The 72,089-nt window shown below is 36.6% G+C and overlaps 1 protein-coding gene across 1 annotated transcript; it reads right to left on the bottom strand.

Annotated features, from left to right (window-relative positions):
* Positions 1-31,767: 31,767 nt before the first annotated feature.
* Positions 31,768-58,270, bottom strand: LOC120355124. Its single transcript, XM_039443445.1, has 3 exons — positions 57,793-58,270; positions 56,756-56,868; positions 31,768-32,038 (listed from the first exon to the last, which is right to left on the bottom strand). Exons 1-3 carry the CDS (start codon positions 58,186-58,188, stop codon positions 31,768-31,770), a joined length of 780 nt encoding a protein of 259 aa, XP_039299379.1. The 5' UTR covers positions 58,189-58,270.
* Between the last annotated feature and the right edge of the window lie 13,819 nt (positions 58,271-72,089).

The following is a 72,089-nucleotide window of genomic DNA, read 5'->3' as shown; positions in this document are numbered from 1 at the left end:
TGTGTGTGTGTGTGTGTGTGTGTGTGTGTGCGTTCAGCACAAACACTTAATTACAACTGATTTGCAAGAAACAATAATGTGAGATGACCACAAAAACGGCTATTTAATGGTTGCATATGCTCTACATTATAAAATATATTCACTCCATTTTCTTTTTTCCAATATCTGTCCAATTCGTATGGCAGTTGTGAATTTCCAATTGGATCAAAATACCAAACATTAGAGCCAACTTTCTTATATGCTACCCAATGTGTGCCATCCTCGCTTTCCCTTGCTAAATTCACAATGGCATTCTCGTTTTTTAGAATTTTTTTGGGTAATGCATCTAGCATATATATACCTCTTAGCTGAATCTGTAATAATTTCGACCAATCAATCAAATCATAATTACTCAATTCTCCCTCAATATTCATGTCTTTTACTCCTTTCTACTCTTCTTTGTCTTCTTCCTACTCTTCTTTGTTGTTGTTCTTCGTTTCTCAACTTGGGGGAATAAACTCACTCCATATGATGATGGGGGTAGGGGTGGAATTAAAATTCTGCCCCCACTAATACTAGGAAAAGGCTTCAAAAAATACCCTTTTCCTGCAATATGCTTTTTCAACTGAGCTATAGCTTTGCGCCTAATATCATTACTATAACTTTTCCCCTCATTCTTCTTCTTCTTCTTCTTCTTTCTCAAAGAACTACCAAAGTAATTTTTAGCTTTCATCACGTTTGTAACTGGGTAGCTGAGTCCTCTCTCTGCAAGAGGAGTTTTCGGATTTTTAAAAATCTCCCACGCTGCGTTTACTAGTGCTCTGTCAGCTTTCGATCGATTCGCATTATCACTATATTGTGAATATGCTATATCGTGTGCCTTACAAGCCTGGTCAAGTTTGTTAATTCCCGGGTCACCTCTTGCTAATCGCTTTCTCAAGTTTGGTCCCAGGGCCACAATACTGGTAGCCAGGGGCTATTGGGATCTCCACAAGTGTAATATCAATCAATTTATTTAAAATAGTTGAAGTAATACCTGTAGCAGCATCCGCCGCCCCCTTAAGTACTCTGGCAGCAGAGCTTAAGATACCTCTGCCTCGTTTCCTTGGAGTTTGCTTTCTCCTACATACCATTTTTCATTACCTTTCAACTCAATGGTTGAACATTAACTAAAGTTAATTAATCATTACACTAACTTAATCTAAAAGAAAATTGAATTTTCCATTAATTTAGAAATGAATTCACCTTTCAAATCGAATTCACCTTTTCAGATTTGCTATTTGAAAAGAATTTTCTTTCAAATAATTATTCTTTCCAAATAGCAAATCTGAAAAGACAAACACAATTTGAAAGGAGGAAGTGTTCCGCCCATGAGCACATGCCAAAACAGATGTGAGGGAGCAATGCCCGACCTTTGACTGAAGTCGGCCTTGACTGCTGTGCCTGCTGTGTCTGACGCCCTTGTGCGTGCGTACAACAAGCTATAAAAAGACATTCTCATAATAAAAGTGCATAGTGCTGACTGAACGTCTGGTTGTGTACGTGTTTTACTACTACTTCTAGTGAACTGTGTATAACAGGTGAGAATTGAGAACAATTTTTATAGAATAACAAAAAAACTATTTATTGAACACTACTGACACATACATATTAACATGTAAAGCATGTTAATGCTAGATGCTTAGTGACATAAAAAATGCTAAATGCTGATCTAGCATTTAACAATTTCTATGTCAGTCATAAAAGCATTAACATGCTTTACAAACAGAGATAAGGTTTTGCACTTAAATTCAAAATTTTCAATGTCTTTTGTGCTCAAAATCCGGGTAAATCTTTCTGGAAGATAAACATCTGTTGTGCGTAGTCCGGGTACCCGGATTTTGAGCACAATTCGCCGCCCGTGCTGGTTGGACGCCTCTCTCACGTCACATATCGGATATGGCAACCCCTCTTCCAGCTTGCAGAGAGGCGTCCATGGCTTCTCGGTGCGGCTATTCAATAATCTCAGGAAGTCCTCGTCCTCTGTCTCCACTTCCTCCTCCTCCTCCCTCAAGAGGGGCACGATCGAGCTGTCCTCTTCCAGCACACGTTTCTGTTGAAAAAATATTTCATTAGACTCTTATTTGTTTCAGATTTTTCATCATCAAATCATACGAGAGAGAGAGAGAAGAGAACTTGCTCAACAGATTCACTACTCAAAACTGAAAGTAAGTAATAACTCGGAAATTCTTCGATTACTTGAACTCAATTCAAATTGCTAGATAATTGACTCGAAAAATATTCCAGTTCATTACATGCTCATTTTTATCAAAAATAATTTTGTTTCACACAAAATATTATAAACAGTTTATGCATGTGAACGCATTTTTCATAATTCAAATAACAATGTATTATTCGAATCAATATTTCAGTCCATTACATGCTCATTTTTATCAACAATAATTTTGTTTCACACGAAATATTATAAACAGTTTATGCATGTGAACGCATTTTTCATAATTCAAATAGCAATGTATTATTCGAATCAATATTTCAGTTCATTACATGCTCATTTTTATCAACAATAATTTTGTTTCACACGAAATATTATAAACAGTTTATGCATGTGAACGCATTTTTCATAATTCAAATAACAATGTATTATTCGAATCAATATTTCAGTTCATTACATGCACATTTTTATCAACAATAATTTTGTTTCACACGAAATATTATAAACAGTTTATGCATTATTCGAATCAGTAATTTGATATAGTAAGTAATAATAATGATATACAAGTAATAACTCGGAAATTCTCCGATTACTTGAACTCAATTCAAATTGCTAGATAATTGAATTGTTTCAGTATAATCTTTCATGCAACATATTCGAATTTGTTATCGAAATTACTAAAACATGTTTATTTTGAATTTTTATCCAAATTTCAATGCAACCATCATGAAAATTTATCTGTGTTCGGATTGTTTTGATAGCACAATTAGAAGTCAAGCTCAGTCTTGACTTCGCTCACAGTATAAGAATCAGTAATGGCTTGTAATGTACACAAAAGATTTTATCCATTGGAAATTAGTTTTAAAAAACAAATTCACATTTTATAAAGATTTTGTGCACATTACATGTTAATACAATAATAATAATATTTCTTCAAGCTAAACTTTGATTGAGTGAGCACGCCCTCGTCCTCGGAAACTAGCCTCCTCTTCACCGGCTGCTTGCTGGGTTGAGTTGACAGCACCGCTCATCGCGGCGCCCAGGTAGCCGGTGTAGATTGTGGCAGAGGACTGTCCGGAATCGCGATATCCTCACCCCTCTCTCGTTGAACGAAGATTCCCTGTCTCTTCAGGGGTGAGGCGGAGGAGGAGCCAGCGGAGACAGCGGAGGCGGCAGCCGTGGGAGCAGTGGTGGCAGCCGAGCTGTGAGCTTTCTGCTGCTGCTTCTGCTGCTGCCAGTAGTTGAGCTGCTGCTCTGTTGGTGGGCTGTCTGGTATGATGAAGCTTGAAGATGATGATGAATACATTGTGTAGATGATGATTAGGGAGAAGTTCACGTAGGGTATATAAGTTCACTTAACTCTTCTCTAACGTAAATGGTGATTTTCCTCTGAGGCAACTGATTTAATACCAAGTCGTTTCTCTATCTGTTGCAGGCTTGTACGAGTGAGATAGAGCATACAAGGGGGCGTGTGCAATCGGAGCGTGCTGTACTCAACTCCCCAGAGGTTTACCAGCAGCACAACGCAGACATTTGATTGTAAGTAAGTATAATCTGTTACATTCTGATATTTTTGAAATAACACTTACTTATTGATTTCTAATATTTGGGTGCAGTTATTAAATATTTCATTGTTTTTCACAGCATTTACTCACCTCACAACTCAGTTTCCGGTCTCATAAGCAGTTGTGCTCTCGTGAGGGGAACATACCTGCATTGAGAGAAGCATAGCCGAGGAGCTAGCTAAGCTGAGACGATACCTGGGCTGAGGCAACCACAGTCGAGGAGCTACCTGAGCTGAGAGAAGCATAGCCGAGGAGATAGCTAAGCTGAGACAACCACAGTCCAGGAGCTACCTGAGCTGAGAGAAGCATAGCCGAGGAGATAGCTGTCATTTCGTCAAATCAACAAATGTAAGTTCATTTTTACTTTAATTTTATCCTTCGAGGACAATTTTTTTGTCCTCAAGGACAATTTTTGTCCTCCGAGGACAATTTTTGTCCTCGGAGGACAAATTTTGTCCTCGGAGGACAGTTTTTGTCCTCGGAGCACAGTTTTTGTCCTCGGAGCACAGTTTTTGTCCTCAGAGCACAGTTTTTGTCCTTGGAGGATGAAAAACCTTCTACAATATACTGCATGCATGCGATTTTACCTCATCTTTACGATATGCTATATCCGGAACATCCAACCCCCGCTCTTCTTTCTCACACTCTTCATATAAACAAAACGGTAAATGTATTACTTTTTCAAATGGATTTTCAATAATATATTTGCAATAGGCACATTGCAGATAGAATGGATTTTTATGTAAGAAATAACCATTTCTCGCAAAATACTCTGCTTTATTGCATAATGATTTACAAAAGTCACAATGTAGATGATGCTTTTCAAAATACTCTCCTTGAACGGATGAATCTTCTACACAATTAAAAATTAAATATCTTTCTTCATATTCTCGTAGAATATTATTATCGAAATTCTCCTCTTCAATTGTTATATTATCTATCCTTCTACAGTTCGGACTGTACCTTGCATGTTCTATTGCTGGTATGTCACTTTCTTCCCATTTTCCCAAACAAATTGAACAAAATACACATCGCACAATGTCTGGTGCAGATGAGAATATAAATCCCTCTTTTGCCATGTTTTCCGCAGACAAATGCGGAGAAGATTTCGACCATCTTTTATCAAAAGATAATAATCTTAATCTTTCATACAACATTATGTGATCTTGAGTTATCATTTTCACACACAGCCTTCTTCTACCAATGACAATTCACAACTAAACATGATGTTGTACTCTATCTCATCCTGATCGTTATTCTTTTGTTTTTCAGAATCATACCGAGGGAACGCAGACTACGTGGCGTGAATTCAAGCGCAGTCCGGCATCGCATCACCCTCGATGACAAGGCTGAGGATATCGACATCACCAATGTGCTTGAGAGGTCGAAACGTCGAGTATTCGATATAATTAGGGAACATACGGCACGCCATGATCGGAATGTAAAGTGGTTTATAGTATTAAATGTTTTGCTGTATAAATTAGTGGTGATGGATGACAAGCAGGTTGGTGAGACTGTCTCGCCTCTCATAAATCTACATAGTTACTCCAACATAGGGCTAAGTGTCCTTGAGAACTATGATGACTTTCATGAGCATTTTTTCTTGGCTGTGAAAAAAATCCCCTCATCTTTCGAAAATTTTGTAAGACATGGGAGTGGATGGGTGCTAAAGAAAATTGAATCACTGGATGTGAACGTGATTAAATTTAATCCTATATACACATCCAGTTTCATTCAAACACTCCAGTTTTTGAAAAACAAAAAATGTATTATTAATGTCAAAAATCTGTCTGACGAAAAATGCTTTTTATGGTCAGTGCTCGCGTATTTCCATCAGAAACCAAAGGACTCACACCTGACTGTAAAGTATTTGAGCAAGTTTGCTCACACACTCAATACACGAGGAGTAAATTTCCCGGTGACGACATGCGATATTAAGAAATTTGAAATGCTAAATCTGGGTATTGCAATTCACGTGACCGTGTACGAGAACAAAAAGTTTTTCCCCTTCCGTACAAGCATTTTCCGCACTCGTAAGCACCAAATTGATCTTTTAATGCTAAAAGCCGATGCAGGAAAAACTCATTTCTGTTTAGTAAATACCACGAACGGGAAAAACGGGCTATCACGTCTTCTCTCCCACCTTTCAAAACACCACGGTCAAGTACAAATTTGTAATTTCTCTTTCCATAGATCCACATCGGTCAAATCTAAGAATACCGACGGTAAAGCAAATTTGTTGAAACACGTGGAACTTTGTTCCAAGTTTGAATCTCAGCGAGTTTCATATCCTAAACACGGAGAGACAATTAAATTCAAGAAACTAGGCGTGACGTTGAAGAAAAAGTACACCATTTATGCGGATTTAGAAACTTACGTTGTGAAGCTTGATGATGACGAATCCGATTCCGATTCTGATGAAATTACTCGTAGTTACACAAAGAAAACGGCGCAGCATATTCCTTGCGGGTATTGTTTCGTTGTTATAGATGTTAACGGGGAAATCGCCTACGGACCTGTACTCCATAGATCGAGTAGTTTAGACGAAAAAATCATGGAGAAATTTCTTCAGGAAATTACAGATCTCGGCGACATTTTGGATGAGGATATGAAACGAGAAATTCCGATGCAAGCTTTATCCGAAAGTCAAGAGTGCGAATCTCAAAATTCGGTAAACTGCGGGCTTTGTGCTGAACGGTTTTTAGACACCAATATTAAATGTCGTCACCACGCGCATGAAACCGGTTATTACTTGTGTGTGGTACATGTTTCTTGCAATTTAACAGCTCGTACTCCTGAGTACATTTCGTGTTATTTTCATAATTTCTCTGGTTTTGATTCGCATTTTATTCTGAAATCGCTCGGTAAATGTAAAAAAGGAATTTCCTGCATCACGAATACGTCAGAGAGATTTTTGACACTTTCGGTAGGCAAAATTGAATTTCCAGATTCCTACAAATTTATGAACGAATCCTTGGAAGTATTTGTGCGTAATTTGGTAGAAAGTACAGACATGGAAAAGAAGTTCGAGCGATTATTTTTGGTGTTCCATGATCCACCTTGCGAACACAGAAAGCTCTTGTTGAAAAAAGGAGTATATCCTTACTCGTACATGAGCTGTCCCGAAAAATTTGCGGAAATGTCACTTCCCCCCCTTGAATGTTCTCATAATGATTTAAGTGATACACCTCTGACTCGCGAAGAATATCGACATGCACAAAGAGTGTTCTCAACATTCAAACTGAAAAATCTGGGTGAATATCATGATTTTTATTTATGTTTGGACGTAATGCTATTAGCGGGAGTTTTTGAGTCAATGAGGTCTACGCTTTTTAGCTCATATGGCCTTGATGTCACCCATTTTGTTTCTCTTGCGCACTTCACCTGGAATTGCATGTTGAAATAAATCAAAGTTGAACCGGAATTAATTACAGTCCCGGACATGCATCTCATGTTCGAAGCGGGAATGAGAGGCGGGGTCTCATTTATCGGTAAACGTTATTGTGAGGCGAATAACAAACATCTACCTGAAACATACGACCCTCCAAAACCGAGTAATTATCTCCTTCATATCGATGCAAACAGTTTATACTCGGAAGCTATGAGCAGATCTTTGCCCCTTGGTAATTTCAAATTCCTCACAGAGGAAAAAATTTCCAAGCTTGATTTCGCGAATTTGGACAGCAATTCAGGAACTGGTTACGTAATTGAATGTGATCTCGAGTACCCGAAAGATTTACACAATAAGCACGCCAGCTTCCCCCTCGCCCCTCTCCACTTAACACCACCGCGGGAATTGCTGACGAACTACCAAACAAATGAGAACGGTCAAACTGGAACCAGAAAACTCATGAACACACTTTTTCACCGTGAAAAGTACATTGTACACTACCTCAATTTGAAACTCTACCTTCAGCTCGGTTTGAAATAAATGAAAGTACATCACTTAATAAGCTGCTTGCTGGGTTGAGTTGACAGCACTGCTCGTTGCGGCACCCAGGTAGCCGGTGTAGATTGTGGCAGAGGACTGTCCGGAATCGCGATATCCTCACCCCTCTCTCGTTGAACGAAGATTCCCTGTCTCTTCAGGGGTGAGGCGGAGGAGGAGCCGGTGGAGACAGTGGAGGCGGCAGCCGTGGGAGCGGTGGTGGCAGCCGAGCTGCGAGCTCTCTGCTGCTGCTTCTGCTGCTGCCAGTAGTTGAGCTGCTGCTCTGTTGGTTGGCTGTCTGGTATGATGGAGCTTGAAGATGATGATGAATCCATTGTGTAGATGATGATTAGGGAGAAGTTAACGTAGGGTATATAAGTTCACTTAACTCTTCTCTAACGTAAATGGTGATTTTCCTCTGAGGCAACTGATTTTATACCAAGTCGTTTCTCTGTCTGTTGCAGGCTTGTACAAGTGAGATAGAGCATACGAGGGGGCGTGTGCAATTGGAGCGTGCTGTACTCAACTCCTCAGAGGTTTACCAGCAGCACAACGCAGACATTTGATTGTAAGTAAGTATAATCTGTTACATTCTGATATTTTTGAAAAAACACTTACTTATTGATTTCTAATATTTGGTTGCAGTTATTAAATATTTCTTTGTTTTTCACAGCATTTTCTCACCTCACAACTCGGTTTCCGGTCTCATAAGCAGTTGTGCTCTCGTGAGGGAAACATACCTGCATTGAGAGAAGCATAGCCGAGGAGCTAGCTAAGCTGAGATGATACCTGAGCTGAGGCAACCACAGTCGAGGAGCTACCTGAGCTGAGAGAAGCGTAGCCGAGGAGATAGCTAAGCTGAGACAACCACAGTCGAGGAGCTACCTGAGCTGAGAGAAGCATAGCCGAGGAGATAGCTGTCATTTCGTCAAATCAACACATGTAAGTTCATTTTTACTTTAATTTTATCCTTCGAGGACAATTTTTTTGTCCTCGAAGACAATTTTTGTCCTCGGAGGACAAATTTTGTCCTCAGAGGACAGTTTTTGTCCTCGGAGCACAGTTTTTTCCTCGGAGCACAGTTTTTGTCCTCGGAGCACAGTTTTTGTCCTTGGAGGATAAAAAACCTTCTACAATATACTGCAAGCATGCGATTTTACCTCATCTTTACGATATGCTATATCCGGAACATCCAACCCCTGCTCTTCTTTCTCACACTCTTCATATAAACAAAATGGTAAATGTATTACTTTTTCAAATGGATTTTCAATAATATATTTGCAATAGGCACATTGCAGATAGAATGGATTTTTATGTAAGAAATAGCAATTTCTCACAAAATACTCTGCTTTATTGCATAATGATTTACAAAAGTCACAATGTAGATGATGCTTTTCAAAATACTCTCCTTGAACAGATGAATCTTCTACACAATCAAAAGTTAAATATCTTTCTTCATATTCTTGTAGAATATTATTATCGAAATTCTCCTCTTCAATTGTTATATTATCATTCCTTCTACAGTTCAGACTGTACCTTGCATGTTCTATTGCTGGTATGTCACTTTCTTCCCATTTTCCCAAACAAATTGAACAAAATACACATCGCACAATGTCTGGTGCAGATGTGAATATAAATCCCTCTTTTGCCATGTTTTCCGCGGACAAATGCGGAGAAGATTTTGACCTTCTTTTATCAAAAGATAATAATCTTAATCTTTCATACAACATTATGTGATCTTGAGATATCATTTTCACACACAGCCTTCTTCTACCAATGACATTCACAACTAAACATGCTGTTGTACTCTATCTCATCCTGATTGTTATTCTTTTGTTTTTCAGAATCATGCCGAGGGAACGCAGACTACGTGGCGTGAATTCAAGCGCAGTGCGGCATTGCATCACCCTCGATGACAAGGCTGAGGATATCGACATCACCAATGTGCTTGAGAGGTCGAAACGTCGAGTTTTTTATATAATTAGAGAACATGCGGCACGCCATGATCGGAATGTAAAGTGGTTCATAGTATTAAATGTTTTGCTGTATAAATTAGTGGTGATGGATGACAAGCAGGTTGGTGAGACTGTCTCGACTCTCATAAATCTACATAGTTACTCCAACATAGGGCTAAGTGTCCTTGAGAACTATGATGACTTTAATGAGCATTTTTTCTTGGCTGTGAAAAAAATCCCCTCATCTTTCGAAAATTTTGTAAGACATGGGAGTGGATGGGTGCTAAAGAAAATTGAATCACTGGATGTGAACGTGATTAAATTTAATCCTATATACACATCCAGTTTCATTCAAACACCCCAGTTTTTGAAAAACAAAAAATGTATTATAAATGTCAAAAATCTGTCTAAAGAAAAATGCTTTTTATGGTCAGTGCTCGCATATTTCCATCAGAAACCAAAGGACTCACACCTGACTGTAAAGTATTTGAGCAAGTTTGCTCACACACTCAATACACGAGGAGTAAATTTCCCGGTGACGACATGCGATATTAAGAAATTTGAAATGCTAAATCTGGATATTGCAATTCACGTGACCGTGTACGAGAACAAAAAGTTTTTCCCCTTCCGTACAAGCATTTTCCGCACTCGTAAGCACCAAATTGATCTTTTAATGCTAAAAGCCGATGCAGGAAAAACTCATTTCTGTTTAGTAAATACCACGAACGGGAAAAACGGGCTATCACGTCTTCTCTCCCACCTTTCAAAACACCACGGTCAAGTACAAATTTGTAATTTCTCTTTCCATAGATTCACATCGGTCAAATCTAAGAATACCGACGGTAAAGCAAATTTGTTGAAACACGTGGAACTTTGTTCCAAGTTTGAATCTCAGCGAGTTTCATATCCTAAACGCGGAGAGACAATTAAATTCAAGAAACTAGGCGTGACGTTGAAGAAAAAGTCACCATTTATGCGGATTTAGAAACTTACGTTGTGAAGCTTGATGATGACGAATCCGATTCCGATTCTGATGAAATTACTCGTAGTTACACAAAGAAAACGGCGCAGCATATTCCTTGCGGGTATTGTTTCGTTGTTATAGATGTTAACGGGGAAATCGCCTACGGACCTGTACTCCATAGATCGAGTAGTTTAGACGAAAAAATCATGGAGAAATTTCTTCAGGAAATTACAGATCTCGGCGACATTTTGGATGAGGATATGAAACGAGAAATTCCGATGCAAGCTTTATCCGAAAGTCAAGAGTGCGAATCTCAAAATTCGGTAAACTGCGGGCTTTGTGCTGAACGGTTTTTAGACACCAATATTAAATGTCGTCACCACGCGCATGAAACCGGTTATTACTTGTGTGTGGTACATGTTTCTTGCAATTTAACAGCTCGTACTCCTGAGTACATTTCGTGTTATTTTCATAATTTCTCTGGTTTTGATTCGCATTTTATTCTGAAATCGCTCGGTGAATGTGAAAAAGGAATTTCCTGCATCACAAATACGTCAGAGAGATTTTTGACACTTTCGGTAGGCAAAATTGAATTTCCAGATTCCTACAAATTTATGAACGAATCCTTGGAAGTATTTGTGCGTAATTTGGTAGAAAGTACAGACATGGAAAAGAAGTTCGAGCGATTATTTTTGGTGTTCCATGATCCACCTTGCGAACACAGAAAGCTCTTGTTGAAAAAAGGAGTATATCCTTACTCGTACATGAGCTGTCCCGAAAAATTTGCGGAAATGTCACTTCCCCCCCTTGAATGTTCTCATAATGATTTAAGTGATACACCTCTGACTCGCGAAGAATATCGACATGCACAAAGAGTGTTCTCAACATTCAAACTGAAAAATCTGGGTGAATATCATGATTTTTATTTATGTTTGGACGTAATGCTATTAGCGGGAGTTTTTGAGTCAATGAGGTCTACGCTTTTTAGCTCATATGGCCTTGATGTCACCCATTTTGTTTCTCTTGCGCACTTCACCTGGAATTGCATGTTGAAATAAATCAAAGTTGAACCGGAATTAATTACAGTCCCGGACATGCATCTCATGTTCGAAGCGGGAATGAGAGGCGGGGTCTCATTTATCGGTAAACGTTATTGTGAGGCGAATAACAAACATCTAACTGAAACATACGACCCTTCAAAACCGAGTAATTATCTCCTTTATATCGATGCAAACAGTTTATACTCGGAAGCTATGAGCAGATCTTTGCCCCTTGGTAATTTCAAATTCCTCACAGAGGAAAAAATTTCCAAGCTTGATTTCGCGAATTTGGACAGCAATTCAGGAACTGGTTACGTAATTGAATGTGATCTCGAGTACCCGAAAGATTTACACAATAAGCACGCCAGCTTCCCCCTCGCCCCTCTCCACTTAACACCACCGCGGGAATTGCTGACGAACTACCAAACAAATGAGAACGGTCAAACTGGAACCAGAAAACTCATGAACACACTTTTTCACCGTGAAAAGTACATTGTACACTACCTCAATTTGAAACTCTACCTTCAGCTCGGTTTGAAATAAATGAAAGTACATCACTAATAAGCTGCTTGCTGGGTTGAGTTGACAGCACTGCTCGTTGCGGCACCCAGGTAGCCGGTGTAGATTGTGGCAGAGGACTGTCCGGAATCGCGATATCCTCACCCCTCTCTCGTTGAACGAAGATTCCCTGTCTCTTCAGGGGTGAGGCGGAGGAGGAGCTGGCGGAGACAGCGGAGGCAGCAGCCGTGGGAGCGGTGGTGGCAGCCGAGCTGCGAGCTTTCTGCTGCTGCTTCTGCTGCTGCCAGTAGTTGAGCTGCTGCTCTGTTGGTTGGCTGTCTGGTATGATGGAGCTTGAAGATGATGATGAATCTATTGTGTAGATGATGATTAGGGAGAAGTTCACGTAGGGTATATAAGTTCACTTAACTCTTCTCTAACGTAAATGGTGATTTTCCTCTGAGGCAACTGATTTTATACCAAGTCGTTTCTCTGTCTGTTGCAGGCTTGTACAAGTGAGATAGAGCATACGAGGGGGCGTGTGCAATTGGAGCGTGCTGTACTCAACTCCCCAGAGGTTTACCAGCAGCACAATGCAGACATTTGATTGTAAGTAAGTATAATCTGTTACATTCTGATATTTTTGAAATAACACTTACTTATTGATTTCTAATATTTGGTTGCAGTTATTAAATATTTCATTGTTTTTCACAGCATTTTCTCACCTCACAACTCGGTTTCCGGTCTCATAAGCAGTTGTGCTCTCGTGAGGGAAACATACCTGCATTGAGAGAAGCATAGCCGAGGAGCTAGATAAGCTGAGATGATACCTGAGCTGAGGCAACCACAGTCGAGGAGCTACCTGAGCTGAGAGAAGCATAGCCGAGGAGATAGCTAAGCTGAGACAACCACAGTCAAGGAGCTACCTGAGCTGAGAGAAGCATAGCCGAGGAGATAGCTGTCATTTTGTCAAATCAACACATGTAAGTTCATTTTTACTTTAATTTTATCCTTTGAGGACAATTTTTTTGTCCTCGAGGACAATTTTTGTCCTCGGAGGACAAATTTTGTCCTCAGAGGACAGTTTTTGTCCTCGGAGCACAGTTTTTGTCCTCGGAGCACAGTTTTTGTCCTCGGAGCACAGTTTTTGTCCTTGGAGGATGAAAAACCTTCTACAATATACTGCAAGCATGCGATTTTACCTCATCTTTACGATATGCTATATCCGGAACATCCAACCCCTGCTCTTCTTTCTCACACTCTTCATATAAACAAAACGGTAAATGTATTACTTTTTCAAATGGATTTTCAATAATATATTTGCAATAGGCACATTGCAGATAGAATGGATTTTTATGTAAGAAATAACCATTTCTCGCAAAATACTCTGCTTTATTGCATAATGATTTACAAAAGTCACAATGTAGATGATGCTTTTCAAAATACTCTCCTTGAACAGATGAATCTTCTACACAATTAAAAGTTAAATATCTTTCTTCATATTCTCGTAGAATATTATTATCGAAATTCTCCTCTTCAATTGTTATATTATCATTCCTTCTACAGTTCGGACTGTACCTTGCATGTTCTATTGCTGGTATGTCACTTTCTTCCCATTTTCCTAAACAAATTGAACAAAATACACATCGCACAATGTCTGGTGCAGATGTGAATATAAATCCCTCTTTTGCCATGTTTTCCACGGACAAATGCGGAGAAGATTTCGACCATCTTTTATCAAAAGATAATAATCTTAATCTTTCATACAACATTATGTGATCTTGAGATATCATTTTCACACACAGCCTTCTTCTACCAATGACATTCACAACTAAACATGCTGTTGTACTCTATCTCATCCTGATCGTTATTCTTTTGTTTTTCAGAATCATGCCGAGGGAACGCAGACTACGTGGCGTGAATTCAAGCGCAGTGCGGCATCGCATCACCCTTGATGACAAGGCTGAGGATATCGACATCACCAATGTGCTTGAGAGGTCGAAACGTCGAGTTTTTTATATTATTAGGGAACATGCAGCACGCCATGATCGGAATGTAAAGTGGTTTATAGTATTGAATGTTTTGCTGTATAAATTAGTGGTGATGGATGACAAGCAGGTTGGTGAGACTGTCTCGACTCTCATAAATCTACATGGTTACTCCAACATAGGGCTAAGTGTCCTTGAGAACTATGATGACTTTAATGAGCATTTTTTCTTGGCTGTGAAAAAAATCCCCTCATCTTTCGAAAATTTTGTAAGACATGGGAGTGGATGGGTGCTAAAGAAAATTGAATCACTGGATGTGAACGTGATTAAATTTAATCCTATATACACATCCAGTTTCATTCAAACACCCCAGTTTTTGAAAAACAAAAAATGTATTATAAATGTCAAAAATCTGTCTGACAAAAAATGCTTTTTATGGTCAGTGCTTGCGTATTTCCATCAGAAACCAAAGGACTCACACCTGACTGTAAAGTATGTGAGCAAGTTTGCTCACACACTCAATACGCAAGGAGTAAATTTCCCGGTGATGACACGCGATATTAAGAAATTTGAAATGCTAAATCTGGATATTGCAATTCACGTAACGCGTATGAGAACAAAAAGTTTTTCCCCTTCCGTACAAGCATTTTCCGCACTCGTAAGCACCAAATTAATCTTTTAATGCTAAAAGCTGATGCAGGAAAAACTCATTTCTGTTTAGTAAATACCCCGAACGGGAAAAAACGGGCTATCACGTCTTCTCTCCCACCTTTCAAAACACCACGGTTAAGTACACATTTGTAATTTCTGTTTCCATAGATTCACATTGGTCAAATCTAAGAATACCGACAGTAAAGCAAATTTGTTGAAACATGTGGAACTTTGTTCCGAGTTTGAACCACAGTGAGTTTCATATCCTAAACGCGGAGAGACAATTAAATTCAAGAAACTAGGCGCGATGTTGAAGAAAAAGTACACCATTTACGCGGATTTAGAAACTTACGTTGTGAAGCTTGATGATGACGAATCCGATTCCAATTCTGAAGAAATTACTCGTAGTTACAAAAGAAAACGGCGCGGCATATTCCTTGCAGATATTGTTTCGTTGTTATATATGTTAACGGGGAAATCGCCTACGGACCTGTACTCCATAGATCGAGTAGTTTGGACGAAAAAATCATGGAGAAATTTCTTCAGGAAATTACAGATCTCAGCGACATTTTGTATGAGGATATGAAACGAGAAATTCCGATGCAAGCTTTATCCGAAAGTCAAGAGTGCGAATTTCAAAATTCGGTAAACTGCGGGCTTTGTGCTGAACCGTTTTTAGACACCGATATTAAATGTCGTCACCACGCGCATGAAACCGGTTATTACTTGTGTGCGGCACACGTTTCTTGCAATTTAACAGCTCGTACTCCTGAGTACATTTCGTGTTATTTTCATAATTTCTCCGGTTTTGATTCGCATTTTATTCTGAAATCGCTCGGTAAATGTAAAAAAGAAATTTCCTGCATCGCGAATACGTCAGAGAGATTTTTTACACTTTCGGTAGGCAAAATTGAATTTCTAGATCCCTACAAGTTTATGAACGAATCCTTGGAAGTATTTGTGCGTAATTTGGTAGAAAGTACAGACATGGAAAAGAAGTTCGAGCGATTATTTTTGGTGTTTCATGATCCACCTTGCGAACACAGACATCTCTTGTTGAAAAAAGGAGTATATCCTTACTCGTACATGAGCTGTCCGAAAAATTTGTGGAAACGTCACTTCCCCCATTGAATGTTTTCATTATGATTTAACTGATACACCTCTGACTTGCAAAGAATATTGACATGCACAAAGAGTGTTCTCAACATTCAAACTGAAAAATCTGGGTGAATATCATGATTTTTATTTATGTTTGGAAGTAATGCTATTAGCGGGAGTTTTTGAGTCAATGAGGTCTACGCTTTTTAGCTCATACGGCCTTGATGTCACCCATTTTGTTCCTCTTGCGCACTTCACCTGGAATTGCATGTTAAAATACACCAAAGTCGAACTGGATATAATTACAGACCTGGACATGCATCTCATGTTCGAAGGGGAATGAGAGGCGGGGTCTCATTTATCGGTAAACGTTATTGTGAAGCGAATAACAAACATCTACCCAAAACATATGACCCTTCAAAACCGAGTAATTATCTCCTTTATATCGATGCAAACAGTTTATACTCGGAAGCTATGAGCAGATCTTTGCCCCTTGGGAATTTCAAATTCCTCACAGAGGAAGAAATTTCCAAGCTTGATTTCGCGAATTTGGACAGCAATTCAGGAACTGGTTACGTAATTGAATGTGATCTTGAGTACCTGAAAGATTTATACAATAAGCACGCCAGCTTCCCCCTCGCCCCTCTCCACTTAACACCACCACGGGAATTGCTGTCGAACTACCAAACAAATGAGAACGGTCAAACTGGAACCAGAAAACTCATGAACACACTTTTTCACAATGAAAAGTACATTGTACACTACCTCAATTTAAAACTCCACCTTCAGCTCGGTTTGAAATTAATGAAAGTACATCACATAATAAGCTTTCCCTAGTCTCCCTGGCTGAAAAGCTACATCGACTTCAATATCAGAAATAGACAGGCTGCGAAAAATAAATTTGAAATATCCTTCTTTAAGGCCTGTTGCAATTTGTTCTTTGGAAAAACGATACAATCAGTCCGGAAACAAATCAATATTAAAATTATTACAGACGAAAAACGATTAGACAAGTACATTTTAAATCCGTTATGCAAACGCTGGCAAATAATTAGTCCGAACGTGATCGTGGTTTTCTCTCGTAAATTGGAACTTGAAATGAACAAGCCTGTCTATTCCAGGTTTTCCGTACTGGAGTTGAGTGAATTCCATATGTACTATTTTTTTTATTGCAAGTTGCAAAAAATCGTACCCTGGCACTGCATAGAACTCTGTATGACCGATACCGACAGTTTTCTTCTAAATGTAAAAGTCGAAGACGTGTATCAGTTGATTAAAGAAAATTTGAGCCTATTCGATACTTCTAACTATCCACCTTGCCACCCTTGCTTTTCCATGGAGAGAAATAAAGTTGTAGGAAAGTTCAAGGACGAGACATCCTCATAACCTATCAGTAAATTTATAGGCCTAAGATCGAAACTTTACTCCTTTTTAGTATGTAATGAGAATGATGACGAACCTGTAAATAAGTGTGTAGCAAAAGGAGTAAAGACCGCAATTAAATGTAGAAAACTTAATTTTAATTTGTATAGGAAATCATTGTTTGAACGTAGTGAACATGTAGAAAAATTTAGTATGTTAAGATCCTATAATCATAGTATGTATCAGGTTGAATGTGCAAAAATCTGTTTGAGTCCTTATGACGATAAGAGATACATTGCGGAGAATGGGATAGACACTCTCCCTTTTGGACATTATAGAGTGCCCACAACACTCTAACTGATTGCTCAGTATGTTCCGTGACAATCATCCAACACCACTAATTTTGATTTGTCTGTTGTAAATATCATGAATATTATTAGATCTAAGCTAGCTTTAGAGCTTCATAGCGTGCCGCGTGTGAACTATGCCACTCGCAAATATGAACTGAAAAGTGAAAAAGACCTGCTTCAAGCCGACCTTATTGAGATGACAAGTTTATCGCGTTTTAATAAGGGTTATAAATATATCTTGGTTGTTATTAATTGTCTCTCAAAATTTGCATATTGTGTACCATTAAAAGACAAGACAAGCCAATCTGTATTTAATGCTCTCGAACCAAATATTTCTAAAAATAAGGGAGTTAAGCTGTTCCAAACAGATCAGGGAACAGAATTCTTTAATTCAAAAGTTGAAGCGTTATTAGATAGATATAGTATTAAACATTACCATGTTTTTAGTGATAAGAAAGCATCTATAGTTGAAAGGCTGAATAGAACACTTGAAGCGAAAATTTATAGATATTTAACTGAGTGTGGAACCAAAAACTGGATATCAAAGCTAGACAGTTTAGTTCATGATTATAATGCAACAACGCATTCATCCATTAGAATGAAACCTAAAGATGCGAGGAAGAAAGATCGTAATCATGTTTTAATGTCATTGAATTCTGCATTCAATAGATGATAAAAATAGAGAAATTCAAAACCAAAATTTAAGCTAGGTGATATCATACGAATCTCGAAGAAACGATTATTTTTCAATAAATCTTATAACATAAACTGGACCGCAGAGTATTTTGTGATTCACTCTATATTTCCTTCTAAACCTATAACCTACTCACTGAGAGATCTAAACGGTGAAGTAATTAGTGGTCGGTTTTATGCAGAAGAAATTAAAAAAACACGATTAAACGAATCGGAGAGACAAGTGTATTTGATTGAAAAAATATTAAAACGTGATAAAAAATGATTGTTAGTGAAATGGATTGGATTTTCAACACCTAGTTATATTAGTAAAGATCAATTATTGGATGAAAAATAATCTTTTGTAATCTATTGTAAATATCATGTACATTTATTGTAAATAATCCATTGTAAATATCATGATGTACATCCGTTGAAAATATAATAGAAGTATTATTATCAAACATTGGTTCTCATTTCAATCCATAGTTTCATTTCGTAATATAAGAATCTTCGCACACTCAATAGCCGATAAGCAGAAAAGAGAGTGAGGAACAGAGAAGGTAGATACATCATCCTCTGTCTGATGATGATGACAGGCTGTGGAGAGTGGTGTCTACATTCCAATCTCTTGATATGCCCCTCTATGCTAATGCATGTGTGCTCGGTCATTGCTCTCATTCATAGCGGCACTGATCTAACTTTTGTAAAAATTTTCAGTAGCTTATCAGATCACGTTCTGTATGTTTGTAATCATGAGTCAAATACCAATTGTTAACTTTGATAAATCAATTACAGATAAAGAAAAGCCTGCATTTTGTAAAAATGGAGACTTACTTCCTCATAATGCAAGAATGTTAATTATTTCTCCCAGTGCTGGAGGAAAAACAAATCTCTTATTTATTTTAGTATTTGCTGAAAATGGCTTAAGATTTAAGCACATTTACTTATTTAGCAAGAGCTTATATCAAACAAAATATGTTTTTCTCAAGAAGGTATTTGCAGGTTTGAAAAATATTGGATTTCACATGAAAGAGGATGTGAGCCAAATTCCCCATCCGAACCGTATCCCCGAATATAGCTTAGTAATTTTTGATGACTTACAACTGAGCAATGTGCCACAGATAAGAGAATATTTTACTATGGGACATCATCGAAATATTGACACAGCATATTTAATTCAGAGTTATGGAGCTACACAGAAACATTTCACTAGAGACAATGCAAATATGATTATAATTTTTAAGATGGATTTATTGAGTCTCAAATTAATTCACAGAGATCATGTTGGAGGAGATATTTCTTATAAAGATTTCAGTAAACTTTGTCATACAGTTTGGAATCGTAAACAGCATAATTTTGTTAAAATTTTGAAAGAATGTGATATAAAGGAAGGAAAATATTGGGATTCACTGGACACGATTCTTTCTGTTCAGTAGAGATTAATTCTTTGTACAGTCATGTTGTCTAAAACATATAGGAGGAGGAGAGGAAGGAACATAGTAAATAACAAGAAGGAGAGTTTAATCGAAAAGATTAAGAAATTGAGAAAAGTAATCAGCGACAAGCATAAAAGCTTAGTTAATTTTGAAAGACGATCAGAGGAATACAATAGGAAAACGCTCTCACCATTGATAGAACCTATAATTGAATTGGGAAAAACCAAATCTAGTTTTCACTCTAATCATGATTTTACACCTAAAAAGGAAGAAGTAAAAGAAAAACAAGAGAGTATGGTAATTGATGATAATGAGGAGGATGATGAGGAAGATGAGCAGAGTTATGAGAGTTCAACAGACAATTTTTTAAGCTCGACTAAATTTGAAAACAGTTTACTTGGTTCTAGTAAAAACGATGATGTGCTGTCACAATATCTAAAAACGTTTCATGCGGAAAAATTGAATAATTCAATTAGTTATGGAATTTCATACAATTCTAAAGATGACGTGTATTATATTGGAAATCAGCAAGTAATATTCGATGATAGTTATATAGATATTGGTAAAGACAGATTTCGAATAACTCACGGTCTACTTGAGTTATTATTCAGTTCAAACCGAATTCGAATGTTTATAATCAGAGAGATCTGGATAAGTATAAAAAAATCTTAACACTTACAGGCATACATTTAGATTGAAGAGGGTATGTTAAACGAAATCAGGGAATTAAATCGCAAATGATTCAGAAGTTATTTCCAGTAAAAAAATTAGTAAAAAGAAGGGATGGGGTTTATTGAAATTTGCAAAAAATAATTCTCATAATAGAATTTATCAATACTTTGATAATTTTGACGAATTAGTGGAAAGATTAAATTTACTCTATTCCTCAAAAGCTTCTGGCAACACTGGACATGATATTGAGATCGTGTCTATAATTGAAGAGCTAAAAGAAGCAAAACTAATTGTTCAGTGTTACGATGACTCTGCATCGATTCGGTCGAATTGATACACCTAGTGCTGGGCCTGCTGTTGCTAATCTTACGTGTGATATTGACTCGATAACACAGAAGATAATCGAATCGATAAATCAACAAGGAATCAGTGAAGCTGTGAAATTTTATTTAGATTCGCAAATAACCAAACTCGTTTCGGAAAATACAAAGAATATTGGAGTGAGCATAATTGAAAGAGAACATATTCTAAGTACATCACCAAATTTTAGTGCTAATATTGATAAAGCTATTGGAGAGAGAACTCTAACTTTAGAATCTGCTCTAGGAGAAGTGAAAACTTTAACAGACAGCTTTTCATCCCAGTTGGTGAGTATTAACAACGATAAAGTTGATAAAGCTTATTTAGATGAGAAATTAAAAGCCATATCAGATAAAATCAAGAATTTGGAGGTGCTGGACAGAAACTATCTCAATACTAAATTAAAACAGCTTAGTACAGAAATTTTTACTAAAGTAAATGAAACATAGCCATCGCTAATTGATAAGCAATATTTAGAATCTACTTTGCAGAAATTGACTAGTTCTTCATTAACAACAGTATAGATGTAGAAATATGGATTCACTTTAATTTGACAGTATAGATGTAGTAATATGGATTCACTTTAATTTGACAGCGAATGGATTCACTTTAATCTGTCACCAAGGGAATTTTTCCCTCGAAGGGATTTTTTTCCCTCATCTAGCATTCACTTCAATCTGTCAGTATAGCATTAGATGTAGAAATATGGATTCACTTTAATTTGACAGTAGAGAATTTTTCCCTCACAGGGAAATTATTTTTCCCTCACTGAGAGAGAGAGATCACTCTCTCCTTCTTCATCCCCCTCGTCCTCACTGGGGGAGGGGAAGATTAGATTAGATAAGATAAGATTAGATTAGATAGGATAAGATAAGAGAGAGAGAGGGAGAGGGAGAAGGAGAAGGAGAATGAGAGGGAGAGGGAGAGTGAGGGGGGGAGGGGAAATCTATTTTTAGAACACCCCCTCAACCCTCCAGGCGGGGGGAAGGGGAGGCGGGATGGTCGATGGTGGAGAGGGGGGAGGGGGTTTTGGAGCAAAAAAGTGGCTTCAAAGTGTTAAAATCCCTCTACTATAATTAATACATTGATAGATTAATATATAATCTTTACCTAATCTATTCTATAGATTTATTATTATGACTATTTATTTCCAATAAATAGAGAATTTTCCTTGTAGTCAGAGCTATGGGTGTGTACCATCAACAGCAGCATACTGCCCCCACCACCGTGTGCTGGCTTGCTTGAGCCCTGGCCTGAGCCCCGGCACATGCCACGGCACAAGCCCCGGCCCAAGCATATGCACTGCATCTCTTATTTTTCAAAATAAATGAAGAATTTTCCTTGTTCAACTTTGCCCAATACTAAGCTTTCAATAATTGCTGCTAGCAACCAAGTGAAAGGTTAGATAAAAATATAATAATAATTTCCCTCTGTTAAAGATGGATGACAATAGCCCCCACCAAGGACTCCCGCAGAGACCTCACAGCATGCAAAGTGAAAATATCACTGTGTTGATGGGGCCTGCTGCAATCATCCTGCAACACTTGAACGCTCTGGGAGCTCAATCTATACATCAGGGGCTGCAGACAATCCATGATGGTCAACACCAGCAGCAACCAACCTCCCAAGACAACAGATCTCAACCCCCACAACAACATTGTGAAAACATCACCCCCAAACGTAGCAATAACGATCTCTCCACCCCCACCAGCAGACAAGGCGCTATCAGACGCAATCAAAAAACTTTTAATGAAACACCTAGATCAAGTAGTGTAACTCCTCCTTTGAAGTTGGATGTCAACCACCGTCGTCAAACAGAAAAGTGTAGTCCTACATCTGAGCAAGGATTGGAGGAGGGGTACCTTGCAGGACATGTCACACTTGACAAGGATCGTCCTCAGGTTTACCTTACAGGTGAACCTCTAGACAATCAATCTCTCCCGTTTCTAGGGATGTATTTAGGTTAGGTCTGCCAAACCAGCTCTGTGCAATACGGCAATGGCTTGTGATGTATCATTATTTTAGCTTTAGTTTTAGTATGCTTCTTCCAATTTAATAACACACAACTTACCTATATTTGACAGATGGACGACTCATGGATGGAGTTTTCTGACGATGAGGAGGCAATATACAATCCACCCTCACTATACGTGCTAGTGCTACAGGTTTTGGGGAGGAGCTCAATACCTTGGTGCAGATCTTGGACTCCTGCCAAAATCAATTTGCGATGATATTATAGTTTCAGATGAATCATACTGTGTACTGAAGTCAAATGCTATGTCCCGCTGTGATTTAAAGACTTCAACAACATGATACCCTATTATAGGCAGGAAGCAATCTGAAAGTCGGCTACAGCATATAAAGACCCAAGTCCGTTCACAGGTAGCACCTTTCTATACAACATGAATCACATATCATCATCATGTAGAAGCCGTGTTCCCAATTGTTGTTGTGAAGAGATAATTTATATTGCAATCCTATTGAACAAACGACAAACGTATCAAGACCACTTCATACTTCAAAGCCTGGGGCTGGTTGGGGAAAGTCTCCTAGTTGATTATAAGCAAGTCATAGAAAATCCATTTAATCAAACTATGAAATGAGGTCTCATTCAACACCAAAAGTATGGATCTTTGTATGAAAAATACCTTATATCAAAATTATATTTCTAACCTATATTCATGTTCCAGATGGCAACCAATAGATTACTACCAGACCAACTACTGTTGACCAATACAAAGCTGTTATGTAGACAAGTTGCGGAAATGAAATTACCATCTGCATCTCTTTTGGAATGTTATGAAAATGCTATGAAATTGAATGAAGATGAGGATCCACCTGCACTACGATACATGCATGTCAAACCATGCCAATGAGTCTTTACATCAATATATTGAGCAAGCACTATATTGATCATTCCATAACCATGGCTCGTGCAAGTATCATGAAAGTGGTGTTATGCCTTATGCTAGCACTTGGTGTCAGCACAGCGCTGGACCCCATGTACAAAATGGAGGATTTTCTGACATTGAGGGAACATGGTCTTGATGCATCAAACATCTTCCATATTCGTCAGTGTCTACTAACATCTGGATATCCACCTCTACAGGGTAACTGGTCAGCAATCAACCAAATGTACAGTGACATCAATGACTGGTACATGAAAATGGCAGGGGAATGAGATGTGGAGGGGGATCTTTGCTGCCATGTCCACTGCGCATACAATCTGCACACATGTCTCCACTCATCATTTACCTCGATGGACTTTCTAGAAGCAGTCATCAAGAGTTCAGTTGGGATCTGCACACCATACTGTGAAGAACAAGTACCTACTACTGCTGCTGCGGACCCAGCCACCACTTGCAATGAAGGGAGCGTGTGAGTGTGGAAATTGTCATTTTGTGATTGGTACCCAATGGATAGTAAAACCGTGTGTGCAATACTATGGTGATGGCTACAAACCATTTGAATCTGTTGATAACCTAATGGAAGTAATATCTAACCTCTTCCCTGATGCTGAAGTGAGAAGTGATTTTAGGAATAATGCAATTACTCTGAACTTCCCAATCAGTAAAAGTTTCTGTGAAATATCCCAAAGACTTGGAAGTGTGTACTACTGGCTTGTCATTGATATCTTGGACTGAATATCTATATAACCTCAATAATTTATTTATTTATTTATTTATTTACATGAATAGAAAAATTACAACAACATATAGAGGCTTACAGCTTTATGCCAAAACAAGCCTCATTGAAAATCAATTGTTTACACAAACTGAAACTAAATTAGTAAGAAATAAAAAAAAACTAAAAATAGCGATAAAAATAGTTTGGAAGAAAGATTATAAATAGGAAATAACACAAGACACAATAGAAAATAGAAAAAAAAATAAAGAAAAAAAAGGCAAATTGAGAAAAGGGAATAGGTAGCAAGCCTATTATAGAAGAAGAATTTGAATTTTAAATTTTTATGGTCTGAAAATTGATTAAACATTTATAATTTAAGAGCTTGATAACATTGTTCACTAAAATTGCGCAAATTATCAGCGAATATATCTAGAATTGTATTCAAAGAATTGTACAATCTAACAGTTTTTTGTAAGAAGCAATTTGCATGATGTACAGTGTATATTCTATCCAAAGCAAAAAACATATTTAATCTAGGTCTATTTAACGGAACAAAGATACTAAAGAGTTCGATAATATTCGGAATGTCTAAATGATTATTCAATATTTTAAATAAAACAATTAATGATACGAAATCCCGCCTGTTCTTCAACGACATAATTTGAAAACTGACTCTCAGACACCTCATAGAAAAGTCATACGGGCATGAATGTCCATACTTCTTGTAATACATGAATCTGAGGAATTTATTTTGTATGCGTTCGATACTACTAATATATATCTCTTGATAAGGACTCCAAGTCTACTTCTCACCAGGGCCAGATACAGCATCTTGATTAAATCAATGTCTGTGAAGTGTCTGACATTTCTTATGATAAATCCTAGCATCTTATTTGAAATATTAAGGATGTAATTAATGTGATCTCTGAAGGTGAGAGTGGAGTCTATGTAGACACCCAAATCCTTAATCACATAAACTCTTTCAAGATGTTCATCTAATAATTTGTAGTCAGCAAAAATCTGTTGCTGTCTAGTGAAGACAATAAATTTACATTTCTTCACATTTAATGCCAGATTGTTTTTTTCACTCCAATCATTCAACCTGCCCAATTCCTCCTGTAACATCTGAGAGTCCTGATCATCCTGTATAGTTCGATAAATTTTAACATCATCTGCATAAATGAGACAATTACTGTTTTTAATACACTCTGGAATGTCATTGATAAGTAAAAGGAACAAAAGAGGCCCAAGATTACTCTCCTGGGGCACACCTGAACCACTCATGAAACATTTTGATCTAATATTATTGAAATACACAAAGAATAAACGCTGACTGAGGTATGAGTGAAAGAAGGCAACCATTTCGGATGTGAAACCAAAGGCAAACATTTTCTGCAGAAGGATTTTGTGGTCTACCTTATCAAAAGCTCTGGAATAATCGAGGTAAATTGCATCAACACGTATGCCTTTATCAAGGTGACTTGAAATGTAATTAGTAAATAGGAGAAGATTACTGACAGTTGATCGTTTTTTAAGGAAACCATGCTGACTAACCGTTATAATGTTTTTAAAATTATTGAAAATATGCTCAAACAGTACATACTCGAATACTTTTGCAGTTGCATTCAAGTTGGATATTGGCCTGAAATTTTTCAAATCATTTAGTTTTCCACCCTTAGGAATCGGAGTGACTCTTGCCTCCTTCCAACTTCTAGGAAACTTGTTTTTACGGATGGACAGGTTGAATAAATAGTGTAGAGGCCTAATCAAAATTTCCCCACAGCCCTTTATTATATAGGGGGGTATGTTATCTGGACCACAAGATCTTTTAGGTTTTAGGTTTTTAATAGATTCAGCTACTTCTCCCTCAGTAATGATTCTTATATTAAAAGAGTCTGAGACACCGTTTATTTTGAAATTGTTATTGGGACCTACTATGTCGTCGAGAACAAAGTGAGTATCATTATCATAAACAGACGCAAAATGATCAGCAAATGCTTGAGATACTTCTCTAGCAGGAATCTTCACATTGTCAATTTCATATTCCCCAGGTACGGTTCTATTTGCTCTTCTATCCTTCACGTAGTTCCAAAAACTTTTAATGTTAGTTTTAGCACTGTTTTGTACACCTGTTATGTAGCTGTGATATGCAACTGTTATTTGAAACTTCAGTTTAGTTCAAACTTCTCGAAACCTTTCATTGTAATGATTTGAAAACTTTCTTAAACGGGCTAACTCATTTTTTAATTTGAGATTTTTTATGATATCATTGTTAAACCAACGTGGATACTTAATACTACTTATTTTATTTGTTGTTGGAATACATTGATTCATAGCCTTAAGCAACAAATCATAATAATACTCAACGGCTTTATCAACATCCTCAATCAAGTATAAACTGTCCCAATCAGAATTTTGTAAAGTTATATAAAGCTTATGAAAATCTGCTTTTTTAAAATTATAGTAAGAAATGCTAGTGGGAAGGAAAGCTACGTGAGTCATTTCAATGTGAAAAACAAGAGCAGGGTGGTGACTATTTTCAGCAAGCGTGGGATCGTCTTGCCTGGTATCATTCAACGGGATATTACTCAAGATTAAATCAAGAGTTCTTCCATTTATATTTGGAACATTATTGAAGGAATTCAAATTTAACAGACTCATTAATTGAGCAGTACATCTAGCCTTACTGGAGCCGACAGAGAAGTTGAAATTATAATCAGTAATCTCATTCAGATTGAAATCGCCAACAATAATATTGTCATTGTTTATCAAACCGTACACGTTTTCAATACTCTCTACAAAGTTCTGATAATCGAGGAGTCCAGCTGTTGGTCTCAGATAAACTGCTGTAATGTTGATAGTTCGTCCAGGCAGACGCAGTCTGACAGTGAGTGATTCGGATCTGACCTCCGCATGCACACTCACCAATGCAGTCGACAACGAAGCAGCAACAGCCACCAGCACGCCCCCGCCTCTCGTTCTACCTGATAATGTTGGGTTACGGTCGCATCGATAAATTTTGTATTTGCCATCACAGAATTCACCGTCTCTAATGTCCTCAATCAGCCAGGTTTCAGATAAGACGATAATCTCACAAGAAGAATTCAGGAGTGCAAGAGATAACTCATGAAGTTTAGTTCTCAATCCACCAACATTCTGATAACAAACTAAAGGTTGTTGAAATCTAGAGTCTTTGTAAGTCGACATCACTAGAGATAAGAATTGCTTTGCTGCCTTCTTCTCGTTTAATCTTTATATTGCCTCCTTTGTCGACCCACAGAAACTTGTATTTTTTGTCGATTTTTATTTGCCGTGCTTTCGAGAACAAAATCCGTCTTGCTCGGGACAAAGATTGATTTAAATATATGGGTGTATCCGATGGAAGTCCTAGATGACGTGTTGACAGTGTGCGTTTCACACGTCTTTTCTGTAACATTAACTCCTTATCAATTCTTCGTACAAACCACACTATTATACCAGGAGTTGACCGATTGTTCTGCTTCTTCAATCGATGGCACACATCAATCCTCTCAGCACAAACTTCTATGTCAAGTGCCTTACCAACATCTATCACCTTATCTAAAGTGTTCTCGTTTGGAGTTTCAGGTACACCAAATATCTCGAGTGTATTAGCACAAGAATATTGCTCACTGTCCTCTAACCTTATCTGAAGTTCACTTATTTTATTCTTTAAACCCTTATTTTTGGTTTCTAAAGTGGAAATAGTTTCATGAAGTTTAGAGATGACTTCATTTTGCTTAAGAAGTAACTGACAGTTCTCATCGAGCTTTTCGTGGCATGAGTTCAATGATTTACCGAAATCATCTTCAATCCTTTTGAGCATGCTTTTGAGCTCATCCATAGTGGTACCCGACTCGATGACCGACGGCGCCGACGTCGACCGCACAGGCGTAGAATCGCTGCAAGACCGAGCCAGACGTTTTTTCTGCATGCACTTGTCGCAGGACCAACCGCCACCATCAGCCGCAGATGACAGGAAATTCATGTCACTCTCGGTCAACTTCACACACGATGAATGAAAGAAACTCCCGCAAATATCACAACTCACTTTTTCTTTAGAGCTACGATTCACCGGTTTTAAACACTTGGCGCAGCTAGTCATTTCAACAGGACGCTCTTATCTACAGATAAACGGCAGCGCAATCGAAACTCGACCTCTCTCATTGATAGCTCAGAGCAGACTCTAATTGTATATGTGTATTATCTTTTCTTGCATATAATGTTAATAAACAAGGAGTGAAATTGTCATTGCTTCCCATCTTATTGTGTATACAACCTAGACCACCTCACACACAGTTGTGTGGGTGTTGGAAAAAGCCAGTTGCAAAAAGTAATTCTCAAACAATTAATATCAAACAATGTCCAGAAGAGCTTTTTCCAACACCCTGCACACACACTATATCAAAAGGATATAAGAAAAAAGACAGAGTTGAGTAGAAAACAAATAATATTATATTGAGAAATAAAGCAATTGAAAATTAATAGAAATACAGGAAAAAAAATAATGGCAAATATATATGGATCATAAACATTTCAAAATAGATATTGCATAGATGATGATTGCACTCACACACACACACAGGACTAGTCCAGGAGACTGCGATCTCTGAGAAAATAATTCAAGATGTGCAGAGCACGCACCCTTTGAATAGTAAGATTATTGTGTCTCTCTGCCTGCATAAGGTGGAGACATAGCGCCAAACTTACTTGAAAGAATTCAATATTGTCTACTAGAGTTTCATGTCCACGCCGATGGTCATCCATAGGGGAAACGTACGAAACTACAAGCTCTTTCTGGATAGCCACACATAGAGGCCCCACAATTCCAATCATTGCTCTATGGGAATCCCTATAATGCAGTCTGGTGGGGAGATAGCTGAAGAGAGCTGTCTCTATTGCCGTCAACCTAGCCACCGTTATAGATTGAGCCCTATTGAACAGTCTCTCTATAATCTCCCTAACACCCATGAACAGGGGGTCAACCACAGGATAGGGGTGAAGTTCAATCCAACGCACCAATCGTCTTTGCTCCACTTCAATGAAGCGATCAGTAGGTTGTCCTCTCCGACCACCCCTACCCTGTGGTGGGCCATACACCGGCGACCAGGCTCGAAACCCAGCAGCAGCCATGGCGTTGTCATCGGCTTCTGCTTCTGCTTCCGTGTCTGCATTGGCTTCGGCAGCAGCTCCTGCATTGACCTCTGCGTCGGCGGTAGCCTCTGCATCAGCGTTGGCCTCTGCATTGGCCTCTGCGTCGGCGGTTGCCTCTGTGTTGGCCTCTCCGTCGGCGGTAGCCTCTGTGTCAGCGCTAGCCTCTGCGTCAGCGGTTGCCTCTGCGTTGGCGGTAGCCTCTGCGTCGGCCTCTGCGTCGGCGTTAGCCTCTGCATTGGCCTCTGCGTTTGCATTGACCTCTGCGACAGCGTTGTTGCCTTCGGCGGCGTCTGGTTCAGCATTGGGAACAGGTGCAGCGGCAGGTGTGCCGATTGGTGTGTAGAAGAATTGGTCAAGGAACGCTTCAACATTGTAAATTTCCACAACCCCCTCCCCCTCCTCCTGTTCTTCGGCATCCTGTTCAGGCATGTCCTCCTGAAGATCAGGAGCTACTGCCGCTACTTCAGCCCCCCACTCCTCCTCGGGAGGCAATGCTACTGCCTCCTGAATATCCTCTGCGGGAGGCGGTGATTCTACCTCCCACTCAGCAATATTTACCTCGGGCGGTGGTGGTGGTGAAGGCGGCACAGGATCTACCACCACCATACGCGGTGAAGGGTGAACCACCATGACAGGCCATTGGCGGCGGTGATCATCCTCCTCTAGTGGGCGACGGCGGCGTACTGCAAGCTGAGCATGCTCGTCATCCTCGTCGCTGCTGCTGCTGCTGCTGGATGAAGTGAAAATACGAGACATCTCACAAAATAATAATAATAGAGGCACACACGCACGTAAAACAGTTCTGTCACCAACACTGCCACTTAGCAGAATAAAGTCTACATCCTATGAAAAAGCTCAACTTTCAAGCCCACCTCCCCCCGCTCAGTATGAACCGGATTTATGTGGGAGTGATGAAAATTTACAGCACTATCAATATCCTGTTTAAATAAGGCGAAGAAGAAGAAGAAGAAGAAGAAGAAGAAGAAGAAGAAGAGAAGAAGAAGAAGAAGAAGAAGAAGAAGAAGAAGAAGAAGAAGAAGAAGAAGAAGAAGAAGAAGAAGAAGAAGAAGAAGAAGAAGAAGAAGAAGAAGAAGTAAAAGAACAGAGAAGAAGAAGAAAAGAAGAAGAAGAAGAAGAAGAAGAAGAAGAAGAAGAAGTAGTTGCTTTCAAAAAGAGGGAGAAGTAGAGGGAAGGAGAAGTGTGTCTAACTGTCAGATTTGAGTGAAACGATATAATAGCAACCTTCCAAAGAGAGGGAGAAGTATGAGAACAGAGAAGAAGAGCAAGAAGTAGTTGCTCTCAAAAAGAAGAAGAGACATAGCGCCAAACTTACTTGAAAGAATTCAATATTGTCTACTAGAGTTTCATGTCTACGCCGACGGTCATCCATAGGGGAAACGTACGAAACTACAAGCTCTTTCAGGATAGCCACACGTAGATGCCCCACAATTCCAATCATTGCTCTATGCGAATCCCTATAATGCAGTCTGGTGGGGAGATAGCTGAAGAGAGCTGTCTCTATTGCCGTCAACCTAGCCACCGTTATAGATTCAGCCCTATTGAACAGTCTCTCTATAATCTCCCTAACACCCATGAACAGGGGGTCAACCACAGGATAGGGGTGAAGTTCAATCCAACGCACCAATCGTCTTTGCTCCACTTCAATGAAGCGATCAGTAGGTTGTCCTCTCCGACCACCCCTACCCTGTGGTGGGCCATACACCGGCGACCAGGCTCGAAACCCAGCAGCAGCCATGGCGTTGTCATCGGCTTCTGCTTCTGCTTCCGTGTCTGCATTGGCTTCGGCAGCAGCTCCTGCATTGACCTCTGCGTCGGCGGTAGCCTCTGCATCAGCGTTGGCCTCTGCATTGGCCTCTGCGTCGGCGGTTGCCTCTGTGTTGGCCTCTCCGTCGGCGGTAGCCTCTGTGTCAGCGCTAGCCTCTGCGTCAGCGGTTGCCTCTGCGTTGGCGGTAGCCTCTGCATCGGCCTCTGCTTAGGCATTAGCCTCTGCATTGGCCTCTGCGTTTGCATTGACCTCTGCGACAGCGTTGTTGCCCTCGGCGGCGTCTGGTTCAGCATTGGGAACAGGTGCAGTGGCAGGTGTGCCGATTGGTGTGTAGAAGAATTGGTCAAGGAACGCTTCAACATTGTCAATTTCCACAACCCCCTCCCCCTCCTCCTGTTCTTCGGCATCCTGTTCAGGCATGTCCTCCTGAAGATCAGGAGCTACTGCCGCTACTTCAGCCCCCCACTCCTCCTCGGAGGCAATGCTACTGCCTCCTGAATATCCTCTGCGGAAGGCGGTGATTCTACCTCCCACTCAGCAATATTTACCTCGGGCGGTGGTGGTGGTGAAGGCGGCACAGGATCTACCACCACCATACGCGGTGAAGGGTGAACCACCATGACAGGCCATTGGCGGCGGTGATCATCCTCCTCTAGTGGGCGACGGCGGCGTACTGCAAGCTGTGCATGCTCGTCATCCTCGTCGCTGCTGCTGCTGCTGCTGGATGAAGTGAAAATACGAGACATCTCACAAAATAATAATAATAGAGGCACACACGCACGTAAAACAGTTCTGTCACCAACACTGCCACTTAGCAGAATAAAGTCTACATCCTATGAAAAAGCTCAACTTTCAAGCCCACCTCCCCCCGCTCAGTATGAACCGGATTTATGTGGGACTGTGATGAAAATTTACAGCACTATCAATATCCTGTTTAAATAAGGCGAAGAAGAAGAAGAAGAGAAAAGAAGAAGAAGAAGAAGAAGAAGAGAAGAAGAAGAAGAAGAAGAAAGAAGAAGAAGAAGAAGAAGAAGAAGAGAGAAGAAGAAGAAAGAAGAAGAAGAGAAGAAGGAGAAGAAGAAGAAGAAGAAGTATAAGAACAGAGAAGAAGAAGAAGAAGAAGAAGAAGAAGTATAAGAACAGAGAAGAAGAAGAAGAAGAAGTATAAGAACAGAGAAGAAGAAGAAGAAGAAAAAGAAGTATAAGAACAGAGAAGAAGAAGAAGAAGAAGAAGAAGAAGACGAACTAAAAAACATAATGAGAACACCAGGAGTAAATTTCTCTTCTTGTTTGTTTTGACGAAAACTGTTATTTATTCTACACTTGTCGTTTTCACTCTCACTCTATTTGTTATACGATTATTAGAATGAGCTAACAAATAATATTAGTTGAATGACATTATGGAAGAGGAATAATGGAAAGAGATATATAACCTATAGGAAAATTTCAATTCAAAAGGAAGAACCTGTGGATTACCGAATCTTGAATGATTTTGCGAGCTTTTGCTTCTTCCTTTATCACAAATATTAGGAAAACTATACATTTATGTCGACTCAGTGCATGTACAATCTGAGCTTTGTTCTCAGCTGAGCGTATGCTTGTCTCTCTCTCTCTCTCTATAAGCTGATGTGATCTGCTGCGTTTGAATTCAGTGTATACTGGTACCTTCTTTAATTCTGAAAAACAGAATAAGAACACCAGGAGTAAATTTCTCTTCTTGTTTGTTTTGGCGAAAACTGTTATTTATTCTACACTTGTCGTTTTCACTCTCACTCTATTTGTTATACGATTATTAGAATGAGCTAACAAATAATATTAGTTGAATGACATTATGGAAGAGGAATAATGGAAAGGGATATTCATCCTATAGGAAAATTTCAATTCAAAAGGAAGAACCTTCAGATTACCGAATCTTGAATGATTCAGTGAGCTTTTGCTTCTTCCTTTATCACAAATATTAGGAAAACTATACATTTATGTCGACTCAGTGCATGTACAATCTGAGCTTTGTTCTCAGCTGAGCGTATGCTTGTCTCTCTCTCTCTCTCTATAAGCTGATGTGATCTGCTGCGTTTGAATTCAGTGTATACTGGTACCTTCTTTAATTCTGAAAAACAGAATAAGAACACCAGGAGTAAATTTCTCTTCTTGTTTGTTTTGGCGAAAACTGTTATTTATTCTACACTTGTCGTTTTCACTCTCACTCTATTTGTTATACGATTATTAGAATGAGCTAACAAATAATATTAGTTGAATGACATTATGGAAGAGGAATAATGGAAAGGGATATTCATCCTATAGGAAAATTTCAATTCAAAAGGAAGAACCTTCAGATTACCGAATCTTGAATGATTCAGTGAGCTTTTGCTTCTTCCTTCATCAGAAATATTAGGAAAACTACACATTTATGTTGACTCAGTGCATGTGCAATCTGAGCTTAAATTCAACCTTGAATATGCAAGTATATTATCTGAAAGATTACAGAAGTCTTGTCATGATGCATAACAAATAGAGAGAAAACTTTTCTGTGTAGATTGTAAATATTACTAGTGGGAGTCTATGTTATTCTTACTCACAGCATATGCTCCAAAATCCACTCAACTTAAAAAAGAGATCCAACACTGAGTTGTTTTCCATCATGATTTCATGATCTGATAACATGAGAAGCAATCAGCAGAGTCAGAGTGGCGGATAAGAGGGAGGAGGAGGAGGAGGAAGAGGAGGAGGAGAAGGGGGTCACAGCAAATCAAAGGTTAGTTTTAGTTATTTGATGAAACTATTTGATAATCTATACTAATAGATCTGTTCACATTACAAGAGTTGGAAATTACTGATTCAGTTAATAGTTATGCACATTACTTGCATATTAACTTGTTGAATCACTGTTTGATTCTGTAATATGAAAGCAAGAAATAATAATACTCACTTTGAGATTCTGTTGATAATCCCGATGTGGTGAAGCTTTATTACTCTATTTTTTATTGCTAACTATATCGAAAATTTAATATTCCTTGCAATCAGATCAAATGAAATTGAAATCTAGAGATATATGACCATATTTGACTCTATGTACTGGTAAAACACAACAAGAAACTCTCTCTCTCTCTCTCATATGCAAGTGTAGTGAGAGACAACCTTGAAGATATGCTCCAATTCTTCTCTCAGTCAGACATTAACACGTTTTACTTCAGACAGCTTCCAAGGACAACATCAGCATCATGAATCTCTAAGATATAAGAACCCAATTCAACTTATACTGACAGATTAAAGTGAATCAATAACCGACTCATGGGAGAGAAGCAATCCCAGACTAGGATTGCTATAGATAAGAAACTCTTTTGTAGATGTGCTAAAACCCTATTACTCTTTAAGTTTCTCGTTCTAGAGTTAGTGGCAAGGATGTTTCAAATATTCTTTCCAAAGCTCCACCAATTCATGCTGATGCATAACAATATTAGCTACAGCTATTGAAAACTGCTTTTTTCATATCATATGAACTTCAAAAAAAATTTTTTTCCTTAGTCTATATTATGTAAATTCATTTATAATTTGCTGTATTGTATATAAGTGTAAAAAACCAGTATATATTGTAATCTACACGAATAAAGCACTCAATCAATCAATAGCTTTATTCTCAGATAAAAATATGCAAGTAGGGATTTCCGGTTTTTGTTAAGAAGTTTGATGAACTTCTATAGCAATGATTAAACCTTTCCTTGTCTGTATGACATCCCAAGTAATTGAAGCATTTAATTTGTTACAAAATTTGGTTCTCAAGCACTATCTCGGATCTAACTGGTGACTTTCCTTTAAACGCTATGAGCTTGAATTTTTCTTTCTTCATCATGTCAAAGTCCATACCAATCCTATTTGACATGAAAAGTGCAAATTGAACTTGGTCTTCTGTGTTTAACAGTATCGTCTGCATATGATAAAGAGTTTATACAAGACAAGCCGATCAGATGAAGCTCTACAGACTAATTGCTGAACCAATAATAGCCTTTGGAAGTGTATTTGCATGCAGCCGAGATGAGGTTCCTTCCAGCAGTTAAATGTTACACTAAGTTGGACTAGATAAGAAACGAAGTAATAAGAACCAAACTGAATGTAGAGTCTTTATTGCAAATATTGAAGGAAAGTAGAGAAGACTGTTCAGCCATCTTCTTTGTATACTATCAAATACACTTCTAATTCAATCTTGGCAGCAGGTGGGAGAAGAGATGAAATGGATATTGTAACATGCTAATCCTTGAATGATGATTTAGTGTTTGTCTAGCTCAAAATCGATATTTGAAATTGTGTTCTATATTAGAAAAGTTTTGTGTAAAAATGAATTGTGAAGAATCAAGAGCGTATAGTGTGCAGAAAACAAAATTTAAACGTGAAAACATTTGAATGTTGGTGAGTACCATTTATAAGTGTTTCTGAAATGGTTAGCCTATGGTTTTACTTCACAAAAATGAATGATATAGTGCGGTGCGCGTTCTGCAGTGTTGGTTGGTGTCTAATGATGCAATACGTGATCATCACCTAGCTGTAAACTATCTATTGGAAATGTAGCTATATCTAATGTAGATAGCAATCGAGATTACAACCTTAAATACGGTGTAATGCTAAAACGAGATAATGGAGAATGTACTGATATTGTTGGAATCACAGAGAAACTTCATATTTTAAAAATGCAACCAGCTGTTTACCTCAAATTCTCGAGTGCTCTGCTACATGGGTCCATTTCCATCAAACGAACTCAGTGAGGTAGGATTCATCTATACAGGAAAAAAGTGTGTTATCATTGTGAGGGAGGATTGAGACTGAAAGGGAGGAACAAGCTAAGTGGTTCAATAAGTGCAGCTATTTACAATTGAAGGTGTACAATATGCGATGATTTAAAATGTATATATAGAAAAAGCAGAGGAGAAGAAACAATTATCAGAAGCTAGAAATAATGAAAATGCACCGAAATTATCGAGTGATTCATCCAACTTAAATGTTTCATCGAAATCTGTGAAAAATATGTTTGATAAAAACACATAGTCATGTAGTGACTACAGCCTAATGCTTACTAAATGTGTTATCAGTACAACTTGTGCAGTCCTCTCCTAAAACAATCTCTGTTCTGAAAAGATTCTTTTTGTGTGTGTACGATAATATTTAACAAAACCAAACTTGCATGTTCTCACTCCTCTTAGATGTTGATTCAAATTTTTGGAAAAAACGCTTCAGCAATGTTTCAATGCAATCATTCTCCAGTGGTGATTATATCTTCCAAAAAGATTCACATCATCCCGAATAATTTTATCCCAAATAACGATTCTTGTTACTATTTGTAAGGACAAAAGTGAGAAGATTTTTTTTTTCTTCCTAATAAGTTGACTAATGAGATTCGAATGAAAACTGTAAGAGTTTACGATTTTTGTTAGACTAACAAATTCACTGATCTGAAATTAGTATAAATTGAGTAACTATTGTGAAACTAGTGTTTGTTCAGCTTAATTAATATTTGTGAATTGCTTAGAAAAATCTCGTGCGTCTAAATAAATGTATATATATTAAATATTTGATCCTAATCCTTACCTTGTTCTGGTGGTTAATCAAGAACTCAATGTCAGGAGAAGCTTGCTTCAAACAAACTGAGCAGTCAAGACAGCTCAACTGTTGGATAGATTCAGCAGCTATAATGTTTAATGGAAAATAGCTAGTTTTCTGAGGAAAGAAAAATAATATTCTGTCTGAGTGATTTATCATAGCTAGTAGATGATGTCATTAATTGAACAATTAGTCAACAATATAAAATTAATATTGAAGAATTATCTTGATGAAAGTGAACTCTCACTCTGTAGAATAGAATGATGCGCTGCATGAACTCAAGTAGAATTATGTGGTATGCATATGCTCACCTCAACTTATTGTATCTTTCCGCAAGTGAAAATACCCTAGTGTTAGCAACAATCAATTTTTATCAGTGTGCAAGGGAGATAATCATCTGGAGAATAGTATTTGTTCTTCTCTTTATGATATGCTATTACTTTTCCATATTGCTTCGAAAAAATGTAAAAGAATATTGTTAAGTGAACTCTTGGACACGCACCTAGATATATTGCAGCGTTTAGCAGAAAAAGGATGGACAAATCTACAATGTTTAACTTTTGTGAGAGATTATGAAAAATTTGGTTCTTGGTTCAGTGAAGGATATAATCATATTGTTGTTTGTGATTTATATGGTACATCATATGATAAATTCTGGGGGAATGGTGATATCCCAGGGTCATGGAGATGTGAGTGTGCAATTCTTGAACAGTCTATCAATAGAATTAAGAAGGTTATCATGGAAAAAAATGCTCATTTAACAGAAGAACAATTAAATCAACTTATCTGGAATTTTTTACGAGATTCTGCAGACGAGACAGGGTTAGAACAGGATTGACAAAGAAAGATCAAAACATATAAGTGTATGTGTGCAATATTGTAAATAAATGAAATGCATCATCTTTGCTACTGTAATTCATTAGGTTGGTTAAATATTCAAATGTGTTATTTCATTGATGATAGAACAGATAAAAAACACTGACAAGATAAGATTCATGTTTGAACATGTGTGAAGGTCCTCTTACTTCCATGGTGAAGGAAGTTCAGTAATTTCTCGATAGAGCGCAAACTATATAAGTATTGCATTTTTCAAATTCTACTCTTTTGAGGTTTTAGCTTTGATCAGTTAACATCTACAATGTCTTCTGATTCTGAGAAGAAAACGCGGTCTATTGGGACACAGTGTAATCTTGACGTCGAGGAAGACTACTTCTACTATCACTCAAGATGTAGTACACCTAAACCACAGGAGGAGGAGGAGGAGGAGGAGGAGGAGGAGGAGGAGAACAGAGGACAAAGGAGGAGGAGAACGGAGGACAAAGGAGGATGATGGAGGAGGACAAAACAGCACAAGAGGAGGAAGAAACTCTCTCCTGTAAAAAATTCGCAACAGTTGACATGCATTGGTTCAAGGGGAATTTCAATCAGATTATTTTGAAAGAAATCGCGATTGTAAATAATGACTTAAATAGCTCTGTTGTGTTGCATTTCAAGTCGCCATTTGCAAAGTCAGAATTGAATGATAAATTGTGTAAGCAAGCAACATGGGCAGAGAACAATTATCACAAAATACGCTGGGAAGATGGTCATTTTATTTACACAGACGAATTATTGATATCTTATCTTCAAGGATATGATAAAATCTACACAAAAGGTACAGAGAAAGCAAAGTTTCTTAGAAGGTTACTCAAAAACGTATGTTGTTTACCGGATGGAATTGAGAAACCAAATTTCAACTACTTTAGATGTTCATGGTGTTATAATGCCTGTGAAATTCATCATCGCAATCCGAGGGGCCGATGTGCCCCCTTCACGGCTCTTCATTATAATTCATTGATAATGAAAAATATGGACTCATCTCCAAATTTCATGTGCAAAAACAATAGAATGCTTAGCATGAAAAAATGTCAATTCTATTCAAATACAGAAAAAACTTTGCAAGATATGGCTTTTTCTATAACGGACAAGAAATTCAATGTGTTTATTGTATGCAAGCATTGGAATATCATACTGCTCGTGTATGTTGCATTGGTGGGAAGGGGCAGGAACCATTTAATTTCTCTATATTAGTACCGACATATGTATAGTTTCTTCATTTGCTCATCATGGACCCGTGCAAGCGGATGCAAGCTGATAGTGAATTGGAAATGAGGTTAGAACAGTGTATTGATTGGCATGATGCTTGTAAAAATCATCATTTGGTGAAACAACTAAAAGACATTTTCTTAAACACAGTGAATTTGAATGATATACATGATTATCATTGCTATTATCGATCACATAAACTGTCTGTGGCTCATCATCAAAGAGAAAATGTTGAATAATTGTAGTGAATACGGTAAATAAATTTCAAGTGTATACATGAATGATTCCTCATTCCAATAAACCTTCAATATTCTTACTTCTAAGTATCCACTAAGCGATTACAAGTGTACATGTGTACCTGCTGTGAACTAAGCAGAACTCTCGAGTTGTCAGACGAGGAAAGTTTCAATCATTGCTATAGAATTTCATCAAACTTCTTAACAAAAACAGAAAATCCTTACTTGCATATTTTTATCTGAGAATAAAAATCACAGCTGTTGTAGCTATGGTGAAAGTGATATTTTCGAGCTCAAAATTTAAGTGATTTTATTCTATATTTTGTGAATATTTGAAGTTTGGTTTTTGTTTAAACGGAAGTTTCATTATCAATTTATCTCAATTTAAAATACTCTGTTTCATTCTGATTCATAGTTTCAGATTGAAGATTTGGTGTTGAAATTTAAGTGAACATAACCTACATAATATTTGGACGATTTGTGACAAAATCAGGAAATTGAAGAAGTTTGGGGCAATAGCCTGTTTTTTCTTTTCTGACTATTGTATTGTTTGCTCTATCTAATAAATAAATAAATAAATAAATGAAGCTGGTGAGAGATTGATTGATTGCTTTATTCGTGTGGATTACAATATATACTGGTTTTTTACACTTATATACAATACAGCAAATTATAAATGAATTTACATAATATAGACTGAGAAATTTTTTTTTTTTGAAGTGCATATGATATGAAAAAAAGCAATTGTCAATAGCTGTAGCTAATATTGTTATGCATCTACATGAATTGGTGGAGCTTTGAAAAGAATATTTGAAACATTCTTGCCACAACCTCTAGAACAAGAAACTTAAAGAGTAATAGGGTTTTAGCACATCTACAAAAGAGTTTCTTATCTATTGTAGTCTGGGATTGATTCACTTTAATCTGTCAATATAAGTTGAATTGGGTTCTTATATATTAGAGATTCATGATGCTGATGTTATCCTTTTAAGCTGTCTGAAGTAAGATGTGCTAATGTCTGACTGAGAGGAGAATTGACTGAGAGGAGATATTCCCAAGGTTGTCTCTCACTACACTTAGATTAGTAGATTATCAACAGAATTTTAAAGTGAGTATTATTATTTCTTGCTTTCATATTACAGAATCAAACAGTGATTCAACAAATTAATATGCAAGTAATGTACATAACTATTAACTGGATCAGCAGTAATTTCCAACTCTTGTAATGTGAACAGATCTATTAGTATGATTTATCAAATGGTTTCATCAAATAACTAACACTAACCTTTGATTTGCTGTGGATGCGATAGTCGCTGTCCACTCCTGTCAGGTTCTGGGTGTGTCGGAGGACTAAGGTGGCGCTTACCCAAAACTTTACTATCAATCATTAAACAAGAAATCATTCAAAACATCAATAATATTTTGCTTCAAAGGCAATCAATATTCATAAGTAAACAGCATCTATGGCAATCAACATTATTAATCATTATTTTGCATCTATGGCAATCAACATTATTAATCAACACAAAAAATATTATCTCATTACTGCCTCTCTAAGTCATAACCTCTGTTATTCCTTCTTTAGGCAATAATGGGTTTCCATCTCAAAAAACAATCACATACCAGCAAAATTCTAATCAACAAACCCCACTAAAAATTCTACATACACTCCAGCATCCATTTCAAACGATAATCAATCATATCAAAATTTATATAACAAACAGTTTTTAAAAAAAAATTTAGAAAAAGACATCAATTACAAAAACTCTAGAGAAATTTTAACCTTTAACTCATTTCAATTAATAATATAACAAAACGTTTTTATTCAATGAAAACATTATTCAAGTTAACTTTCATTAATACATCTCATATATATGGCTACACAATTCATTAATACTTTCAAATTTTAAAGTTTATTTATTATAACAAAAGAATTTATACATAAGAATAGATTTCAGCATGTTCTAAATTGAACCATTTATTTTTTAAATAATTTCATAATTTGAAGACTGTATAATAAATACAAACATTTCAAGATTACCATACAAAGATGATCAAGATGGATAATGGGTAAATAAGTTCCCTAAAAAATACAAACAAGAGAAAAAGAAAATTGGGTAAATAAATTTCCTAAATAATACAAAGAAGAAAAAGATTAATTAGAGCCTATCCTACATGTCAGTACTGAACTTTCATAAGGAAGTATATTTAATAAAATATACTGAAAATAAGAAAATGGGACATAATTTGCTCTGAAAAACCTAATTACCTAATATGATACCTAAAAAAAATAGACATAATTAAAATATGTAATACATGATGAAAAAATATACCGCAAGCAAACAATTATCTACACTACAATGGATAGATTTTAGAAAAGTTAAGTTTTATCAACAATTTAAAGATTAAGAAAATAAGCTACTATTTTAACTTCCAAAATTATTTCAGAAAAAATACAAATTTAAATGACTATGGACAAGATTGCTTAAGATATGCATCATAGAAGAATTTTACTGAACATTACACAAAGACAGGAAAGAATCGAAATTTGAAAAGATTAAGGGCCAAGAAAAATAGGCTACAGGAAAGAAAAAAAGACACAATTATGGACTCTTACCATACACTGCATAGCGATTATGCTATTCTGAATCCCGGCATAACACAGAATTCCTAATCATTGTGTGCTGGGGAATACCCTTTCATCATGTGATTCACTGTCATCATCTTGTAAATAAGCAACTTGAAACAACCTTTGAATACTAACACATCAATGGTGACTTTGTGTTTTGTTTTCTTCAAGAACATGATTTTATTCATGGGTTCATTTGTCTCAACAAAGCCATTTTGCTTACAAAAGTTAGTCATGTTTACTAAATAATGCTTTGCATACACCTCTTCAATTTTCAGTTGAAAGTTGAATTTATCAACTTGATTCAAAGCAAGATTCATTTTGTTTACATTGTTCCTAACCTCTACAGAAACCTGTCTCATGTAATCATTCACTTTGTTTATAGTTTTCTTAACCTTCAATGTAGCAATATTACTTTCATGATAGTTGACTTTCAGTGAAGACAACTCCCTACCTACTTCTTTACTCAATTCTACTATCTCATTAGGGTTGACTTTTTCAACAACAGTAACTAGGCCTACATTGTCAGAAACTTGAATGAGTTGATCTTGTATCTTAACACTACTATTATCATGCTTCAATTTGTTTTCATCTTTATGATTTTTAATGAATGTCTCATGTGCATCTTTCAATAGAAGGTTTATACTAACCTGCTCTAGTCTTATGCTAGCAAATTCTTGCTTCATATCATCAAACCTAGCATTTGCTCATCAAACTTTTGTGTTAAGAATGCTATAAGATTCAGATCATTTTTAATGTTTGCCATTTTGTAATATGCACTGATATCTATTCATTGAAACTTGATCTCTCTTGAACCGACCTCCCATTCAGCAGTATACCATTCATAACCTATCAAGATATCTATCCTACTAATAATTTTTATAACCAGGGATTTCATGGTGTACCATTTGGGACATATTTATTTTGTAATTCGGTCCCACCACAGGAGTAACATTTGCCATGCTACCAATTTCTCCTGAATCGGTTGGATAGCATTTCACACCTATTAACCTAAGGATAGTTATCGGCTCCAATGTAATAGATTCTTGATAAACTATGAATGGATCTATCGCCTATGAATGAGAAATCCAGTTTTTAGAGCAAATGAACTTATAATCTTCAGAAGAATTTTGGCAATATACTGTACACAAAGAACAATATCTCACACTCAAGCATCTAAAGTCACTACGAGCTAAATACTTATCCAGTTTATATAGTTGAAAACACAATGGCTATAGGCTTGTGTACACACAAATCAATTATAGACAAAATAGAACACTATAAACTGTTCAAAACTCAATTTAAAACATTAATAATTCACTTAAACAGAAAAATATTCAGAGAGCACAAATTACAACACACATAGCCAGCCATATTTTTAGAGAGAAGAAGGAAGCCTAGCTACAAGGAACAGAGCAGAGCTTTGTAGACACTTCAAAACAGTATCGACGTTACGGACACGTCACCAAAAAATTATAAATTACAAGTTTAGAATTCTCATTTTATATTAAATTTGTTCTCAATAAAACTTTATTTTGAAACTGTTATTTTAAATTTTATATATCATCTCTATATTATCTGTTAATTTTGTTAACTCTGTTTACAGAGTTTGTTTTTTCAGTGATACCATTGAACATGCAACACAATCATTTACGATAAATTCTCAGTCAAAAAGTTGTCCGTATATCGATGACTCTGATATTTACTATAAAGTTTTATAGATCTCGAATTGAAGATTCGATTCCAATCGAGAAAAAATGTAATATTACAAATACCCCCCTCTTGACATAAAAAATTTTACTATTTGAAAATTTGCAGAAAAAAATTACATGGACTCAAATGGAAAATTTTGAATTGTAAATTCGAGAACAGTAACAGTTTTTCTATAAAAACATTACATGTTGTCCTATAATATTGAAAATTATTATAAAAATTCATCAATAGCATTTGTTATATGTTTCCAAACAATATTTCAAAGTATAGAGTATCAAAATTACTTTTGCTTTAGCTTTATAATTTAAAGGAAAATATCTCAACAGAAAGTTCAATATATAAAGAATAGTTTTTTGAAATTGCACATAAATTTAATAGATAGAAAAATTCAATTTTTTATTGCATAAAAGAAATTTAGTATGTTGAATAAAAAAAATTATTATTATTATTTATTTTTTTTAAATGAATTGATGAATTGTTACATTTAATTTTCACATAAAATTTCAATAAATCAAAAAATGTTCATTTCTTTCACTATTGACACGGTTGATTTTATCGATGCAAATTTTGGAAAACAGTCCATTAAGGCACTCAGTATGATTTTCAGTTAAGTGTGACTCCAGTGTGATGACGTTAGTGTTGGGCTGATCCGAATACTCGTAGTGTTGGGCTGATCTGGATGAACGTAGTGTTGGGCTGATACTTGTAGTCGACTGATGCATATCAAACTCGATACAGGTGACATCTCAGTTAGCATTGCCTCATGCTTGTAGTAGATGGCTGCATACCAAACTCGATACAGAGTCACGTAAATTTTGTATCATATTTGTAATTATACAATGTACATTTCAGGCTTGAAATGACAATGTAATTTGTTTTTCGGAAAAGAGATAGACGCTGCATACAGGATTAACTTAGGTGAGGATTAATTTAGGTAAGGTTTGGTTTTTTGATATTTTCAGTGTTCAAGGTTTAGAGTTCTGCATACAGAAATAATTTAGGAGAGGATTTTTTGAATCAATTCTTTCATGATACTGTGACTGTTATTCTGAATTCAAAGTTGCAAACGTGAACATGGATGGCAATTACCTCCAGGTAATGTGATAGTGTTGAAGTTTGAGATACAAGGTCAGCAATAAGCGTTGGCGTTGTCATTGGCGTATGCTTTGGTGTCGGCATTGGCATCGGCGTTGATATTGGCATTGGCATCAGCATTGGCGCAGGCATTGGCATCAGCGCAGACATCGGCGTAGATATTGTCATTGGCATCAGCACAGGCATCGGCGTAGTTATTGGCGTAGATATTAGTGTAGATATTGGCGTAGTTATTGGCATTGGTATTGGTGTAGGCATCAGCGTAGATAGTGGCGTAGTTATTGGTGTTGTTATTCAATTGATGAGTCACACTAGTTCGAAAATCACCCAAATGTTCTTAACACTCTTCATGGCGTTCACTTGTTGTCGATTTCGAGATTCACGTGATAATTATTTCAATGTTAATGTCTGTGCTGTACCTGTTATCTTAAAATACTTATAAACTAAAAGGAAAATTTTGATTAGGCTATCAATACAATCTAATACACATGAAAATTATTTTTAAGTATATAATCAATATAAAATTGAAATTTGTTAACATCTTATTATACAGTCAGCAATACATAAATTGTGAAATATGGAGATATCAATTACAAAATTTCACTAGAAAAAAAATAATTTCATTTCCATTTATTCATTGTTCAAATATTTTATAAAAAGCAAATTATTCAATATTATTAATCATCGTTTGTTGGATACTATAGTTTATTTCGACTTTTCAATGTTCTAAACACAAACTACATTTCATGACAAAACTTTAGGGGCGATGTCAGGATACACCACCGTCAAAGTCAGACACATCCATCCTAGCACTGAAAATCAGTCTTGTTTTGGCGGTGGCCACTTTTGTCGTTCTTGTGCTGAAAAAGAAGTGTCTTGTTTTGACGGGGCGAGTCCGATACTAATTTCTCTACCTGGAAAACAGTCTCTGGTTGTCGCTATCAGCTTTTGACGCTTCTGTCAGATAAGCTGGCAGAATAGCTTGGAAGTAAACTGGTTTCAATTTTCGAACAGACTGTACTTTCTTTGAAATATTCTTTTTAGAACTTAGTGTGACTAGAAGTGTGTGTGTGACCACCATTGGACAATACTCCTGCGTGACATTGTCTCTCATCTCAACCTTATTTAGTTCTATTGCTTCCTCTCTCATTCTCTCTCTCCACTCACTCACTCTCTCCCTCGATCGCCCTCTCTCTATCACTCCTGCGCCTTTCTCTCTCACTCTCTCTCTGTCTAACACTCACACACACACACTCTCTCTCTCTCTGTCTAACACTCTCTCTCTCTCTTTCTCTCTCTCTCTCTCTCTCTAACTCTCTCTCTTACCCGGTTGTGTGCTAATGCTCTCCTTTCTTCAAAACCCCTTAGGGTTTTGTTATTATTTTATACAATGCTTCAGAAATAATCAGCTACAACCTATCTTGAATTTGACTTTTCCATGCCCAGATTTGTAAATCTCTTTGTGTCAATAATATTCATTACTTTCAACTCTTGCTTGTAATATTGTGAATTCCCCCATTCCACCGAGTAGGATTGTATAATATAGTTGATGTAGCATCGTACTGGAGGGTTGATGGTTGAATTTGAGAGAGGGCCGGCCGTGCAAAAAAAACTAAAACTGCAATTCAATTAAATCCTCACTTCTTCACTTTCTCACTATAGGCCTATATCCCTCAGAACCACACTCTCTTGTGAAATACACAATCCCCTACACTGGAATAATTTGACTCCTTCAAGTTATGTGCTCCCAACTTGATAATACCGCCCGTTGTTCTCTCAATAATATTTGTTGAACGAGCGTTAGCAAGTTCTTACTTTTTACTCAAGTTCAAAGTTGTTGCCAGTCTGTGGGTTTGCTTGTTTGTTTGAATGCACTACAATAACTTTAGAAAGAGTTGATCGATCAGCTTCAAATTTTGAACACGCACTCTTCGAACCTTTTTACAGGTCAAGTTCGTTGAACAACAAAATATTTTACTCACTTCTTCATCCTTTTTCAGGATATAAAAGTAACATTGAAAGTACTGCATGAGACAAAATAACTTGCTCCTGTGTGTCTGCCTGACTATTATCCTTCAGTAGCATACGCGTAATATTAATGATACAAATTGTGATGGCAGTTGCTATGTCGTTGGTATTATTGATTTAACAAAATTTGAATTCTGATTCTGAATCATTCACCCATACGGAGAAACCTATGAGGTCCTATGGATTCACGTAGGCCTACAGCGTAATATTAATAGGAAAACAGCTTAATGTTCCTTTTCCAAAGATAATATAACAGTGGGCTCCACTGGGATTCTTATTCAAATTGAAAAAAAATTCTGTAGGTAGCTTCAAAATAATTTTTGTCTGCGATCTTCGTTCCGCCACATTGAATCAAAAATTTTCTATGGGAAGGTTTTAATACAAGATTCAAATAATAAAGAATTTCAAGAGACAATGAATGGTGGAAATCGCTCATAAATATATCAAACCGTTTCAAAGATATTCACATTTTAGTGTTGAAGTTTTTGTATATCTGTGATACAGAAATATTGCTCGCCTAGAACAGGATAGATTGATTATTCATCACATATTCTTATCATTATCGTTCCCTAGCAACCTATTTTAAGCGTTTATATAGTAGCTGCTGAGAGAGATTTATGTGATAGATATACCTGAATAATACTATCAAATACTATATTCGACTAAACAACGAGTGACCCAAATGAAGCGATTCAAATATAAAAAAAAAGAAAAATGGGAATGCGAAAAATATTATAATATTTGGAACTCCATAACTTATCATTTAATTAAGAGACATGTATGGGATTAATAATTTATTGAAAAACACTAATAATTTAGCAATATTGCACTAATAGTTTTAATTTTAGATGACTCTCTCCTGGATTATTGAGTTATGTGTTGGATATTCCTCAGTGATTGCTGCATCATCTGAGAAAACTCCGTAAAAGTGATCTCTGTTCGAAATCAACAGAATGCTCAAGTATAGACATTTAGAAGAATACAAACATTTCATTTATTGTTCATTGAAATCGACCACATCAGTATTATTTGCACGTGAATTACCGGTAGTGTATTGTTAATGTATTAGGATTTGAGAAGATAATATGAGCATCTTATTGGTTTTTCTCTCAATGATTGAAATGAATGGCTTAGTTGCTTTTATATAATAATGAAAATATCACAGTTTATTACATTCCAGTACAATTATCGTGTTTCACAATCCATTTCTAAGTAGAGCTCATAAGTATCGTAATCTTGCCATACAATTACCATACAATAATTGAAGTTGATTTCATTCAACTTCAGTGGTGCCATTTCACCAAACTGCTAAAGGGTGGGCAAAAACCAAGAGGTATTGGGGGGGGGAGGAATACCCCCAAAGGATAGAGGGACCTGGGGTTTTCCCCATAAATGTTACATTAGAAGATGTTATTATATGCTTCATTTTCTCCAATTTTATACAAATGTGGTTGAAGTATCAATACAAACATATACATTATTAGTTATTAAATTCAATCATGGAATATTTATTAGAAATATGGGTCTACAGAGAGGCCCTAGAGTAGGAATACACTGAAACAGATTTCTTAAAAATCATGGAAAAAGATAAATTTTTCTTTTACAATGACAATTTCTTTGGGGATCATATTCTAATTGGAAAATAACATTCAGTTAGGAAGCTGAAGATACATCAAGCTGTTCCCATAATTCTCAACAACCCTTTACATACATTTTTGATTGTCTGATTGTGCCCTTTCTTTTGCTTTCGCTGTGACATCTTGCAACTTGTTAATTCTCACATTGAAATTTATTCAATAAGTGTACCCATTCTGTATTCAAACTATACCACAGAGAAAAATATATTATTTATTACTCTGTACCCGTATCCATACTTTCAAGGCAATTTTGCTACATTGTTGATACTGTAGAAGGAATTATACTACTGCTGATAAAGAAAAGTATTAAATCATTAAGAGACTCTAAGGATTCGTGTAGATAGACCCGCATTTTCATTATTTATCTGATCCTTGAGGGGGGCCTAGGCCCCCTAGGCAGCTGATTATAAGTAAGAATTAATATTGCTATTTTCATAATACAGTACACCTGAAGAATTGGCAAAGTTTATGGTAAGGGGTGAGGAGGTACTCAGCTCTTCCAACTAACATCGGATTAGTTTTGTGGAGTCTACTATAACAGATGTTCCCATATGGATGTTACTAAAGACGTATTTATCATCGTATTCAATTCCTGTTTGTTAGTTTGTTTGTATGTCTGATGGAAATCGAAAACGGCTCTAACGATTTTGATTAAGTTTGAAATATAGTATATAGTTTGAAATATAGAGTTTGTGATACGAAAATCATCATTTGGATTAGGACTCATGTTTATGATAACTCAATGAGGGAACTTAAAAATGATTAGGTACGGTAATATTATTCATCAACCGAGTAGCAGCTGACTGAGAGAGTTTTCCGTCGTCAGTTGAAAACAGTTGATCAAGAGAGTTTTTCATCGTCAGTTGAAAACAGCTGATCGAGAGAGTTTGCCATTGTCAGTTGAAAACGAGACAGATGTGTTGAGTCACCAAGTTTGTTGACGTCATTTTTTTGAAGTTATTGCAAGATTCGAGAAAATAGGTGCAGAGAGCAGCCGAGTGACAGCAACGCAACGCAAATTTGAATTTGAAACATAATGATTGCGGTAATATTAATAAGGTAAATACTGAAGTAGTCAGTTTTAATATACCTGAGTAATTGAATTATAACAATTCATTCACTTCTAAATTTCCATCTCTATGTCTTTGTACTTTCAACTCTGTTTCTTTGATATTGTTATCTTCATAGACGTGAAGTAGATAGGGTGGGTGTCTTCCATGAGTAAAATGAAATGTCTATTTCCGACTTCTGCAGTTGAATACTTGTAGCTAGTAGTTCTGTGAACAGTAGACCTCGTACAGCATTTATGAAAAGATCTCATTGTCAATATGTCACCCCAATTAGCCCTTCGGACATCGGAAAAAAGAAACCGGTACCGTGACGAGAGATCGTAAGTGTTGAAACGGCCAATGACTGATTGGCGTTTATTGACGATGACAATATTACCTGTTATAAATAAAACCGAGAGCATTGCCAAGCTGTAATCATCAAAAGCTAATTTACAAACATGCCAACATACATATACAGACAAAAGCAAATCCCTTCGTTGAAACGTAGAAAAATCAATCATGAAAATATGTGAATCATCAAATCATGAAAAAAAAACATTTTCCCGCTATTTTGGGAAATGATAACTGTATATCTTCCAGTATTGAAAATTACATTCAAGTAGAGAAGGATTGGGAAAACTGACACACTTTTTTGCTCGAAATCCCCTCCCCCCTCTCGCCCTCGTCAATCCCTCCTCCCCTTCCCCCCGCCTGTAGGGCGGGGGGTGTTCTAAAAATAGATTTCCCCTTCCCCCTGTCCAGTGGAGGTGAGGGGGTGAGAGAGAGAGGGAGATATATCTTTCTCTCTCTTTCTAAAAATAGATTTCCCCTTCCCCCTGTCCAGTGGAGGTGAGGGGGATAGAGAGAGAGGGAGATATATCTTTCTCTCTCTTTCTAAAAATAGATTTCCCCTTCCCCCTGTCCAGTGGTGGTGAGGGGGGTAAGATATCTCTCTCTCTCTCTCTCTCTCCAGGTGAGGGAAAAAAAATTTCCCTTTTAGGAGGAAAAATTCCCTCTCTCTACTGTCAAATTAAAGTGAATCCATATTTCTACATCTAATGCTATGCTGACAGATTGAGGTGAATGATAGATGTGGGGAAAAAATCTCTTTGAGAGGGAAAAATTCTCTACTGTCAAATTAAAGTGAATTCATATTTCTACATCTAATGCCATACTGACAGATTGAAGTAAATGCATATTGCTATGATGCCAGACTCACTTTGAGAAATTCCTTTGGTGTCAAATTAAAGTGAATTCATATTTCTACATCTAATGCTATACTGACAGATTGAAGTGCATCCATTTCGCTCCAATGATATACTACGATGACAGGCTCAAGAGATAGAGATCTCCTTCTTTTACTCGTGTCATCTCTTTCCCGCACCCTTTCCGAAAGGAAAGGAGATAAGAATCAATTGAGAAATTCTCTCCCAGTATAGATGAGAGGGAAAAAATTCCCTTGCTGACAGATTAAAGTGAATCCATATTACTCTAATCCAAAGTGAGGTCAATGACTCTCTCTACATCTAATTGAATTGAGAAATTCTCTCTCATCTAATGCTATAAATCTCTACGTTCTTTTACATTTTTTATCTGCAATATCGTACAAGCATTTCCAAAGTTCATCGGAATTTTTAACAACAGATAATGACGAATCATTTGTACAATCATAATGTAGATGACCGCTGTCTAGAATATTGAGCAGTTCGAAAATCTCAGATAGAATCGAAAAGTGTACATTTTCTGTTTTTGTTAACGGTAAATCAACATCTTGACATCCTGTTGAAAATTTAATATTCTTCGCAATTGAATCAAATTCATTAAATGAAATTGACATCAAGAGACGAGATAATTTTTTGAATTTTGAAAAACCATAACACGGCATCTCGCAGATGTTTGACGTGACTCGAATGAGGGGGAAAGATTTCTAAATTGATGAGATGCACGTGTTATAGGCGCACGTGCACTAAAGATTACCCCACACGTGCTGTCTGGTCTAGCTCTAAGCAGCAACTAAACTAAAAAACGTGAATGGGATATCGGAATGAAAAATCATTTGAAGGCAGAAAACGTTTATTTACACATTTCACTACAACAATACATAACTTCATCTTCAATTCTAATTAGCTTATCTATACATAAATTATGAGGACGATAATAACATAGATAGTCTCTTATATCATTTAAATTCACCGTGCTTAGAAAAATGTCTTTCAATTGCTTCGCCAAACTATAATTTTCAGGAGTTGATTTCCTAATTGCACTTTCACACTCATCGTACCAATCAATACAGTTTTTTAACCTCACTTCCAATTCGTTGTCGGGAGCCAACCACTTTCTTGGATCCATGTTGTTGAGCGAATGAAGAAAACTAAGTGTAGGCAGGAACTATTATAGAGTAATTAAGTGGTCTTTCTTCATCAATTGACGATAGACAACATGTACGCGCTTTATGCAGCCTCAATGCATGCAGGCAATAAACACACTGTAGATCCTTTCCGTTGTAGAAGAATCCATAATGAGCAAAGTTTCTTTTCTGCGAATTCGTGTACATCGGAGCCATTTTCATACTTTGCATTCGATTGTTTTCGCACAAGAAATTATTTGTTTGATACATATTTTTAAACAACAATGAATTATAATGTTGAGCAGAGAATAACGCACAGCGAGAATGTGGTTTATTTTTATGAATGTTGCATGCAGCATAACACCATGAACTAGTGAAAAAGCTGAAATCAGGTTTTGGAAAATCCTCTGGTATGCATTGTACGTTGCTATGCAATCTTCTTAAAAACTTTGCTTTCTCAGTTCCTTTTGTGAAAATTTTCTCATAAGCTGCAAGGTAATCACGTATTAATGACTCACTGTATTCTAAATCTCCATCTTCCCATTTTATTTTATGATAGTGACGTTCTAACCATGTTACATCGTTTTACAATTTTGCACTCAATTCTGTCTTTGCAAATGGTGATTTGAAATGGAACACAATATAATTATTGAACTGATCAATTATGGCAAGTTCTTTCACAATAATTTGATTACAATCTTGTTTAAACTAGTGAAGATCAACTGTAGCAATTTTAGCACTCGCTTGACCTTCTTTCTCTTCGCGGGGTTTGTCTCTCCCCTCAGCGGCGGCGGCGGACTCCTCGAATCCTCCTTTGTCCTCCTCCACCTGCAGCGGCTTCGGTAATCCTTCGTCTCTCCCCTCCTCCTCCTCCACCTCCAGCGGCTTCGGTGTACTGCACCTTGCTTCATAATAGAAACTATCAAGATCGCACTGAATACCAATAGAGCGAGTTTGTGGCTTGTCCAAAATATCAGAACACAAAGAATAGGACATGTTGGCTGTTCAAAGGTGAAACTGATAATGGCTTACATTTGTCGCAGTACACACCTTATATAACCTGCAGTGATGCACTCTATCAACAAATTACTGAACTTCTTTCACCATACTCGTGAGCGGTGTGTATTCCATCACACGATCGCTAATTAAAACGCAATACGCGGAAGTATTTGCAGGTACTGCACTTTCAAATTCCATTTCAATACGAACATCTGTCGATGATTTCAAATGACTTGGTTGGTGTGAACAATCTACAACAATCAGCGGTGTTGATTCACAAAACGTTTAAAAGTTGATTTCTGTTCCGAGTTCACTATTGATTGAATGATTATAATACGACGGCGCAAAATCCAAGAACATCCGGTATAAAACCTCCTTCTTACCTAGCAGATTTTCATATGGATAATACTCACTGTTCAAATATACTTTAACATTGTAAATACCGCAGCTATCGAAATTAGATATTGATTTTTTAATTTTATTCTTACGATCAGTTTGAAATGCAATTATAACGTATTTTGGACTATCAAAACTCGATGTGGTACGAACTGCCCAAGAATGGTTAAGTGAATTTTGCAAATTTGGTAATTCACAAATTCCCAATGGCGGAAACCTAATTTCAGTGGAGTGTCAGCATCAAGCAGTCTCAAAAATTTCAGTCTTACATGATCTTCTAAAGTTATGTAGGGCATGCGCCATTGCAGTTTTGTAATTTTCACACTAACGTTTGTTCCACTTTGAGTCTCAACACAATTTAGATCTGTCGGTGACCTCAATAAGACGAGTTCCTGTTTCAAATTTAAAATTATTCTTTGAAAATCTTCAAAAAACGGGAGGATTAATTTCAGCGGAACACAGAAAGTGAATGTATTATCCGTTAGCTCATATCCTGCTCTGTCAAAACCAGCCAAGTGATATGTGTTTTTATCGAAAGTATTTTTCACCAATATAGCTTTAATTGTGGATGTTAATCCAATCAATCTTGATTTAGAAATTTGCTGACCTGCTAATTCATATCGTATTTCGTCAAAAAGGTTACCGATTACGTTACTGCTTAATTTATAGTCTGCTGCAACTGGTGCATCGGTTGGGGCTGTTCCCGGTTTTGTACAGTTAACTGTTCCCTCAATCAATATGAATGATTTACAAGGTAAAGAATAGACATCTAAAGAATTTATGCCAATACGTGCCTCGTCAGAGTTTTTTATTTCCTGTCCCGAATAAACTGTATGAGTGTGAAATTGGAATTTAGTAATATCATTATAAAACTGAAGGTCTGTCTCCACATCCAGAATTTCACTAATTGCTGCCGCTCCCCCGCCTAACATGTCGCCAATCGACTATAAAACCCAACTTTTCTAATATTCTCGCGCTTTTAGCCGACAAAGCACGTTTGTTTTTAGGTGTTGTCGCTATCGCGTTCCTTTCTCTAATGACTTGATTGGTCTTATTCGAACGTGGGTTGAAAATAAGATAACCCATTACTTTTCACGTATGTGCAACCTAATTGTAATTGTATCTCCGCGGAAATCAATAAACGATCCGTTCTGGTCCGTTACCTTTACATTAATAGTTTGAATTCGATGCGTATTCAAAGGTACATAAATAATCGGTGATGGTACTTCGTTTATCAAATAACCGCTAGGAACCTTTGGTAAAAATTCGTAGATTACATGTTTTTGTTTTCCCTCAGAGTAACTGCTGCAAGCTAAATTACACTCAACAAGAATACTGTCAACGCTTGATATGTTAACCAAATGTTTGGAATAATGCCATTTATTTGGCTGCAAAACAACATTATCAAAACCAAGTATCTTAGCAATCGAATCAGAACGTGTTAAATCAATGGCTTTATCAGAATGAATTTCAATCTTCATAGTATTTACGTTTGCATGTATAATAAGTTTATTCTTCTTGTCATCAATATTCAATTTATTCTTTAAAGATTTTATAATATCCTCAACTTCATATGCACCAGTATCCAACTCGATTAATCTATCACCATATTTGAAGCTGGAATTTGTTCCTTTGTTAATGTTTGCAATACTATTGTAACTGGAAAAATTAATCAATCCAATTTCCCATTCACGATTTTTATCCAATTCTATAATTTCTTGTAAATGTTCATAGAGATCACTTGTGTTAGATCGTAATGTAATAACCACCATCTTGTGTGTTCACCACAAACACTTAATTACAACTGATTTGCAAGAAACAATAATGTAAGATGACCACAAAAATCGCTATTTAATGGTTGCATATGCTCTACATTATAAAATATATTTACTCCATTTTCTTTTTTCCAATATTTGTCCAATTCGTATGGAGGTTGTAAATTTCCAATTGGATCAAAATACCAAACATTAGAACCAATTTTCTTATATGCTACCCAATGTGTGCCATCCTCACTTTCCCTTGCTAAATTCACAATGGCATTCTCGTTTTTTAGAATTTTTTTGGGTAATGCATCTAGCATATATATGCCTCTTAACCGAATCTGTAATAATTTCGACCAATCAATCAAATCATAATTACTCAATTCTCCTTCAATATTCATGTCTTCTTCTTCTTCTTCTTCCTACTCTTTTTCGTTGTTGTTCTACGTTTCTTAACTTGAGGGAATAAACTCACTCCATATGATGCTGGTGGGGGTGGGGGTAGAAGTCTGCCACCACTTTTAGGAAAAGGCTTCAAAAAATATCCTTTTCCTGCAATATGCTTTTTCAACTGAGCTATAGCTTTGCGTCTAATATCGTTACTATAAGTTCTCCTCTCATTCTTCTTCTTCTTCTTCTTTCTCAAAGTCCCACCAAACGCCGCTTTAGCTTTCATAACGTTTGTAACAAGATAGCTAAGTGCTTTCTCGGCAAGGGGTGTTTGAGGATTTTTGAAAATGTCCCATGCAGCGTTCGCTAGAGCGCTGTCAGCTACCGCCCGAGTTTTATTATCACTATTTTGAGTATAGGCTATATCGTGGGCCTTGCAAGCTTTATCTAACGAATTTATGCCTTGATCACCTCTCTTTAACCTTTCATTAACCTTCGTGCCCGGGCCACACCACTCGTATCCGGGAATATGATATTCTTCCCCCAGGTTATCAATTACCTTATTTAGAATAGTTGATGTTACATTACCTGCCAAACCTTTAAAAACTCTTGCTGCTGAACTCAAGATACCTTTACCCCGTTTCCTCAAACTCTGCTTTTTTCTCGAACTTTGCTTTTTTCTCCTACATACCATTTTTCATTACCTTTCAACTCAATGGTTGAACATTAACTGAGGTTAATTAATTAATCAATACATCAACTTGATTTGGTTTAATGTTCAACCAATGAGTTGGAAGTGAATTCATATTTCTACATCTAATGCTTTACTGTCAGATTGAAGTGATACATTGCTTGAATGATAAGAATATTATTCCAAATCTGAAAGGTGAATGTGATTTGAAAAGGGGGGAGGTGCGGCCACCCACATCTGTGGGAGCACGAGAAGGAGGGGGCGAGAAGCTGCCAGCGCTTACCTCTAGCGGTGAGTCTACTGAGCATGCTCACAACAAACTATAAAAGACGGGCTCACCTTATTTAAATTATCATTCACAACAGAGCAGCTGAAGCATTTCTTCTTCTTCTGTGTGATATTCATTACGAACTTATCAACAACAACAGGTAAGAATTGAAAACAATTTTTTATCAAATATGCACACATTTTATTGATCTATTCAACTATTCACATACATCTATACAATTCGTAACACATAAGTGTCCAAATTGTATACAGATATAAAAATTGTTAAGCTTTAACAATTTTTATATCTGTCCAATTTGGGCACTTATGTGTTACTATTAACACATAATTTTTACACGTTTCGTTGAAATGCCGAATTTTTCCCGCATCAATGCAGGAAGCGAATCTTTGAGGTAGATACACCTCGCATTTGCTTCCTGCATTGATTATTTTTAAAATTATACGTCGCCCGTGCTGGTTTGTGTGCTCCCTCGCCGCGACGATGCGGTATTGTTGATCCTCCTCTAACTCCCGCAATGGGACCCATGGCTTGGGTAGTGGTTTGTTAACGAGTTCTACAAAGTCCAATTCAGCCTCCTTTATTAAGGGTACGAGAGAGGAGTCCTCATCCAGCATACGTTTCTGTTGAAAAATATTTGATTAGTGTCTTATTTGTTTCAGATCTCTACATCAGATTATCATCGAATTCTCTGCATAAAGTGAGTAATATCATTGTTGCATGATCGAGTACTTTTAACAATAATATCTAAACAGTTCAAATAATATTTCCTTAGCATCAATTCGGTTCGTAATTTCCTTTGCATTCCAAGCACTTCAAATAATATTGGTAACAATGTTGCATGAGTGGCTACTTTAAATAATGATAATATCTAAGCAGTTCAAATAATATTTCCTTAGCATCAATTCGGTTCGTAATTTCCTTTACATTCCAAGCACTTCAAATAATATTAGTAACAATGTTGAATGAGTGGCTACTTTAAATAATAATAATATCTAAGCAGTTCAAATAATATTTCCTTAGCATCAATTCGGTTCGTAATTTCCTTTACATTCCAAGCACTTCAAATAATATTAGTAACAATGTTGAATGAGTGGCTACTTTAAATAATAATAATATCTAAGCAGTTCAAATAATATTTCCTTAGCATCAATTCGGTTCGTAATTTCCTTTACATTCCAAGCACTTCAAATAATATTGGTGACATTTATGCATGATTACCTACTTTAAATAATAATATCTAAGCAGTTCAAATAATATTTCCTTAGCATCAATTCGGTTTGTAATTTCCTTTGCATTCCAAGCGCTTCAAATAATATTGGTGACATTTATGCATGATTGAATACTTCAAACGATAATATCTCATAATACCATTTCTAATCAGTTCGAGGAAATATTGCTTGCATTCTAATCAGTTCAAATAATATTCAGATCAAATAATATTCATATCAAATAATCAAAGACTCGTATGTGCACAGATTTTTTAACAATCAATCACAGAAAAAAATCTGTGCATACACAAGTTAATAATATTTGTTGAAACTAACCTTTGATTGAGGGAGCACGCCATCCTCTTCGCCGCTGACTTCACCCTCCTCGAAGTCGAGTTTCCTCTTTGCCTGCCTCTGCCTGATGTTGTTTGACAGCGTCGTCAACACAGCACGCCGCGGCGCCCACGTAGCTGCTGGACGCAAGCGTTGGATGGGGCTGTCCGGAATCACCATCTCGCCCCCTGGTGATGTTGGACGGTGTGGAGCGGAGGCAGGAGCGGAGGCGGCAGCAGCAGCAGAAGAGCTGGCACAGGACTCAGCAGCTTTGCGCTGCCAGTAGTTTAGCACATGCTGCGGAGGCGGGCTATCTGGCAGGATAAAGGACGGTGAACTCATCTCGTGTGTGTGTGAAGTCTCTGTTGTCTCTGATGTAAATGGTAATTTTCCTCTCATCGCTTGTGTTTATATAGCATTCGTTTCTCTCTCTGTTGCAGACACGTGCGAGCGAGAGCGTGCCACAAGGCAAAAAAAATTCGAATTTCTCTCCCCCAACAACAACACGTGCTCCCAGATCGTTATCAGATTGTAAGTATACCACACACGATAATTTTTCGAATAGCATCCATGTGTTAGAAGACGAAAAAAAAAAAATCTCGACTAGAACTTAGCATGAGACATTGCTAGAAATCTCCAATAAAACCCATGATTCTAATTTTGTTAATCAATGTTAGATCCTTCAACATCAAAGTAAGAGCATCTCATTTTTCAAACATGAATCTTGTCAGCGTTTTCTATCATCAATATGACATTTTAATATTTTAACAGTAGCAAAGTTGTTGCATTTCATTTATTTACAATATTGCACACATACTTGATTTTGATCTTTCTTTGTCAATCCTGTTCTAACCCTGTCTCATCTGCAGAATCTCGAAAAAAATTCCAGATAACTTGATTTAATTGTTCTTCTGTTAAATGAGCATTGTTTTCTATTATAACTTTTTTAATTTTATCGATAGAGTCTTTAAGATGCGCGCACGGACATCTCCATGAATCGGGGAAGTCACCATTGCCGCAGAATTTATCATATGATGAACCGTATAAATCACAAACAAGAATATGATTATAGTTATCACTATGCCAAACTCCTAATTTTTCATAGTCTCTCACAAAAGTTAAATATTGTAGATTTGTCCATCCTTTTTCTGCTAACTGTGCCAATATATCTAGGTGCGTGTCCAAGAGTACACTTAATTTATATTGATATCTCATTTTTTCTAAAGGAACAGAATGGTATTCACTTAATTGATTAAAATGTCTATCTATAATGAATTGAACGAACAAATCTGAAGACTTGTTCTCCACACCAAACACATTATCCATCTCAGTACACTAGCTTGATGTTGTATCAGCAAAGAGAAGATCACAACTAACAGAGTACCTTGCTCCAGCTTATTATTATTATTATTATTATTATTATTATTATTATTATTATGAAAAGCACACCCTAGCGATAATTTTATTGTACTTTATAGCACTCTATTTCTAATAAATATTTCACACCATAGAGGAATAGCATTTCTCGATTCAGTTATTAAATATTTCATTGTTTTCACAGCATTTTCTCACCTCTCAACTCGAGTTCCGAACCTCATAACCAGTTGAGCTCTCGTCGAGACAACACAGCTGAGAGGAATCATAGCACGGTCACCTGAGAGGAATCAATCATAGCATAATCATCTACACCTGTATCCTGCTATCTACACCTGTAGCCCGCTATCTATACTCGAGGAGATTCACGCAGCATCAAGCACTACATGTAAGTACATTTTTACTTTGATTTTATCCTCTGAGGAGGAAAATAGTCCTCCGAGGAGAGGTTTTCTCCTCCGAGGACAGGTTTTCTCCTCCGAGAACAGTTTTTGTCCTCCGACGACAGTTTTTCTCCTCGGAGCACAGTTTTTCTCCTCCGAGGAGAAAAAACCTTCTACAATATACTGCATGCATGCGATTTATCTTTAGAATATGCTATATCCGGAACATCCAAGCCCCGCTCTTCTTTCTCACACTCATCGTATAAACAAAACGGTAAATGAATTACTTTTTCAATTGGTTCACCGATAATATATTTACAATAGACACATTGCAGATAGAATGGATTTTTATGTAAGAAATAACCATTTCTCGCAAAATACTCTGCTTTATTGCGTAATGATTTACAAAAGTCACAATGTAGATGGTGTGGAGGTAGTTTTTCAAAGTACTCTCCTTGGTCGGATGAATCTTCTACACAATTAAAAGTTGAATATCTTTCTTCATATTCTCGTAGAATATTATTATCGTAATTCTCCTCTTCAATTGTTATATTATCTTTCCTTCTACAGTTTGGACTGTACCTTGCATGTTCTATTGCTGGTATGTCACTTTCTTCCCATTTTCCCAAATAATTGAACAAAATACACATCGCACAATGTCTGGTGGAGATGAGAATATAAATCCCTCTTTCGCCATGTTTTCCGCGGACAAATGCGGAGAAGATTTCAACCATCTTTTATCAAAAGATAATAATCTTAATCTTTCATGCAACATTATGTGATCTTGAGATATCATTTTCACACACCCTTCTTCTACCAATGACAATTCACAACTAAACATGTTGTTGTTGTACTCTATCTCATCCTGATCGTTTTGTTTTTTTTTCAGAATCATGCCGAGGGAACGCAGACTACGTGGTATCAATTCCGCAGCAGCTCGCCATCGCATCAGCCTCGATGAGGAGGATATCGACATCACCAGCGTGCTCGAGAGCTCGAAACGTCGAGTTTTCGATATAATTAGGGAACATGCCGCACGCTATGATGGCAATGTTAAGTGGTTCATCGTCCTCAACATTTTGCTGTATAAATTAGTGGTGATGGATGACAAGCAGGTTGGTGACTCTGTCTCATCTCTAATAAATCTACATAGTTACTCCAACATAGCACTAAACGTGCTTGAGAACTATGAAGAGTTTAATGAGCATTTCATGTTAGCTGTGAGAAAAATCCTCTCATCTTTTGAAAATTTTGTAAGACATGGGAGTGGATGGGTGCTAAAGAAAATTGAATCACTGGATGTGAACGTGATTAAATTTAATCCTATATACACATCCAGTTTCATTCAAACACCCCAGTTTTTGAAAAACAAAAAATGTATTATAAATGTGAAAAATCTCTCTGACGAAAAATGCTTTTTATGGTCAGTGCTCGCGTATTTCCATCAGAAGCCAACAAACTCGCGCTTGACTGTAAAGTATTTGAGCAAGTTTGCTCACACACTTAATACGCGAGGTGTAAATTTCCCGGTGACGACACGCGATATTAAGAAATTTGAAATACTCAATCCGGACATTGCAATTCACGTCATCGCGTATGACAACAAAAAGTTTTTCCCCTTCCGTACAAGCATTTTCCGCACTCGTAAACACCAAATTAATCTTTTAATGCTAAAAGGCGATGCAGGAAAAACTCATTTCTGTTTAGTAAATACCGCGAACGGGAAAAACGGGCTATCTCGTCTTCTCTCCCACCTTTCAAAATCCCACGGTCAAGTACATGTTTGTAATTTCTGTTTTCACCGGTTCACATCAGACAAAACTCGAAATGTAGACGGTAAAGCAAATTTGTTGAAACATGTGGAACTTTGTTGCAAGTTTGAATCTCAGCGCGTTTCATATCCTAAACGCGGAGAGACAATTAAATTCAAGAAACTAGGCGCGACGTTGAAGAAAAAGTACACCATTTACGCGGATTTAGAAACATACGTTGTTAATATCGATAATGATGATGATGATTCCGATTCTGATGAAATTACTCGTAGTTACACAAAGAAAACGGCGCGACATATTCCCTGCGGGTATTGTTTCGTTGTTATCGATGTTAACGGGGAAATCGCTCACGGACCTGTACTCCATAGATCGAGTAGTTTAGACGAAAAAATCATGGAGAAATTTCTTCAGGAAATTACAGATCTCGGTGACATTTTGTATGAGGATATGAAACGAGAAATTCCGATGCAAGCTTTATCCGAGAGTCAAGAGCGTGAATTTCAAAATTCAGTAAACTGCGGGCTTTGTGCTGAACCGTTTTTAGACAGCGATATTAAATGTCGTCACCACGCGCATGAAAACGGTAATTACTTGTGTGCGGCACATGTTTCTTGTAATTTAACAGCTCGTACTCCGGAGTACATATCGTGTTATTTTCATAATTTCTCCGGTTTTGATTCGCATTTTATTCTAAAATCGCTCGGTAAATGTAAAAAAGAAATTTCCTGCATCGCAAATACGTCAGAGAGATTTTTGACACTTTCAGTAGGCAAAATTAAATTTTTAGATTCCTACAAGTTTATGTCTGAATCCTTGGAAGTATTGGTGCGTAATTTGGTAGAGAGTACAGACATGGAAAAGAAGTTCGAACGATTATTTTCGGTGTTTGATGATCCACCTCGTGAACACAGACAGCTCTTGTTGAAAAAAGGAGTATATCCCTACTCGTACATGAGCTGTCCCGAAAAATTCGCGGAAACATCGCTTCCTCCCATCGAATGTTTTCATAACGACTTAACTGATACACCTCTGTCTCGCGAAGAATATGAGCATGCGCAAAGAGTGTTCTCAACATTCAAGCTGAAAAATCTGGGTGAATATCACGATTTTTATTTATGTTTGGACGTAATGCTATTAGCAGTAGTTTTTGAATCCATGAGGTCTACGCTTTTTAGCTCATACGGCCTCGATGTGACCCATTTTGTTTCCCTCGCGCACTTCACCTGGAATTGCATGCTGAAACACACTAAAGTCGAACTGGAATTACTAACAGATCCGGACATGCATCTTATGTTTGAGGCGGGAATGAGAGGCGGGGTCTCATTTATTGGTAAACGTTATTGTGAGGCGAATAACAAACATCTAACCGAAACATACGATCCTTCATAACCGTCTAATTATCTGCTTTATATCGATGCAAACAGTTTATACTCGGAAGCTATGAGCCAAAGCTTGCCTGTTGGAAATTTCAAATTCCTCTCAGAGGAAGAAATTTCCAGCCTTGATTTCGCGAATTTGGACAGCAATTCAGAAACCGGGTATATAATAGAATGTGATCTCAAGTACCCCCAAGAGTTACATGATAAGCATGCGAGCTTCCCCCTTGCTCCTCTCCACCAAATGCCCCCGCGCGAATTGCTGTCGAACTACCAAACAAATGAGAACGGTCAAACTGGAACCAAAAAGCTCATGAACACACTTTTCGACCGTGAAAAGTACATTGTTCACTATGTCAATTTAAAGCTCTACCTTCAGCTCGGTTTGAAATTATTGAAAGTGCATCGCGTCATTAGCTTTTCCCAATCTCCCTGGCTGAAAAGCTACATCAACTTCAATATCCGGAATAGACAGAACACGAAAAATAAATTTGAAATATCCTTCTTTAAGGCTTGTTGTAACTTAATATTTGGTAAGACAATTCAGAGTAGTCGTAAGCAAATGAATGTCAAAATTATCACGGATGAAAAACGGTTAGATAAGTACATTTCAAATCCACTATGTAAACGCTGGCAAATAATTAGTCCGAACGTGATCGCGGTTTTCTCTCGTAAGTTGGAACTTAAAATGAACAAGCCTGTCTATTCCGGCTTCAGTGTACTGGAGTTGAGTAAATTCCATATGTACGATTTTTTCTATTGTAAATTACAAAAAATTATACCGTGGGATCGTATAGAACTGTGCATGACTGACACCGACAGTTTTCTTCTAAACCTTAAAGTCGAAGATGTGTATCAGTTGATTAGAGAAAATTTGTCCCTTTTGATACTTCTAACTATCCACCTTCCCACCCTTGCTTTTCCATGGAGAGAAATAAAGTTGTAGGAAAGTTCAAGGATGAGACGGGTCAAAGCCTGTCCATAGATTTCTCGGACTTAGATCCAAACTTTACTCATATTTAGTTTGTAACGAGAATGAAGAACTTGTAAATAAATGTATAGCAAAGGGTGTACAGAGCGGAGTAAAATGTAGAAAGCTTAATTTTAATTTATATATGAAATCATTGTTTGAACGTAGTGAACATGTAGAAAAATTTAATATGTTAAGATCGTATAATCACACCATGTATCAGGTTGAATGTGCAAAAATCTGTTTGAGCCCTTATGATGATAAGAGGTATATTGCTGAGAATGGTGTTGATACTCTCCCATTCGGACATTATAGAGTGCCCACAACACTCTAACTGATTGGTCAGTATGTCCCATGACAATCATCCAACACCACTGATTTTGATTTGTCTGTTGTAAATATCATGAATATTATTAGATCTGAGTTAGCTTTAGAGCTTCATAGCGTGCCGCGTGTGAACTATCCCACTCGCAAATATGAGTTGAAAAGTGGAAAAGACTTGCTTCAAGCCGATCTCATTGAGATGACAAGTTTATCACGTTTTAATAAGGGTTACAAATATATCTTAGCTGTTATCAATTGTTTTTCAAAATTTGCATATAGTGTACCATTAAAAGACAAGACGAGCCAATCTGTATTTAACGCTCTCGAGCCAATTATTTCTAAAAATAAAGGAGTTAAGCTGTTCCAAACAGATCAAGGAACAGAATTCTTTAATTTAAAAGTTAAAGCATTATTAGATAGATATAGTATTAAACATTATCATGTTTTTACTGATAAGAAAGCCTCCATAGTTGAAAGGTTTAATAGAACACTTAAAGCAAAAATTTATAGATATTTAACTGAACATGGAACCAAAAACTGGTCATTACAACTAGACAATTTAGTTCGAGATTATAATGCAACAATGCATTCATCCATTAGAATGAAACCTGAAGATGTGAGGAAAAAAGATCGTAATCATGTTTTAATGTCATTGAATTCTGCATTCAATAGACGATATAAATTGAACAATTCAAAACCGAAATTTAAGCTAGGAGATGTTGTACGAATCTCAAAGAAAAGGGTTCTTTTCGATAAATCTTATAACATAAACTGGAGCGCAGAGTATTTTGTAATTCATTCTATATTCCCTTCTCAACCTGTAACGTATAGCTTGCGAGATCTAAACGGAGAAGTAATTAGTGGTAGGTTTTATGCAGAAGAAATTAAAAAAAACACAATTAAATGAATCGGAGAGAGAAGTGTATTTGATTGAAAAAATATTAAAATGTGATAAAAAAGGACTGCTAGTGGAATGGATTGGGTTTTCAACGCCTAGTTATATTAGTAAGGATCAACTATTAGATGAAAAATAATCTTTTGTAATCTATTGTAAATATCACGTACATTTATTGTAAATAATCTATTGTAAATATCAGATACATTTATTGTAAATAATCTATTGTTAATCTATTGCAAATACATTCCATTCAGTGTAAATATGACAAAGATTTGGTGTAAATATAATACGTCTCTATCAAAAAATGCTTCTCAGTTTCATTTTAATCTGAAGTTTCATTTGCTAAGGCTCAAGCGTTCTCGTGAAGAGGGTGCGGGAGAGAGAGAGGGTGCGGGTGAGAAACTTCTATCAGTGCATTGAAAGGGGAGAGCGCTTGCATCCCGATGTGATAAGCTATGGTGTCTAGCGCACAACCTCTTCCTCCTTGATAACTTATCAGTTCCTTATCAGATCGCATGCTGTACACGTGACTAACATGATTCCGATAGTAAATTTCGACAATGTTATAAGAGAGAAAGAAATGCCAACATGGTGTAAAAATGGTAAGTTATTACCACATAATGCAAGGATCCTTATAAGAGCTCTTCAGGTTGTGGCAAGACCAATTTACTATTTAATTTAATTTTTTCAAAGAATGGGTTGAGATTTAAAACTATATACTTGCACACGAAGAGCGAGTATCAAGATAAGTACTTGTTTTTGAGAAAAGTCTTTTCAAAAATGAAGGGTATTGAATTTCATATAAACAGCAATTCGGAATCTATAGCTCACCCCAACAAAATTCAACAATTTTCTCTTGTCATTTTCGATGACTTCCAACTTAATCACGTGCCTCAAATAAGAGAATATTTTACCATGGGTCGACATCGTAATATTGACACAGCATATTTAATTCAGAGTTATGGGGCCACACAGAAACATTTCACTAGGGACAACGCAAATATGATTATAATCTTCAAGGTAGATTTATTGAGTCTGAAATTAATTCACAGAGATCATGTTGGAGCAGATATTTCTTATAAAGATTTCGTTAAACTTTGTCATACAGTTTGGAATCATAAACCTCATAATTTTCTAACTATTATGACCGAGTGTGGAATTAATAGCAGGAAGTACCGAGATTCGCTCGATACGTTTCTTACCGTTCAGTAGAGATTAATTCTTTGTGCAGTCATGTTGTCATACAGCAGGAAGCTGAATAGAAAGGAGGTTGGTTTAATCGAAAAGATTAAGAAATTGAGAAAAGTAATTAGAGAGAAGCATAAAAGCTTAGTCAATTTTGAAAAGCGATTGGAGGAATATAATAGGAAAACGCTCTCCCCGTTGATAGAGCCCATAATTGAACTGGGAAAAAACAAATTCTCACACTCTGATGTAAAACCAAAAAAGGAACAAGTAAAAGAGGAGAGTATGGAAATTGATGATAATGAGGAGGGAGATGAACAGAGTTATGAGAGTTCAGCAGACAATTTTTTAAGCTCGACTAAATTTGAAAACAGTTTACTTGGTTCTAGCAGAAACGACAATGTGCTGTCACAATATCTAAAAACGTTTCATGCGGAAAATAGAATAATTCAATCAGTTATGGAATTTCATATAATTCTAAAGATGACGTGTATTATATTGGTAATCAGCAAGTAATATTTGTTGACGGTTATATAGATATTAATAATGAAAGATTTCGATTAACACACGGTCTACTTGAGTTATTATTCAGTGCGAGACCAAACTCAAATCTTTATAATGAGAGAGATCTGGATAAGTATAAAAAAATCTTAACACTTACAAGTATACATTTAGATTGAAGAGGGTATGTTAAACGAAATCAGGGAATTAAATCGCAATTGATTCAAAAGTTATTTCCCAGTAAAAAAATTAGTAAAAAGAAAGGTTGGGGTTTATTGAAATTTGCAAAAAATAATTCTCATGATAGAATTTATCAATACTTTGATAATTTTGACGAATTAGTGGAAAGATTAAATTTACTCTATTCCTCAAAAGCTAGTGGGAACAGTGGGCATGATGTGGAAATCGCGAGTATAATTGAAGAGCTAAAAGAAGCAAAATTAATTGTTTAGTGTCACGATGACTCTACATCGATTCGGACGAATTGATACGCCTAGTGCTAGCGGAGCTAGTCTTACGTGCGATATTGACTCGATAACACAGAAGATAATCAAATCGATAAATCAGCAAGGAATCAGCAAAGCTGTGAAATTTTATTTAGATTCGCAAATAACCAAACTCGTTTCGGAAAATACAAAGAATATTGGAGTGAGCATAATTGAAAGAGAACATATTCTAAGCACGTTACAAAATTTCAGTACTAATATCGATAAAGCTATTGGAGAGAGAACTCAAACTCTAGAGAGTGCTTTAGGAGAAGTGAAAACTTTAACAGACAGCTTTTCATCTCAGTTGCTCAGTATTAACAACGATAAAGTTGATAAGGCTTATTTAGATGAAAAATTAAAAGCCGTATCAGATAAAATTAAGAATTTGGAGGTGCTGGACAGAAACTATCTCAATACTAAATTGAAACAACTTAGTACAGAAATTTTTACTAAAGTAAATGAAACACACCCATCGGGAATTGATAAGCAATATTTAGAATCTACTTTGCAGAAATTGATTAGTTCTTCATTAACAAAGGAAGAGTTTGAAAAACGATTATCTGAAATGGCGAGTGCAATAAAAGCTAATATTATGGAGGGTATTGAGCAGTTTATTACAAAAGATGCTATTGCTATTCTGATTAATCAAATTGCAGAAAAGTACGCAACTAAAAATGATATTGGAGATTTTATTAAGAAAAACAAGATGGCAGACGCTGTGAAAAGCGTTCGTGATGAAATAGCTGAGGCAATTAAAAATTCGGAAGAGGGTGCTGTCATGAGACTGCAATGTTCGGCCCCATTCATTGACTACCTAAGCTTATTTATCCACAGAGTGGCCTTGGACATTGTATCAAAATACGCCGAGGTAAGTTTCCATATGAATTGGATTGAGGCAAAGGATCATGGGCTTAACGAACATCAGGTAGTGCAAATTATTACAGAAAAAATGGATTTGGTCAAATATAAAGACTTTATATTGGTGCCGAAAACATAAAATCTTGAGTTGAGTGTGAGAGAGTGAACGTTTCAGTCTAGACGAGTGTGATTGATTGTATAAACACATGTGTGAGAGACAAAACCTATAGTTTCAGTCTAGACATTTTTGAGTATATCGATAAATCTTTTAAAGGATGTGAGAGACAAAACCTATAGTTTCAAATTTCAGTCTAGACCACCGAGATTGACATTTTTGAGTATATCGATAAATCTTTTAAAGGTTGAGTGAGACAACACCTATAGTTTCAAATTTCAGTCTAGACCACCGTGATTGTCATTTTTGAGCATATCAATAAATCTTGAAAAAGGTTGTGTGAGTGAACTTCAACACCTATAGTTTTCACCCTAGACATTTTTGACTATATCAATAAATCTTGAAAAAGGTTGTGTGAAGTAACCTTAACGACTAAACACTTGTCACATAAATCGATTTTTTCATGCAACGGTTTTCGATGCAGGAGTTATTGGGGTTAGCAAGGGACCTCACAGGGAGCAGAGCAGATGTGAGGCGCATGCGAGCGAATGCACGTGTCACTTTACTCTAAAGAGGTGATATGTTCCATTATAAAACTTATACTAGATTCCTTCCTTTCGTAATGCTGCTGAGAAATGTTTCACTACTACAGTATAGGAACGATCGATCAAAATGGAACTTGATTCTTGTCTCCTTTACTCGTTTTCGTAATAAAGAAGGGTGCTGGAAAGAGATGTTACGAGTAAAAGAAGAAATGCCGGTTGTGAGAAGCGAGGGGAGCGTATAACATTAGTATAACATTCTTCCTTTACTCGGCTTAGAGAAGGGTGCGGGAAAGAGATAAGGATCAATTGACCCCGTCATCGTAGTATATCATTAGAGCGAAATGGATTCACTTCAGTCTGTCAGTATAGCATTAGATGTAGAAATATGAATTCGCTTTAATCTGTCACCAAAGGAATTTCTCAAAGTGAGTCTGGCATCATAGCAATATGCATTCACTTCAATCTGTCAGTATGGCATTAGATGTAGAAATATGAATTCACTTTAATTTGACAGTAGAGAATTTTTCCCTCTCAAAGAGATTTTTTCCCCACATCTATCATTCACCTCAATCTGTCAGCATAGCATTAGATGTAGAAATATGGATTCACTTTAATTTGACAGTAGAGAGAGGGAATTTTTCCTCCTAAAAGGGAATTTTTTTTTCCCTCACCTGGAGAGAGAGAGAGAGAGAGAGATATCTTACCCCCCTCACCTCCACTGGACAGGGGGAAGGGGAAATCTATTTTTAGAAAGAGAGAGAAAGATATATCTCCCTCTCTCTCTATCCCCCTCACCTCCACTGGACAGGGGGAAGGGGAAATCTATTTTTAGAAAGAGAGAGAAAGATATATCTCCCTCTCTCTCTCTCCCCCTCACCTCCACTGGACAGGGGGAAGGGGAAATCTATTTTTAGAACACCCCCCGCCCTACAGGCGGGGGAAGGGGAGGAGGGATGGACGAGGGGGGAGAGGGGGGAGGGGGATTTCGAGCAAAAAAGTGTGTCAGTTTTCCCAATCCTTCTCTACTCATTCAAAATGAAAAACAATACTGAATAATTTTATTATATTGAAAATTCTCAATGTTCGAGTAATTAACCCTCCAGTAGGCCTAGACTACATTCAACACAGTAGAACCTATATAATTTGTAGCTTACGGGACCAAGTATCTAATACGAATTTTGGAGGGTGACGAATTATATATCAAGCTCTGCAATATCGAGGCTGATTAAACAAAATACGAGAAAATTATATCATTGATACTGATCCCATCATTGCCCATAATTAATTCATAATATAGCCTCTATGAATGAATATTAGAAAATATTGTTAAATATTAATTTGACATACTTGTAAAAGATTTCAGAGATCAATACAACTGTTCATGAGCGAGTTCTTCAACCAAGGCTGTCTCTAGTTATATTATTATATTATGTGAATCCATAGAACTTTAAAGTTCACTCCGTATGGGTAAATAATTCACAATCAGAATTCAAAATCCCTAAACTAATAATACCAATTACTATAACGTTAAAGGTATTGCTATCACAAGTTACTTTTCCAATTCACTTCATCAGTTGATGTGATTTTTGGTCTCCTCATCACTGGAGTTATTAGTAACTGTAGCATAATTTTCGATGAACTCATTACTGGAGTTATCAGTTACTATTGCATATTAGTGTATTTATCTTTTGGGAATACCAATTACAGTGTTTTTGATGACAAAACTACGAATTATAGAGAAGTTTCAGTGTACTCACTAATCTTGACAATTGACCTATCAAGTGAAGTTATTTTCGTTTTGAGTCAAGAAATTTACTAATAGTTCTATTATTTAAGCTCCAAATAACTGCAGAAAAGAGAGACAACTGCACAAAATAGGAATGATATATAGGACTTATAAATAGATATATAGGACTGATAAATAGGAATTATACAGTTACAAGATAAGTCATTGTCTGATATTACTACGTAAAGGGATAGAAAAGAGTGATAGGTTTCAGAAATAAATTGTCAATGGTCTTGTTAAGAATAGCCTACATGTGGGGATTCATCAGAACAATACCATTGTTTGAAAATCAGACAGCTCTGCGTAGTACAGTCCGTCCAAGAAGTATAACCTGACCGTCTTGTTTTTGAAGTGTCTGAGATTCGATGTGTCTGACTTTGTCGTTTCTGTACGGATGTAAAAGTGTCCGGTTTTGGCGCCTAACGCACACGCCAATTCGAGACTCTTTCAAAACAGTCATTCCCTGTCGCTGGCGTACGGTGTCGATGGATGAGATAGTCGCTGTCCACTCCTGTCAGGTTCTGGGTGTGTTGGAGGACTAAGGTGGCGCGTACCCAAAACTTTACTATCAATCATTAAACAAGAAATCATTCAAAACATCAATAATATTTTGCTTCAAAGGCAATCAATATTCATAAGTAAACAGCATCTATGGCAATCAACATAATTAATCATTATTTTGCATCTATGGCAATCAACATTATTAATCAACACAAAAAATATTATCTCATTACTGCCTCTCTAAGTCATAACCTCTGTTATTCCTTCTTTAGGCAATAATGGGTTTCCATCTCAAAAAACAATCACATACCAGCAAAATTCTAATCAACAAACCCCACTAAAAATTCTACATACACTCCAGCATCCATTTCAAACGATAATCAATCATATCAAAATTTATATAACAAACAGTTTTTAAAAAAAAAAATTAGAAAAAGACATCAATTACAAAAACTTTAGAGAAATTTTAACCTTTAACTCATTTCAATTAATAATATAACAAAACGTTTTTATTCAATGAAAACATTATTCAAGTTAACTTTCATTAATACATCTCATATATATGGCTACACAATTCATTAATACTTTCAAATTTTAAAGTTTATTTATTATAACAAAAGAATTTATACATAAGAATAGATTTCAGCATGTTCTAAATTGAACCATTTATTTTTTAAATAATTTCATAATTTGAAGACTGTATAATAAATACAAACATTTCAAGATTACCATACAAAGATGATCAAGATGGATAATGGGTAAATAAGTTCCCTAAAAAATACAAACAAGAGAAAAAGAAAATTGGGTAAATAAATTTCCTAAATAATACAAAGAAGAAAAGATTAATTAGAGCCTATCCTACATGTCAGTACTGAACTTTCATAAGGAAGTATATTTAATAAAATATACTGAAAATGAGAAAATGGGACATAATTTGCTCTGAAAAACCTAATTACCTAATATGATACCTAAAAAAAATAGACATAATTAAAATATGTAATACATGATGAAAAAATATACCGCAAGCAAACAATTATTTACACTACAATGGATAGATTTTAGAAAAGTTAAGTTTTATCAACAATTTAAAGATTAAGAAAATAAGCTACTATTTTAACTTCCAAAATTATTTCAGAAAAAATACAAATTTAAATGACTATGGACAAGATTGCTTAAGATATGCATCATAGAAGAATTTTACTGAACATTACACAAAGACAGGAA

Source organism: Nilaparvata lugens, chromosome Y, assembly GCF_014356525.2.
Source record: "Nilaparvata lugens isolate BPH chromosome Y, ASM1435652v1, whole genome shotgun sequence".
Lineage (NCBI taxonomy): Eukaryota > Metazoa > Arthropoda > Insecta > Hemiptera > Delphacidae > Nilaparvata > Nilaparvata lugens.
This window is presented reverse-complemented; position numbering and strand designations above follow the sequence as displayed.

What these genes read in the sequence shown, in the direction of transcription:
- LOC120355124 (XM_039443445.1), bottom strand. Translation starts at nt 58,188, where the DNA reads ATGAGAGGAAAATTACCATTTACATCAGAGACAACAGAGACTTCACAC. An exon ending in GCGTGCTCCCTCAATCAAAG is followed by an intron (nt 56,869 to 57,792) that starts GTTAGTTTCAAC and finishes ATTTTTCAACAG; the next exon opens with AAACGTATGCTGGATGAGGA. An exon ending in CCATGGGTCCCATTGCGGGA is followed by an intron (nt 32,039 to 56,755) that starts GTTAGAGGAGGA and finishes CACTTCATCCAG; the next exon opens with CAGCAGCAGCAGCAGCGACG.